General features: G+C 40.0%; 1 protein-coding gene across 1 annotated transcript; it reads right to left on the bottom strand.

Annotated features, from left to right (window-relative positions):
• Positions 1-37,503: 37,503 nt before the first annotated feature.
• htr7c (5-hydroxytryptamine (serotonin) receptor 7c) lies at positions 37,504-71,490 on the bottom strand. The gene is made up of 2 exons (XM_005473025.4): positions 70,668-71,490; positions 37,504-39,495 (listed from the first exon to the last, which is right to left on the bottom strand). The coding sequence occupies exons 1-2, from the start codon at positions 71,123-71,125 to the stop codon at positions 38,757-38,759; spliced, it is 1,197 nt and encodes a 398-aa protein (XP_005473082.1). The 5' UTR covers positions 71,126-71,490; the 3' UTR covers positions 37,504-38,756.
• Positions 71,491-72,089: the final 599 nt, after the last annotated feature.

The raw sequence follows: 72,089 nt of genomic DNA, 5'->3' as shown, positions 1-72,089 counted from the left end.
CTAGAGCCTGTAGCATACCTCTGCAATTTCCAAGGCTGTGGTCAGAAAGCTCACATGCACTCATCATGTGCAGGAATGTTAGTTTTTGATCATGTGTGGATCTGATAAAATTCTATATGAATTCAAACTATTGCATTTTTAAGTCACTAAGGGTGCTGTGCAGTCATTTCCTTCCTGACAAAGGAACATTTCAAAGAAGAAGTCCATAATTACCATGACATTCATGGCCATGGTTGTCTGAGCACAACTATATAGTTCTGCTATCTGCAGAAAGCACAACATGTATAACGTGTAGATATAAACTAAAGTACAGTAGATTTAAGTTCATTATTTCAAGGATTTCAAACTCCTTTAACATCACAACCACCACACTGAGTTTATGTGGGCGGGGTCAGCCCTTTCTGTCTGTGTACAGAGTTTAACCACACTTTTAATCCCTGAGATATCTTAAAGACTGAAGTGCTATTTCAACAGAAAGAAATCCGTCAGCATGACTCTTTGGGATTCAGTGTTAAAACTATAACTTGATTACTTTGGTGTAACATGACTGGCCATAGGGGAGATGTTTATTAGCAGGAAAATCTGTAAAATGTATGACAACACAATTAAAAGTCCATAATTTCTGTTCTCCTACACATTTTCCAAAGACAGGCAGCAGGGCAGATTGCAGTTTTTGCCAGGTCGATTCTGGCCCCTGTATGTTTGACACCCATGTATTACTATATAGAGGATTTGTACTACATGCTATTGCATGCTGCTGTAAACGATTACGCTTTTGATTAATTATTTGTTTTGGTTGTTTTAAATTACTCAACTTTTGTTTCTGATACCTTACCTTATTCTTGGATTTCCCACCTTTTTTGATCTCTGCCTGCTCTAATTAGTTTTTCCTGTGCCAATCATCCTCCTCATTGTGATATTTAGCTTCTTTGTTCCTCTTCCCCTGTGCCAGGTCAACTTATTACTTCTGAGCCTGGTGGTCCAGCCATTACTCCCTGTGTATTCCTTTGGGTACCGAATCCAGCTTTTATGTTTTTGGCTCTTCCTTTGCTTTGCGCTTTCGCTCTGCTTTAGCCTTAGAATACATTTTTGTGTACCAAATCATGGCTCAGTAAAGACTTTTGACATTTATCTGAATGAGGCTCAGGTCATGAAGTGTGTGTTTGTACCACTGTCACAATAAGCAAGTTGGACGTGTGTACACGGTACCAGCAGAAACAGACAGATCTGCAGTGCTTAAATGAGTCTATACCACCTTATTATCCTTTGACTTCACTCTTGGGTCAATAACATGTTTTAAGGGTGTTCTTGTACGGAAGCTAAGAACTTGCAATTATTAAAGGTAGAATTAATGTCAACATTTCATTCATTCATCAAAGAAATGTTATCAGACATTAGGAGTTATATCTCAGAAAGATGAGAACTAAATAGCAGCCAAGGAGAAATCCCCTGAAATATGGACACATGCTTTTTCTGTGCATTTTGTGGATCATGTTTAAAATGTAGCAAGTATTAATATATGATTCATGCATTAGGGTTATCCTTTGCTAATTTACTTTAATAAGGATATGACAATTAGCGTTACGTTTTTCCAAGCTTGGGTAACCATATTATTAACTTTTGATCTCAAGATATCAGCATTAAAAAATTTGACAGTGCCCTTCCTTTTGTTTTGCATGGCAGAACTTTACTGTGGTTTCACTTTTGCAAACCCAATAAAAAATAATGCATTTGAAGAATTTCTTCCTATTTTGCTGCACAAGAAACTGCAAAGCTTAAGAAAAAACAGTTTTGTTCTTGACATAATGCATTAAACTTTTATCTTGCATTGTTCAGCACTGTAATTACCTTTTCTTTTCTTTTTTGTTTTCTGCTCCCTCTATGCTATCCTACTGGTAGCCTGACATTTGATTGCTGTGAGTTGCTTTTATAACTGCTGACAGTTTGACAGGCTCTGTGGTTTGCCAACTGGTCTACACCTTCGCAAGTAAAATAGCAATAATAAAAAAGACAATAGTAAGATATAAATAGACTCGAAGGCCTGGTTGGCTCTGCATATCACAACGTTTTGACTTAATGGCACTGCACTTAGAGATAAATTATAGCAAAAGCTTTGTGTAATGACTCCTCAACAGCTTTTAGCAAACAAGGCTCTGTGTCCAAAGCATAAGAATGGGCTGTCAGGAAAAGCACTGAATCCCAGTTTGCATAAGCTGCTTTGCATGTCTTCTTTAGCAGTAACATTCAAAGGCGCTGTTGATTACGCATGTATGCAGTCATTTAACAAGATGAATACAAGAAGGGGATTTCTCAAACAACTTTAAGTAGTTAGGTTCACTAATCAATATTCAAGTGGGTACTTGAAGGGGATTTTAAAGGATGGGGCTGTAAAAGCAGCTCCAGTTGTTAATGACACTGGTTGCTGAATATGTATTTCCATCATTTGCAAATGTTTGTAATTATACAGCAACATGTATATACTGAAACATTTGTATGCTTTCAAAGAAGGTCTATGGTGCATCACTGAGTGTGTGACCCCAGAGTCAGTCTAGCATTTCATTGTACTTATAGATGATTATTAATAGACATATGCACAATCTAAGGGCTCTTTTCTTTGATGATTGTAAATGGAAGATCTTTTGCTACCTTAAAGGTAATAATAGTGATTTATATAATTTTAAAATGCTCATTTTTTGTTCTCTTTTGTTTCCTACATTGATATCAAATCAAAGATCTGGCTATTAGAATTTTGAATAAACACATCATGTATAACAAAAACAAAAGATCATTGTAATGATCTTTACATCTATTGAAATACATGTGCAAATGACTATGCTACCTCAGAGTCACATGAGCCAGCTCTAACTGCGAGCTTGTTAAAATTGAAAGATTTAGCCCTAGTAAATCCAGTAACACGGGAGAAAAGCCTTCTATTTAAAAATGCTATGTCCCATTCTGAGTTTGAAAAGTCTACGAACAACAAGTAAGCCTGCACTCTGAAAATGAAGTGGTCTATTTGAAACATGGTACCAGGTCTGGTGCACACAAATACATAATGTGTACCTTTATTGCTAAGGAGGCTGCACTGAGCTGTGAGGTTGTTGGTGCATGTTGCATCAGCAAGCAGTGAGCCAGATGGGGAATGATTGAGATGAAGAGTCCTGTCAAGCCTCTGAAGGCAGCTGACAGGTACCGACAGGCAATGCAGAGTGCAGCTTTGGTAGTGCTGCTAACTTGGGACATAGTGGTGGAAAGAATATTTGATGATCTACTAAATCCAGTTGATGGCCTAAAAAGAGAAGACACAACTGAATCTGGAGACAAGGGAAACAACTGGCTCATCATTGGGTTATGATTACAGAGGTATTTAATACAATTCCTTGGTGACAGGAATCCAGGGATGGATGAGATTAACCTTGAATTTGTTAGTTTCCTCATGGAGACATTTTCAATCTGGTTACAGGACACAGGGCCAGTTCCAAAGGATACTTGAGTGGCCATTTGCACTTTGTCTGTGAGGACTTCTTTGGGTTAAATAGACCCATCCGGTGGATTTTCAGACTGTCCATGTCTTACCATTGTTAATATGTTTTTTGTGTAGCCAGAGAATTGAGGCAGTTGAGTGGCGGGAGAAAGAATGGAGTAGGGGAATGATAGATGGATAGGTGTAGTATAAGCAGGGATGCTGAGACTGTGGTGCTCTAGTGTGTAGCAAGAGATGCGTTGCTGATGTAAAGTTATCCATTTACTGGTTGATCCATTTTCCTAACCTCACCTCTGCCCACAAGGTGTGGGTATTGACTGAAAGATTAGGATGACTTATACAAGGAGTGGAGAAAAAAAAGTTTCCTTTTAAGGGTGTCTGAACTCAACATTAGTGTTGGGTGAGGAGTTCAGAGTAGAACTGATGCTCCTCCACATCTAAAGGAAGCGGTTACTAGAATTTGACTAGGATGAGTCCTGGATGTATCCCAGGTGAGGTTTTCTGGACACATCAAGAGATCATGGAAAAGGTTGAGGACACTAAGGAGACATTATGTTGCTCTAAAACTAAGGGTTTTGGAGCGACAAAGAAATGCATGTTATGTTAAGTGTCAGGTAGATAAAATCCTTAAACTGCGTAAAATAAAGCACTGTGTGAATTTATGATTCTGTTGGTTTTCACTCTACGGTGAGTAAGACTAGAAAAGCATTATACAGAAGCCAGTCCATTTCCATAAATGAAGTCCAAACAGACCCTGCTTTGATACCGACCCCCATTATTGTCATTTCTGTAATCAAAATACTCCCGAACATGTAATCCCATAATTCTCCATCGTTTGATAAAATTTAAAAAGGAAACATCATTAGAAAGAACGAACAAGATGTATTGATGTACAGAATTTAAATAGAGGTGTTTGGTGTTTAGATGCCAATGGCCCGTCTCGGTGGAACAGAACCCCGCCTGTGAAAGAGATTAGAGCAGGAGCCCCTGGACTAGAGCAGTGATGTCGCAAACAGCTTGACAAGTGGAAGTGATGTGAAGCTTAGATTTAGCCGGCAACACCTGGGAGCAGACAGATGTGAGACTGTAGATCTTCCTTATTGAACTTACCCATAAGACTATCACAAAACCTGAATGTGAAGCTCTTTAGGTTGCACAGGTGCATGTAAGCCCAAGGGTGGAACCAACACAGAAATTAATGTATTGCTTTATAGCTTCTGCATTTTACCTTACTAATGCAAACCTGTCATTGAGTTAACTTAATGACTTAATGACATTGCAGAGGAAAACATATTAGACTTAACCATGACCTTTGTTGAGGTAGCGTTGTCAAATACTAAGCTTGAGGCTGAAAACAGGAAGCTTTCCTTGAGAAGGTTTGGATAAAGCACTCATGCTTTAAAACACAACATCTGGCACTGGGCACGGAACAATAACACACATCGTTTCAAACTTTGTCTTATTTTTAGCGTGTATTTTAGTAGAAGGTTCAACTGTAATATCGTTAAGGAGTAATTAGCTAATGTTAGCACTGTACTAAACATACATGCTAAATTTATTAAGGCAACATGCTCTTTTTCTTTGGGAATGCGTTAGCATAAGTTGCTAGCGTGCAGATTTATCCTGGATTAAGACATCTATTATGTCTTACATGTTTAAATATACTGTAAGCATGATTGTTAAAATATAAAACATACAAATGCCTGTTATTTCTCATATACCTTGCTTAGCCAGCAGCAGGACCTTCGCCCTGCACTCAGACTGCATCAGTGTTAACAAATGCAGATTCATGCACCCTGCCACCTGATTTTTTCACTTGCTGTTCTTGAGAGCTACAGTACAAATGCAGGCCTCAATATGAGCTGACAATGACTGATTGGATTAGGCACTTTTGCCATGGATTGCTGAGAGACTCGATACTCTCACACAAAAATGATCCAGTCCAGGTTTCTGGACTCCTTGAGGAGTGACAATATTCACACCACCCACAGCAGCAACGTGCGTGCTGTTGGGTGGCTGATCTGAGCCAGCTGTAGGCTAGTGCCAGTGGTGGTGTAGCAATGAGCAGGATTTGCAGTAATAACAGATACATAATTGCTCCTGTTCATTGCTCTGCTCAACTTTAGTTTTACAACTTTCCCACAAGGTGAGTATCACATACCAGTAAATGTGTCTGTGCTCGTTGAAATGACACCTGACAGCTGGTTCCGCCTATGGTTTATGGTGTGAAAACACCAAAGCATTATTGCAGCCTCTCGTCCGTAGCCTACTGGGATACATTCACAGAAAGCAAGAACTGAATGCATCAAGCGCTGTTTACTCAAGGTTTATTTCAACTAAGCACACACGCATCTCCTGGAGGAGGAAATCCTAGCTGTGACGATTCAGTGTGGGCAGTACTCAGCCTTATCTGCACTCCTTTTGAGTTGTGGCTGACTTGTGGGTCCTGGGAGTCTTAAAAGACTCAAACTTCTCCAACGCTCAACATTATTTTCACTTCTGTGACTCAGCTCAGGCTGCTGCTGCCCTGCTTGACATTCTGATGTGGAACAAACAGCCAGCGGCCCACTGGCTCACCCTCATCAGCAAAAGCTGTTTGTATCTATCTCCTTTCTTCCTTCCCTCTTATATCCTCCCTTTCTTTCTTGTTATTACTTTGATTGGTTTAGTGTGCACTGCCCTGCAGCTCTACAAAGCCGTCAAGGGAAGGTTGTTCAGCTTAGAGCAGATATAATTTACTGCACAGCAAATACTCTCATATATTCAGTGCCCCATATGTAAACTGTAACATCATCAATGAATCACTTTTCTGGGCCCTTTCAGCTAAACTCAGAGATAGAGTGAATTCTTTAACCAAAACCAGGAGATTATATGATATTTCAATACAGCATACCCTGTAATTAATAGAGTGGCCATGTTCTGTTTTTCTCATAGTGGCAAAAAGGCCAAAATATAATCAAATGGATAAAATTCACTTTGGGCACATATGAAAACAGGTTCTGCTTTCACCTCAATATTGTTCCTGTATGGACCTTTTTACTAATCTAACTTATTAAACTACTAAAAAGCCTGGTCATTTAAATTCCTCTCCCACTAAAAACTCTGCTGTGTGGTGTATGGGCTCTGGCCTCGACTCATCAAGAACAAAAAAGTGAGGTGAGTTTCACAGAGAAGCTGTTTGCTTTCTGTTTGATGTGCATGGAGTAATCACAGATTTGTACATGTAAGTGGTCAGACAGAGGATTTCCACAGAGTGAACAAAACCTACACTACATGGGGAAAAGTACTGAGCAACGTGCACATTACACCTACAGGAGACACAGAAACTCAATCAGTTTTTGTGCTGATGTTAACTCCAGAGTTATTATCAGCACATCTGCAGTTAGTGGTTATGGATTTATTCATTTAATAAGAAATGTGGACGAGTAGCTGGAGTAAAGGAATGCTGTGTTTCTCCCTGTGGATGAGCTACTCTGGTGTGGGACTGCAAGTTTTCTACTCTTCAGGAAATTCTGTAACCCAGATCTGGTTTGAGTCCTTTTGGCTCGTTGTTACTCAGGTGTGTCAAACTACGATCAGGGCTGATGTGTGTCAGCATTTCATTGAGGTCTGTTTACAGTGACAAATCTTTTCTTCACTTGCTTAGACAGTAACTATTTATATCTGCTGAGGGACTGTTGTGTAACTATGACAACCAGCTGCTGTAAGCTGGCATCCTAGTTTCAGACTGCTTATTTGTGATTTCCTTAACTGTAAAGATGCCAGTATGAAAATTTATAGTTAAAATGTATGCAACTTAGAATGCATACAGCTTATGACTCCATGTACATCATGCAACTTGACTGTCATTTATGCTTTCACACAAAAACAGACAGGCTTTTTTTTTTTTTTTTTTTTTTTGCTAGTAGAAGCAAAGTGACCATCACCTGAAATATGAAGATGAAGAAGTTGTGACAGCCACGTTCTCTGTGTGCTCCAGGTGACAACGCAAATGTGCCACCCAAAGTCGTCTCTCTAAGAAAAGAGTTTTCTGTGCTGGTTTATACTGGGAGTCATTATAAGATGGGAGAACACACCAGGTCATGCAGTGTGTAATAATTAAAATTAATGTGATCAAAGTGACAAAATCGTAATTATTTGCATGGAACCAGTGACAAATGATAATTATTGTTAGTTAATAAGTATCTTCAAATTAAATATTCATGGTTATTTAAAGATAAGTTCATTCAAAATTTGCTTAGGAATTAATCAGAACTCGTAATCAGAACTTGTTAATAAGTACCTTTCCAATGATCAGTTCATCGTTATCTGTGAAGCCTCTATGTCTACTGCTTTTTTCGTGTTAATGTTTTCGAGCATCACATTTAGTGAGATATAAAATGAAGTAGACCTTCGTCACTTCATCATCATCATCATCTCATCATTACTGTGAAGCAGAGTGCTTCATTGTACTCAGTGCTAACTCAGTACTAAAGCATTACTTCATCATCACCTGTCCATTAGGTACCACTGGACATGTGAGCTTGAAAAAGATTAACCAGTATTTTTTTCCTCATTCACTCACCAATCAGAATTCCGTGTTTTGGAACGTTTTTCTTCCGATGTGCTCAGAAAAGAAAGAGACAGCTGATTAATGCAGAAGTTGGAGATGTGACATAATGTGGCTGTTGCAAAACAACTTCCTAATAATGGCAGGAAACATAAATGGGACAAATAAATGAGGATATTAAGTCATAACAGGCTTTTCTGCGACAACAATCCAATCCCTGAACAGATCTCTAATCAGGCGGATTCCTGTTGTTCTTAAAATAGCCGGAATAAAGTGAATCCACATGGACAACGAGCCAGCTGGAAAGACTTTATAGCAAGTTGGCTGCAGCCCGTTTTCTCTGCACTGGCTGCCCTGACAGTAATTACAGCTCTGAGTGAGTGTATGTGTGCCGGTGCTTGTTTGTACAGTAAAGTGTGAAGAGTGGGGCTGGCATCCCAGATAAAACCTGAGGCGAGACCCCTTGGCGAGAGGTGTGGGTGGAGGATCGTGCCACTGCAGAGGCAACCTTTTGGATAAAAGCCACTTCCCTGTGCGAAGTCCAGGTGAGCACACAATTATACTCTGATAGAAAAAGAAACTGAGAATGTAAATACATTTCTCGCATTTCAACTACGGGAAAAACAGAACTTTCCTTTCCTCGCTTTAATGTAGACGCACTGCATGAATATTACTTTTGCATTTTAAGACTTGCTCACAGCCGTTGTGAAAGCGTAATCACAGTCAACACCTAGAACACAACAAATAAAATGTCCTTGATGGAGCCAAAACAAGAGAATATGTCATAATTGACGTCATTGAACTGCATGCGAGTGCTATCAAAATTACACTTGCCTGGTTGCTTTTTGCACAACAGAGTTTAATATAAAGAGTGAATATGTTTAAACATACCTTTTATTTTTATTTGTCACACAGTTCTGAAGACTGACGTTCCAGGTTTAATGCTGGTCCAATCATGTTTTTGTAGGTAAAAACAATAAGTGCTGGTCACACTGGTTTCTTCAGTGGTCTTTTTGCATGAATTTCTGCAAATCAGAACTGACAACTCACTGTATATTCAACTTGTTAACAGTTAAATAGACCTTCGTGTCCACACGAGTGCTATATAGATCATTTTTGCTATGCTTCTTTCTGTGTGATTGGGTCAAATGGAGCTTTGTTTGTGGTTGCTACTTAAACCATTGGTCTAACTAAATCTTGACACTTTATTCTTTATTTATTAAACCCCCCCCCAATTCTGTATTATGACAAAAACATGATGTTCTGCCATTAAAAACTTGTTTTTCTGCTGCTTTGTGATGATGCTGGCAGTCAAAACTGAACTGCCACACCAGCTGAGAAAATCTGCGTGGGGAAAGTCGACTATGACTCTTCCCTCGTTGAGCATAAAGCATAAAGCAGTTTTCTGCTGACCCCTCCACTGCCATTGCTGAGTGCTTAGAAGTAGTACATGATACAACAGATGGGAAACTCTCAGCCTAGACTCAAACAGCAGCTGTCACTGAACACAGTATGATGAAAAGAGTATCAGGAAAAGCAGTTAATCCAATATTTAGGAAACATTCCAGTACCTAAATGTGACCAGCTGTAAGAGCATGGATTTATTCTTCTGCTGCTAGCACTCTTTGTGCACATGACTTGTTTTCATTCATGGTCAGATAGAGCAAATGATGTGCACACAGCTAAAAATCCTTCCCCTTCCCGGGTCTTGGCTCTCTTGTCACTCCAATGCAACACTTGATCTTCCTTAAGGACTAGTAGGACCGTTGTAAATGGAACACTCAAACGCTACAGAGACATTTCTACACTTTTATTACGCTCATTTGACAACCAATGCACTCTGCAGTATGAATGAATGTAGTTGCTCATAGTGCGTTTAAGCTTTCCCTTTGGGGAATACCCATATGTTAATGTTGTATAGATCCTTCTCTTTGAACAAAGCTGAAATGAATTATATTAGTGAATTAGTGAATGAAAAATGAACCTATTTTCTTACAATATCATTATTTAATCTTCTTCTGTACAAATAGGTAAACCCCTGAGTATTAAACACTGGCTCCATGCTTGAAAGATTATTTGTGCATGTGCAAATCTTTCTTTGCATTTTTAAAGCCACTTTTTGTGCTACTGTCTCAACACTTGTTATTCACACCTGCCTATCATTCCGCTTACAGGTTCCACTTGCACTACAATCAGCTGATTTCAGTTCGTATTTTAGAGTAGGAAAATAGTGGCACAGTCTACAGCATTGATATGGACATTACTTTTATTTTTACTGCACAAAAGAACAAAACTGTGATGGTAAAGTGGAAACTGCATCCAGGACAGAGACAACTGCATTATACAACCTAACTCAAAGTTCGCCAAGAACCCACAGTGATGTTAGCTGAGTGAATGCCGACCCAAGCCCAGCCGCCGGACCCTGAACTTCACCAAAAAACAAAAGCAGCAATGAGCAGTCCAGCTGCAGCCTCCCATTCTACCTGTTCATGTTGCCAAAGTAGAATCACTGCGGAGATCGCTTTGAAGTCTCTTTCTGCTGGTTTTCATCTTTGCTTTGTGTTGCTGGCTTTGTGTTCATACTTAAATATTAAGAGAAAGGTCATATGTGTGTCGCCATTAGGATGGGGATTTGTGTTGGTGTGTGTGACTGCAGCCTGTAGGTTTATATTTTTAAATGGTAATTATGTGACAACGTGTTTCAGGTAGTTTTACAAAGAAACACGGGAAGGAAGGAAGCTGCCAGAGAGGATATTTCTTTAGAGCAAGTGAAGAATTTCATGTTTCATGGGTTCTTGGGTACACATTAGGCCAAGATGGACCACAGGATAGACAAGCATGAAGGTGTGTCACTGACAGTATCACACAATTCTGGTTGTATAGAAGTTTATGGGAAAACTGCCCTCGGCTCACTTCTTCTGTGACCTTGGTTGCAACTCTTATCTAATGTGTTTACAGCCTCGGTTTATAGTTTCAGGTTACACTGGATTCAGCATGGAGTTGTATAAACCAGGACTAACCAGGCTATGGTCACTGACTAATAATGTGTGATGTTGCATGTCAAAGGCCCATGAGTGAACTGTGTCGCTCACACCTCAAAACTCAACAACATGGTGTCACTATGAGCGTAAACCTAACTGCATGCAGTTCCAACAACCCACCATCAACCCCTACTACCTCTCTGGTGTCACAGCATAACGTGAAGCGGACATAACCAATCAGCAGCTATACGAGTTTGTTGACTAAATATAAATCCCCTGGTTTTCTAAAACACACAGAGATGCAGTGTACTGATATTTTTGTCTCACAAATCGAGACTTAATCCATGCCTCTATTGGGTGTGCACTGTTTGATATTTTCTGCCTACACAAAATAATACCTGAAGCATTGAAATGCATCATCCAGCAGTGATTACAGAACTGAATTGGTGACAGAGTAGCTGTTCCTCCAGTCACTTGTGCCACCTTGCCTGGCCACCTCAATCATGTTTTCCATTAGGCTTTGGGACTTTAGCGGAATATTCATGTGCAAGTTGAATATAATTGTGCCTGGGAAATGAATAGGACAATTGGGGTAAGGATTTGCATATCTCGCCGCTCAGATGTTAACCCTTATTAAGTCAGGAAATAATGTGAATTTTTGCAACAAAAGCCGCATGGACCCTGAAGGGAATTATCTGTTTAATGCATGATCCTGCTTTGCATTTTTTTTGACACGCACGCTCTATCAGCTGTTACTGCAAATGTAGTATCATAACCACTAACCATACGGTTATTTTATTATTTTCCTGGACCCATCTTTTAATGACTGCTTTCAGTGATTGTGATTACAGCTGCTCTCCTAGTTGAGTAGCACTGATTATAAGTTGCTTTGCATAAGAGCCTTGCGAAATGACTAAGACGTAAGTGTGAATTAGTGTCAATGTTGAGGATGCCGACAAGAGGACTAAAGATACTGAGAAAGCTTCTCTCCTGAAATTGAACAGACATGCTTGTTTCCAATACATTTCACTGTACATCTATTTGGGTGGTGAAGTTCAGTGTTTCTCTACAATGCAGTAAATTGTTGTGATCTGGTACCCTGAATTTTGCAAGAGCAGGTGTCAGGTTTTCATGCAAACTAAAGGATGCCTCATTTTAGACCCAAACTCTTCTGCTGAGGGCTGTGTATACAGAAATAAATTCATCATGATGTGAAGTATATGAAGTGGACCAAGTTGACTGCTCGCTCGCAGCATCAACCCACAACAAGTGTCTGAATCCCACACTTGTTGTCAACTAAGTGTCAACAAAATAAAAATGCTGTTTTTGTACGCTTTACGTGCATGCAGAGCTAACAAACTCTTCCTTCTGAGTAAAGGCTTAAGGATACAAGTGCTGGTTGTTAAATGCAGCGCAGTACTTTTGTCTCCCTTTTTATGAATGAGAAACTTTCAGCGTCTGTTTATCATATTGTTGATTGTAAAATATATTAGGATTTTAATATTTAACTATATATAACTAAAGATAGATTTACCTGACAAGTGCTTGAATGTTGAATTTGGAAAAGGGAAATAGTAAAGCTTAAGCAGAAGTCTTAATAAACGTCCTTCCCTCCAAAGCTGAAACCCACTTACTGTAGATAACATTTCAAGCTCCAGCCAAATCGTGTAAGTATAACTTACTTACAGCTCCCTCAGCTCGTTGTCTAACAATGCAAATTCTCACAAAATTTATTGTAAATGTTAAGTACTCCAAAGGAACACATCACCTATAATCACCTACATATCTTTCTATACCTTTACTGTAATAAATTCACTAATAATATTGCAGTAACTAATCAAACAATTATGTTATTCCTTGCATTACTTAAGTTATTCACTTATTCACTTTTCCTGCAAAGTCGCATTAAAATCAGCTCAATTTAGTTCCTGTGAAGAAAAAAGCGTGTCGAGCGGTCTACAGCTTTTGATGAGTAGAGATGTGGACAAGAATGCAGCTGCAAACATTACCGCTAACACAGCAGCATCTCTTTCAAACCATCTACAAAGAAGATGCTAACACAAAGCTAGCTGCATATAACCTGGGACCCAGAAAGGCACTAAAGCAGAGTGTATTCAGACCAACCAAGTAGCCAAACCTTGATTTTCAACTAGTAACAAAACCAGAGAAGAGCAGTCAGCCTTGTATCATTGTAGCCTCTATTTCTTCATGCGCCTGTTTCTACAGTAGAATCTACAGCAGAATTACTGTTGTCAGAAAAATGTTGAAATAAAGCGTTGTGACCTAGACTTGTCAGCTGCATGTTAAAACATAAATGCTAAAAGAAAGATTTGATGTCCTCATCAGATCAGGGATTTATGCCAGTTTGTGGTCATGTACCGTAAGGTTTACAGTACTGTGCAAAGGTTTTAGGCAGGTGAGAAAAAATGCTGGAAACAAAGAATGTTTTCAAAAATGGAAGTGTTAATCATTTATTTTCATCAATCATCAAAATGCAGTGAATGAACAAAAGAAATCTAAATTTGGTGGGACCAATCTTTGCCTTCAAAACAGCATCAATTCTTCTCGGTACACTTGCACACAGTTTTTTTGGAGATTATGTATCAGAATTTCAGGAGCAGGACCACGCCTCCAAACACGCTCCTTCTGGCTGTCATCTATATAGGTTCCCCTAGTTCTCCAAGCCGATCATTCTCGTTTACGTGCCCCACCCTCCCTCCCTCCTTCTCCATTCTTCAACTTCTTCACTTCCATTTAGTACACGGGGATCTGCCAGGCCTGGGAGCCATCGCCAGTCCCCTTCGAGGCCTTCCCCAAACCGCAGCTCAATTCATGTCAAAGCATTCACTTTTACCTACTAAAACGCTGTCAAACTTAAAATGAGGACATGGGCCCAGCTAGTGAAAAAGGAACTCGGCGGGTGGTTGTTCCAAACATCATGGAGAACTAACCACAGATCTTATGTGGCTTCCTCACATCCTTTGGCCTCTTTATGTAATCCCAGACACACTCAATGTTGTCGAGATCAGGGAGCCATTCCAGTACTGCTTGTTCGTTTTTTATGCTGAAGATGGTTCTTAATGACTGTGGTGTCACGGTCTGCAGGGCAGCCCGGGTGGAGTGAGAGAGGTGGACCCAGGAGCAGACACAGGCAAGGAGATGGAAATGAACTTTAAACAAAAGACAAGCCTTTATTATGGCTGATATACGTGGAACATAAATGAAAGTGAAAAACAAACTAGACTGTGAAACCATGAATCAACTAAGACACGATGACGGCTATGAACTGACGATGATTTCTATGACGAGGGGAAGATACACAGACGACATGACAAAGAACAAAGGGAGACAGAGGACTTAAATACACACAAGGTGATCAGGGGAAGTGGAGGCACCTGGGGAAACAGCTGACACACATGAACGTAATGACGGGACAGGGGAAGTGATGAGCAAAGAACACCAGACTCTTTCAAAATAAAACAGGAAACATGGAGACTTGGACATGACAACACAAGCTTAACAGAGCTAAAACACATGACAGGCTAGACAAGGAACCAAACACAGAAACCGAGGAGACAGATCATAAGTAATTGCTAACCTAAACCTCCACTAAACCCTAAATAAGAATAACATACAAACTTATAATCACCAAACTAACATGAAAACTTCAAAATTACAAAATAAAACTCAAAACGCTGGGTCAGAGACCCAGCCTGTGACATGTGGGGTCATTGTCCTGCAGCAGGAATACATTTGGGGCCAATAAACAATCATTTATGTTTCTGAAAGCATTCTTTGTACTTTTTTGAGGCAAAAAAGTACAAAGCATGAAGAAACAATATGCAGTACTTTTTGCACAGTACTGCATATTGTTAACTGGTAATTCTGTGACACAGTGTCTCCGGCCACGTTGTCTCACAACACAAACTAACATAAAGATCACATGTGAAGAGTCATGCCTCACTTTCTACATGAAGTAATTATGTAAAGCAATGCTTTATTAAGTGTAATACATCATTTGATTGAAATTTTTAATTGTTCACATTTTTATGCTGTGGGATTTGATTTTTAAAAAAAGATCTTTAGCAACAAGAAATTGAAGTAACTATTTTTCCCAATGACATTTTCAGCAAATTTGGTATTGATTTGTTGTTGTGCTTGGGTTCATTATTCTGATGCATGAACCAATTTGGGACAAGCTTCAGCTATAACAGATTCACATCTGATTGCAGGATACTTGATATAGAAAGAAGTTCATCATTGACTCAATGAATGAAACGTTCCCAGATATGCAAAACAAGACCCGTCCACCACCGTGCCAGACATCTGATATGATGTGTTGTGTTTTCTCCAAATCTGGTGCTGTCCATTATGGCCTGAGATCTCTACTTTGGTCTCATCTGTCCAGTGGAGACTGATCCAGAAGTCTTGTGGTTTATTCAGATGCAACTGTGGCCATGTTGTTTTCAGAGAGAAGAGACTTTCTCCTGGCAACCATTCCAAACATGCTGTATTTGTTTTTCTCTTTTTCTAATTCTACTTTTTTTTTTAAATTTGTAATTTTACTAATTGCATTTTTTCTTTATAGAGATGCTCACACATGGATGATAAGTTAATCAAGTGCATCTGATTAGTAGCACCTGGCTGCTGCTTACCCTCTTTATCTAAGCAGTAAAAGTATACGTAGTTTTAAACAGGACTGCATAGAGTCTGATGGATGCAGTCCTTTCTTTTTTGAATGACTGTATATGTGCATTTTTTTCTGGTAATTGTTTTGTTGGGTGTTTCTTCAGAAGACAGGAGCATTCATTATAAAATTTTACACTTTTCAGTGAGCTTAAAGTAAAAATATGGGTTATGGTGAAAAGATCGATGGAAACTATGAGTGTTGTGTTGTCTTTACAAATCGGTGGAATTTCAGATTTTTAATAAGAGCATCTTTTTTTTAGTTTGTTTCCCTTTCAAACGTCTCCTCAAACTGCTTCTTAGACACTGAGTGCAGGAGGAATTTGAGGCGTCACTGCACAGATGGCAGCTTATAGGCTGCAGCAGCCAACTGCAGCTGGAAATGGAAATAATCAAGACTGTTAGGCTTGATTAACTAATGCAGTCACCACTTTTTTTTTTAATCCTTAAAACTTTTTTCTAATAAGGGATGAAGCAGGAAACTATAGCAATTCTTGTTATTGAATTGCTTATTCTAAATCAAATTAACCAAACAAAAGATTGTTTGAAATCAGAAAGTCTTGCAGTTTTGGCAAGCCCAGCAGCTAGACAGGATTGTTTTTCTCTGGCATGTAATTAAGGGCCTTAGTTGTTTGTGTTTCCTAAGCCCCCTGCTATTATAATAGACCCTGCCACCCGGGTTTTAATTAACTGCCTTTTATAATTTATTTGTTTGTTTTGTTTTGTTTGTTTTTTGAGGACAAACAAATCGCTGGACAAATAATGATTAATGATTAGTTTCTCCAAATTAATCCCATTATGAATTATTATGACTTATACCAACAAAATGGTTTAACTGGTAAATGTTAGGAGGCAAGCTGTATGATGGTATGTGCACTATGTTTATATCTTCAAGGCATTCATGTACACAGAGTACTTACAAGTGTTTAGTTGTGCTGACCAATGAAAATATGTTGTAGAACTAAGTGAGGTCATAGTCTAGCTCTATTCATACATTCGAAGAGTCAAACACTGCATTAAATCTGACTGGAGGACATGGAGGAAGAAGAAACATGTTGTGACAGAGCTTTTTTTAACTTCATCTTGAGCTGTTATCTTGGGAAATGTCTGGTGTCCTGGTGGGAAACAACATGATCTTGCTGAGCCCTGGAATTCCATGAACAGATGTGGAAACAGCATGAAGAAACATCTGGCAGGGCAGTGAGGATGTGGTGGCATTTTTCAGCCCTAAATCGTCCCATCTACTATTTCCAGCAACAGTACAGCACATAGAGTGGTTAGAGAGTATCCCTAATGAATGGAATGGTTGACATGATTAACCAGGACTTAAAATTCATTCTCACATATAAATGATAATAATGTAAATAATAAATAACAATTTAAGATTTGTTAAATACAGAAAACCTTATCATACACAATGTTAAATGGTGTCTGATGTCAAAATAACAAAAATTCCATTGTTAATTTTACAATCATAAAAAAGTATGTACGCTCCTGCTGCTGGAAGCTGTCCACAAGAACATATAAGGCATATTACAGAGTAGAAGAGTATGTACACAAGTCTTTTTTAGGTGGTGGGTCATCCGCATTGGTGATTTGGTAAGATTGTAATAACTGGTTTGTTTGGTCAAGCAGTGGTGTGTGTTATATTTCATTTTAATTTTAAGGCCTGAATAAATGTATTAACCAATAGTTAGTTCTTCTAATTGACTATTTTTTTCTTAGAAATGAACAAATTTCAGTTCAATTCATCAGTTTAGCTACATTTAATTCATTTTTTAGGACTAACATGTATTTGTATTGTGATAGTCTGCTGAGCTGAATTGCATTTGTACACAATTTTTTCATTTTCATCAATTATTAGCATATGTGTTTTGAACATAATTAAGTATTTTCCACTACACTCTTCATTGCAATTGGATTTCTTTTCTCCATGACGGCTTCTTCGTGTGTTTTAAGATTTGTACACTTTCAATATCCATATCTGTCGGATGTGAGAGGAAGAAAACATTTTCATGCACAAATGAGAAAACCAACTGTAAGGCTTTTTATGCTGCTTTCAAATCTTACAAACAACAAAGTGTGAAAACTGAGGGTGTCAAACGGAGAGGTGTTGGGTTTTTTGTTGTTGTTTTTTTTCATTAAATTGTGTGATAATTGTGTTTATTGCATTCGCTCCAAATCAGTGGAACCAGGATCAGTCAGTTAGTAGTGAAAGGCCAAGGTTTGTAGCGCCTTCTTTCAAACTGTTAATTGCACATTTTTGCTTATTAATAAATGTTACTTTTGTTACTCTGTTTCACCCACAGACATTAAGTTTTATTCCAAGCTGCATTGCACGAGGAGCCCTAATTATCTTAGGAATAAATGCACAAGAAATGACGTGTTTTACATTCAGAAATTCAGCTGCTAAGGCTCGGACACGGCCTACACTGGGTCTCTTCTAAAAATACAGTCGTGTGAAAAAGTATGGACATCGTTGGCTTTCTCTCATTGTTGTAATTTATTTTTTTAAAAACAAGTAGAAGTCAGAAAGTAAGTACACACCAAAATTTGTCACTGATTAAAATTCACGACACCGATAGAGAGAATGACAGATGGAAGCTGTCTTATTTAAATCTCTAACATTTAAGCCCCTGATTGGTGTGCTGTTATCCTGCCAAGATATTTAAGGTTATTCAGATAATTGGAAATAAATCTTGCCAATGCAGGAAAAAAAATCTGAAAAATTATAAACAATTCCCAATTTGTATAGGACTGTCTGCCCAAAATTCAGAGTCGGTACACATGCAGACAGTCTTCAAACTTCAGTCTTACAACACAGAATCTGCAGATAAATATTGCAGCTGTTTGCATCAAAGTAAGCAATCACAGAAAACCTTAACGCCCACTCACATCCTGGGCCATCTGACCTCAGGAAATCACATGATAGGGTGGGGCAAGGCCCCACAATGGGTTCACCCGAAACCTTGGCTGATTGTGACCTACACCGGTTTTCAAACCTTGGCTCGTGTGATTAGGTAGAGGATCATTAAGGGGTCCATGCCCCTCTTGAGGGGACACTCCCATAGGGCTTAAATCTGGGACTCTCCACAATTTCATCTTAGAACTGAAGAAGCTTCTCGGATGAGAAGTGAAATGTCTTCAAGCAACTTAAAGAAGTCCAGACGCTTTTATTTCCAAGCTCCTTAGACTACAATGACCTGGATGACTGAGAACCTTCACAGACAATCACAGAAAAACTACCCAAATTTGACCCACGGGTGGCATGTCAGGAAAAAAAATCTTTGCTGTTCAAAAACAATAGTAGAAGAAAACTGGGAATGAGAAAAAGTGTGCAAGCAGAACACATACACGTTAGGCATGGAGAATTCGACAGGCAGATAGCCCATTCAGACCAAATGCACACAACTCTTAGACAGCTCCGTGACTGCCTAAATAATGGATGTTTTCTTTTTGTTATTAATAGATCACTTGGTGCATTGGCGCCATCAAAATTCAAATTTAAGTGGCCAATAGTTTCCCAGTTAACAAGAAAACACAGCAGAAAGAGTGAGAAGAGTCACTGTCTTCTCTCTATTGCTCGCTAACCATACTTATAAATTCTACATACTGTATTTCATGTGACTACTTCACAATAAACTACACCTGTGTTTTTCAATTTAATGGCTTTTTGATTTAAAACTACTCTGACAGAGATGGTAAAAACCATAATTACTATCAGGAATGGGAAACTGTCTATCAAAAGAGAATTTGTGCATCTCTTATAAAAACATTGTTGCTATTGTTGTTTTCTTTCTTTTTGTTCACTTTTGTTTGGGGTTTTAAATGCACCTTTATTGCAAAACGCACTTAAACCTGACTCCGAATCTCTTCGTGACGTAACTCCAACATGTTCCACTCAAACATCTGAGCTCGCCTGTTTCATCGAGAGGTAACGACCCCTCGCTCGAAGAGCTTAGTGTTTGTTTCTACTCGGCATTTCAGAAGAGTTGAAGAGTTGAAACTTTATGTGAGTCACACACTGTTTACTATGGGTGTAACTAAATAATCTGAGGCAGCAGTTACAGTAAAAACCATTAAAGAGTCAAAATGGGATTTATATTCTTCTGTTACTGTAATGTGAATCCAGTGAGCGCACGCAGTGTGAGAATTAGAGTAACATGAAGTACCTAAGTGTCTGCTGTGACAGTGAGTGGCCTGACTGACTTCCAAACTCATCAAGAACTCATTGTTTTCCTAATCTTTTGACTTTTTTGACTGTGGAAACCTGAGATATTTTGCATAGAACTATTTTTGTTTGTTCTCTTTCAGCTCAGTGATAATTTAGAATTTGGAAAATGTGCACAGCTGTTGTGTGACACAAAGAACCTCTTACTGTGATGGGTCACTAGAAAGAAAGAAAAAGAAGAAGAAAAAGAAACAGACAGTTCCAGATGTTGTGTAGTCACACAGCTGGATGTCCAGCATCAGCTGCTGTAAATAACTGAATGTAATAAAGTCCCAAAACAATCATAACAAATATCATAAATTTAGGATTTGTTAGTCCAGGGCTGGGAGTAACTTCTTAAATTCTGGGAAGTACACTAAGTTTCCAGAAGCTAGACAGATGTTGCAAAGTCATCTTCATATCCAGCAAAGGCTTTCAGTATCCCTAGTGGTCCGGGACCCTCAGGCATTTCTTGCTCTCTTTCAGCTTAGCTGGTCACTTGGGACAACTTTATATTGATTCAAAGTGACCTGTCCCTCTAAGTGGACAAACAGACAATGCAAGCCAGCCTTGCCATGCCAGCAGAACGCCCCCAAGCGTGGACTGGCATGACATCATTTTGCTGGCATGATATGACGTCGCTTGCTGCTGCTTGGTCCTTGCTGCTGATTAACCTCAGCAGTGTAAAGCAGGAAGCAACAGATATTATCTTTTCTTTACAGTAAACACGCATCAAATATGCTTTAATTTTTTTGTGAATTTAAATGATCTTAACAAATGTTAAGCACTGTGATTAAATTTGTGCATTTGGCTAATTAATCTTAACATTTTCTCGCTGATGGCATTTTCCAAAACTAACCATGAGACTAAAATGTGATTACTTGTCTTTGAAGAACTTTTTCTTTACTTTTTTCAGGAAAGTGAAGTGAAGTGCAAAAATCTGAGCTCTCGTAGTCAAATTGTTCTTCACAGTAAACAGTTAATTAAGTAGAACAAGACCTGAAAGTAGAGCAGTTTGTCAACTAGTCCCGAGGTCAGCAGTTTGATCCCTTGCTGCTTGATCTACATCTTAATATATTAAACCACTGAAAGTGGAGAGATAAAGCACTACATAGTGTAAATGAACTGGTTCTTATAGACACCCAAATACTTTTTGCTACGTACTAGTGCTTTCTATCTAACATTCACACTCCGATGGATGCATCGGAGACCAACTCCGGGTTCAGTATTTTGCTCAAGGATACTTTGGTATGCAGAGTGGAGCATCCAAACCTTCAACCTTCCAATTAGTAGATTACCCACTCAACCACTCGTAACTCGGGTGTATAAGGTTGGTGCAACAGATGCAGATGCTAGGGATAGGGTGAGATGGAGGCCAATGATCCGCTATGGCGACCCCTAAAGGGAGCAGGAAGAAGATGGATATGGCTTCTAAGTTCAGTTACTTTAAGTGGTCTATACATGTATGAATGCCAGTACATTTACAAACGTCTTCTTTAATCTTGGCCGTCTGTCCAGCAGCCACAGGCAGCTACCTAGCATCATGATTATTGTGCCAAAGCAGGAGGAGGATAGTTAGAAAACAGCAATGTGTTTTCACTCATTTTATTAGTTTTTTATGTGAGAAATTACAAGTTAAGGCCTTTAAGACCAAGTAAACTTTTGAATAGGATACGATTACTATAAAGGCTAGTTAAACACTGTAAATAACCTTCAAGAATTTAGCAGGTGGTTCAACCACAGACAAAGTCATCAGAAAAAAAACTTTCTCGCAGATAATCATCCAAACTAACTGAATTCCTTTTGGAAACATGGCCTGGGGAGTTAAACATCCACCTGAGGGATGTACTTTGAGTTCAACACAGCCAGGCTTTCTTCGCATTAGCTGGCTTGACAAAACCTAAAACTCCAGCTGGAAATAACAGGTGTCACAACAGTGGTTATCAACTTCCTCTGTCAGGTTAGCCTTTCTGCTTCGGGTTTGGTGAATACTCACATAAAAAGGGGCATTTTTTTCTGCAGAAAAGATCCATCTTTGCCGCCTACTAAAATCAGAGATGTTATCAGATGATGGTTATAATAATAATGATGAAACTTGATCTCCAAAGCAGCATAAAAAATATAACAGTGAATATAGAACTGTTGATAATAAGACAAGAGATTAATGTTGCAGAAAATCATTAATTTGGTGATTTAGTGCATAAAGGGGTAAAATAAACATTTTAATTAAAGTTAATTAGTTTATGGCCAAGTGCGCTCTCAGTGCTGCTGTTTATTTCTAAGGTGATGGCTGCACATCAGAACTTGCAAACTTTAAACATGATAAAGGAGACGTGGAAAATGACTTAAGGTTCGATGGCTGACCAAAGTAAACTCAGTTTCACTGATTGAAACAAGTATTCTTGGTGTGTGTCTGTGTTCCTGCAATTACAAGAGTGAAAAGAGAATCAGCAGCAGATTAAAATCAAGTATGACAATGTTCCAGTGGTAATCCGGTGCTTCATCCAGTGGTTTTAATAACGTGTGGTTTAATAACGTACACATATTCCCCCAGGCCGCCTGGACTCATTTTGTAATTTTGGCTGTAAGATTACAAAATAATCCTCATTCTTCAGGAACCATTGGAATTTTCTCTCTGTCCCAAAAAGGTTGAGGAGTTACAGCAATGGGAAGCACACATTTTTTTACACCTACAGGCCAGTGGACACTCTTTCAATGATGAGGATGTACACATCCTGGACAGGGAGGGACGCTGGTTTGAGCGCAGAGTCAAGGAGGCCATTTACGTGAAGAGGGAAAGACCATCTCTGAATCGAGGAGGGGGCCTAAGGGTACATCTTTCGCCATCTTACAACGCTGTGATTGCAGCCATTCCCCAAGTCAAAGTGAATGGTACTCATGGCCATTGATCAGTGTTCTTTGATCAGTGGGTTTTGGTCAGCGATTGCTGATCAATGGTCATGGGAATTTGCATAATTATGATTAAGGAACTGACCTCACAGCCCATTGTTCCTTCAGTGGGCTGGTTTCAGTCATTATGCAAATGTACTGTTTATAAGGTTTGGGGAAACCTGCAGTCAGCTGAGACTGAAGAAGTCACTTGGATGAGTGACGAAACGTTTCTCCCACAAAACGCTACGTCCAGATGAACAGATTCAACTTTTGGAGATTTACTTTCCTGGATGATTGAGAATGCATCAAGAAAACTTGTTGAATGTACAAAGGTATTTTGGGGTGGAAAGTTTGTTTGCAATTCTTAAGCATGGAGGTATTTCAACCAGATAATGATACAGGGATAATTCATTAGTTTAGGGAATAATTGAAAATAATCCATCCATCCATTCTCTTTTGCTTATGACCTTCTCAGGGTCACAGGGGAGCTGGAGCCTATCCCAACTGTGTTAGGGAGGCAGGTACACCCTGGGCAGGTCACCAGTCTGTCGCAGGGCTAACACACAGAGACAGAAAGCCATTCACACCTATGGGCAATTTAGAGTTTCCAGTTAACCTATCCCCATTAACTGCAAATAGGATAGTTACTACAACAGGAGGAGGATTAAAAATCAGACTTCAAACTTCAAACAGTGACCCTCACAGTCCCCTGAACTAATTATCATAACAAATATATGGCTGGACTTTAAAAGAGGAATATATGTACAACAGCTTAATTATCTAAAGATCTAAGGGGCCTTTGTAAAGAGAAAAAAAACTTTCATCTCCTACAAGTAGCATTTCCAAACTAATAGTTGCCATGGGGAGAGTCGCCAAGTGTCACCAGGTTTCCTATATTTTTACTTCAGACACCTTTCTTTTTGTTATTTTGAAACAGCAAAATATGAAATTAAGACGTAAGCTTGGAATATAAATGAAACATGGAATGAATTGTCGTTTTGAAGATTTCTTCTCATAGCACAGGGACGACTTGCAGGTAATCATCTAGAACACACAGTGGCAAAATATGTCAACAAAGCTAATGAGTTTACAAGGTTGTAAGATCCAGACTGGAGGTGTGAAGTGGCAATCAGGGTGGAGGTAATGGGCCAAGTGAACGACCTCAATCCGAAGATGCAGGCGAAGAACGTATTTGTGCATGAGCTGATATTCACACATGATATCAAACTAACGCCATGTTGATGTGGCACCCTGTCACATCCACAAATATACTGCTACTCGTCCAGGACTCCACGCTGAGTTCAGCTGGCATTTCACTGGCTTTTCAAAAACTCATGCAGATCTGGAGCTTTGCGCTCAGGGGCCAGAAAGTACCCCCCTCCCAGATGTGTAACTACAACTGACTGAGATCCACTGTGACACTGCTCTCAAACAAATTTTCAGTCCATTAACACTGGACAAACTCCGCAGCTCCCTGAAGAAACACTCTTTCCAAGCCTTCACAGGCAGTAGATGCTCGTGTATACGATTCTATTACATGTGTGAACAAAACCTTTTCTCGGATGAACTACCACAAGTCATACTGACAGCTTACAGATAATGAAATAAGCCCCTTGTATTTCAGCATTGATCAACCTGCAAGGAGGGGTGACTATTTTAACAGCTCCTATTAGGATAAATGACAATTTTATGACACAGTGGCATTACTTCACAGAAGCAAAAGGCAGTCTCACACAGTTAATTGAGTAATAACAGATTAGAAAATAAGTTCCTTTACAGAAAGCCATGTTCATATTTGGTGTCTGTGAATAGACATTTCTTCATGCACTGACTGTAAACATGTGGCTAAAGGCTAAATTACATTTTGATCACTGCAAAACTGTTTTTTCTTTTTGAAATCAAATGATGAGAAATTATCGCTCATAGCTGCTAAACTCAAGCAGTTTAACATATCTCAGCACTGTGTGTGTAATGTCTCAAATTACTTTTCCAGGGGTGTGACCCTTGGATTACTGCATCGAAAGAAAAAAAGCCCACCCCTGATTCCTTTAAAATCTCTCAAGCTGTTGGGTGGACGCCACTGGTCAGGCTTCGAGCAGCTGCAGCTGAGGCGTAGATGATCTGGCCAAACAGGAAGTGAAGACAAGAAGAATAAATCAGATTTCTTAATGGAAAAAAAACAAGGGCTTGCTGATATTAACCTTTATTCAAATACAGGTAAACTTAGATTTTGTATTTATTTTTTTTACACTTCCACACGAATGATAATAAATTGCAGGGGGCGGGGTGTGAACTTTGTTTGACTTCTGAAGTGGGACATGCTTTGTTTAGACATTATACCAAAGCTATGATAATTTATCATTTCTTTTTAATAAATCAACATTAAAGCATGGATGATCATTTATAGGCCATGTATTTTTCATGAATTAATTTTAATACATTTCAGTGTAGATTCACGTAGCCTATGTTGCAGAAAGGGGACTGAAAAAGTAGATTTCAATTTTAAAATTGAAAAAAACGACGTGTTAAGGAGTAGAAACTAATAATAACAAAATGACAGAATTATTCAGAGAATAAATCACAAACGTTCATAGTTTTATCCTGTATATGCGTACTATCACAGATATTTCCCTTTTTGCATTTTATAGCCTGTTTGTGTGAGTACATGACTTTCCCCAGGCAAATCTGTGTTCCCTTGGTGCATATTTAGCATATTTCCTTTGTGCGATATATTTTGGCAAGTATGTTATTTGCATATTAAAAAGGAGCAAAATGAAGGGGAGAAGGCCAGCTTTTCATGCGTGCCCTGTCATATTTTAGAAGCTAATCACAATAATGCTCGTTTTTGTAAGAAGACGAACAAATGATTATGCGATATCAAAAAGTCAAATGATGCATAGTGGTATCCATGGTATCTAGTGTTTAATTCCTCCCACATAACAGGATTCACATTAGTTGATTTTAAAGCACTGATGTCTATCAAATATGCATTATGCACAAGTCGGTTGACCCAGTCAAGCAGTACTGCTGTCCTTTGGAGGATGAGTAATAAAAGCGGAGCTATCAGCAGAGAACTACTAAATCTGCTCTATCTCGCTCGTCGCCTGCATGCAGACAGGGTCGCAAAGGGAAACGACTCCAACCTAAATAAATCCTGATTGCAAAGTGCACAGTGGTGCATGGCTTGGCTGGGCTTTTTGACTTTTTAACCTGGACAAAAATAGAAGTTGCCACCTATGCTGATCGACCCTGCGTAGGCCTCACTTCTGAGAATATTGTGAGTAATGGATGTGAACAATCCTACCCCACACTTGTCAAATTTGGGAAGTGGAACATCTGCAAGTCATCAGCCCAGATGGGGTACATGATTCATTAGTAAAGAGGGGGTTTGTGTATTGCAGTTAATAGAATAGAATAGTGTTTGTTCTCTTGGGTTTTAAGTGGCAGAGTTTGCTCTGTCCTTCAGCGTATATAGTTAGGTCCATCAGTTTTTAAAGAGTAACACTGTACCCCAACACAGTGAATGTGAACTCTTTTCCCCCTATAAAAATGACATTTGATGAACTCTCCTGTAGCATTAACAAAGAAGTTTAACACCCCAGTATACATCAATAAAGATGAGTTTTGACCACAAAAAGAATAGTTTGGGGGTTTGCCAATTGCATAGGCAGAAACCACCGTCACTAAATTCTGATCCACATCCACTCATTTTGTTCTATAAGCAGGCTGGAAATATAACAAAAAGCACTCAGTTCAGATGTGATTGAAGTAAAAACTTTCCAATGTAGTTTAAGGCGTTTAACATATATATATATATATATATATATACATATAAATATTATGTGTGTGTGTGTGTGTGTGTGTGTGTGTGTGTGTGTGTGTGTGTGTGTGTGTGCTTTCATGGCATAATTAAACACATGTCACAAATCATGACATACTTGAGTGAATTTATGTAAGAGGTCCTGATTTTTTTATGAATAGTGATGAAAGTCTAAAGTGAACTCAGAATTTATATATGTCTGCATTACTGTAAAGGATTATACAAAAGTTAAAAATACTTCACAGAAAAAAGAAAACTATACAGCCTGTGTTACAGATAATGGCTTATAACTCTATTGATTTTGAGAAAAAAACACTGTCACCTTGCACCTTGATGCACTTAAACGATTTGTGATTTTCCATCATGACTGTGAATCAATGAGAATCTGTTATTTTACAAAAGAAAAAAAATACCAAACAAAGGACAGTCATGTTCATTATCCTGAGTGGATATTGCTTACAAATCAGTAAGCACAGAAGAAACAGTTGTGGGAGATGCCACTCGATGGCTGAAGTGAGTTAGTGAGCGCTGAAATCTCAAGATGGAAGCAGCAACCAGTGCTGCTGTTTGAAGCTTGTGTCGTGAAGGCCATTTGGGCTGCTTGAGTTGCATTCAGCCTCTGCAAAGCACTGCTGCCCACATAAAGGTCATAAATGCTATACGAATTCACAGAGCCAGTGTGTCATCTGTGATATCTCAGCAAGGAATAGGACCACGCAGAGGGAAAAAAAATCAATAAAGAAAAATGTCTGCATTAAATGACACATTTGAAAGCATTAAGCTTCAAATACCCCGCCTCACCACACTGATCCCCCAGCTCCTCTCCATCTCCTGAAAATAAGTGAATAAGTATAATTATGAGTATTATCTTTTACAAAAGAAAGTAAAATAATATAAATGTCCCTCATCCCTCCAGCTACCGAACTGGTGTTTTAGAGGATATTTACATACATACATAACATCGGCTACTACCTCTGATTCTTAGTTTATGCTTCTGTTTGTTGCACAAAGACGGCTGTACCTTGGTCATGCTCCTCCCAACTTTTGGAGCCTGCCACGCACAGCACGGCTTGTGCATACTGCAAATCAAGACTGGAGCTCTGATTCTGTAACCAGGTCCATCTCTACAATCCATCAATATGAGTACACGCAAATAGGACCTTCTATCTAGAGAACTATAAATGGAGAGCTTCCTATGTACCATCTCTCCCGATGGTATTCCAGTTGTGCATTTTTATTTTATTTTTTATTTTATTTTATGTTACCCAGAGGACAGATATCATTACTTTTCCTGCAAGTCCAAAATAAAGTCAGTGTCAGTATGCTGTACAGACATTCTACTGAGTTGAATTTTGTTCTATCAAAATTCCCTTTACCTCATATGTCTGCTTTATTTTGTACTAAATAGCTAATGTTAGCATGCTACATTGATGAAATAAGATGGCAAAAATTATGGTGAATGTTACTTGCTGAACATTAGCATATAAAGTTCTTAATGTAGGCATTTTAATGTTGAAACACTGCAATGGCTTGTCTACAGGGGGCATCTGAGTGCTGCCAAAGCATGGGGTGACCTGGCCTTAAGACATGAATGGAAGCTGTTGCTGCTGCTGCTAACAAGTTCATTTTGTTACACAAACTATCTCTGTATAGTTATACAGCCTCACAGTGCCAGCAGTGTGATTGTATATACAGTATAACTAACTGCCCTGACTGGAGACTCGTCTCTTGCTTTGCCAGTTCTCTGTGATCCTGAAGTAGATACGCAGTTAAGACTGATGGATGGATGGTCCTATTGCACCACCCAAGACACTCAGACATATGTGTTTCAGCAACAGCATCTTTTTTCCTGGAAAAGATCTGGGCTGGTGGTTGCACAACAGTGCAGTGGTTAGCATCATTACCTCACAGCAAGAAGGGTCTGGATTCAAATCTACCAGCTCACTGGGGCATTTTGGTGTGTATAGTCTGCCTGTGCTTCCACGGCTTCCTCCACAGTCCAAGGACAGTCTTGTTTGTATAACTGATGATTCTAAATAGGTTGTAGCTACGAATGGGAGCATAAATGGTTCTCTGTCTCTGTGTGTTATCCCTGCAATAGGGTGGTGATCGACCCTGAATTGGACAAGCAATGAAAAAAAATGGATGGATGAATCTGGAATAATACCACAAATACACAGTAGCCTTCATAAACAAACACAAAACACTGGAATCATGACTGTGGATCATGGATCTGGATGATTTCAGGAACAAAACAGGCCAAGTTCTCAATCTGGCATATTCCTTCCCAGCAGGACGGAACCGTTTGATAGACTCAATTTAGAAAAATTCCTTTGAGTCCTTCATCTTGTCCTGTTCGTGCTACTCATCACTGACAGCAAATCTGAGTGACTGTGGGGCAGTACACTGTGGGGAGTTGGCAACAGAAAACAGAGCTAAGATTTGAGAGCAGTCAGGTAAGGTGTCAGGATGAGAAATTCTTGCACGGGCTCGACCCCACAGATCAGCAACAATGTGCAGTGACAAGAGGCAGGTGGAGATTGACTGCTGCTCTAACTGGCTTAGACAGCACAGGAACACCTGACTGTGCTTGAGTCTACACTCACAGACCAACTGCTGTCAGTCTTCACTTTGCACCCTGCTGCACTGCCAGAGACTTAACAAACTGACATAGGCAAGCTGTGCAATTTAGTTCCCACCTCACCCACACTTCACGACTTCACTCAAGTCTCAGGCTGTCCTCGCACATAGTCACACAGAGCAACTTTTGTGCACTTAGTGGAAGAATGCAGATTAAACTTGTACTGTCACATTCATCAAGCTACCGTTACATCCCGTGATTTTCAGCGGATGCCTCACATCAGCCACCCGAAGTTGCATTTCACTCAAATTTTTTTTGATACAAATATGCCCGTGATTTAAAAAGGAAACCATATAATATTAAATAATGCTGAATATGCTGAAAGTTAGAAGAATATTCAAGATTTCAGAAAAATGAAAGAAAAACCCATCGACTGTATACTATGCTAACGCGCTACTTCAGGTGGATCACAGGTGCACAGAACTATAATATTCACAGGCAAGAGAATGTCTATACACTGCACACAGAAATCATGTTTAGTTTTTATATATTCCAACTTTGTTTGATCATCTTTCTGTCCTTGCTGTTTAGTAATTAGAAACATTATATTCTATTAGTCTGGTGATTTATATCTATTTTAATATGATTTTAGGGGTGAGGAAACTAACTGGGTAATTACCACAATTTGTGGGCTAGTAATGGCTAGATTAGGTCATTATAAAACTTTAGTGCTAAATACATTTCTGGCAAATGATGAAGATATGCTGAATTATTCAATTTATATGATTAATAGCCCAAGGGTCGTCAGGTCCTGCGCGGACCAACTGTGTGGGGTGATCAAGCACCTCTTCAACCTGAGCCTGAGGCTGGGAAGAGTCCCACAGCTCTGGAAAACCTCCTGTGTTGTTCCAGTGCCAAAGACTTCACGCCCCAAGGACCTCAACAGCTACAGGCCGGTGGCTCTGACATCCCACCTGATGAAGACCCTGGAGCGGCTGGTCCTGGCTCAGCTTCGGCGCCTGGTGAGCTCATCACTGGACCCACTTCAGTTTGCCTACCAGCCTGGCATTGGAGCGGATGATGCCGTCATTCACCTCCTACATTGTTCCCTTGCTCACCTGGAGACCGCTGGGAGCACTGTGAGAATCATGTTCTTTGATTTCTCCAGTGCCTTCAACACCATTCTTCCCTCGGTTCTGAAGGACAAGCTGGAGAACTCTGGAGTGGACCATCACCTCACTACCTGGATTTTGGACTACCTCACCGACCGACCACAGTATGTGAGGACTCAGGGCTGTGTGTCGGACAGGGTCGTCTGCAGTATGGGGGCCCCACAGGGAACGGTTCTGGCTCCGTTCCTCTTCACCATCTACACTGCAGACTTCTCCCACAACTCCACCCAGTGCTTCCTGCAGAAGTTCTCTGATGACTCTGCAATAGTCGGCCTCATCACTGATGGGGACGACAAGGAGTACAGAGGACTGACTCAAGACTTTGTGGACTGGTACCAGCTGAACTACATCCAGATCAATGCCAGTAAAACCAAGGAGCTGGTGGTAGACTTCCGCAGGCACAAGCATCCTCCACTGCAACCACTGAACATCCAAGGTATGGACATCGAGGCTATGGACAGCTACAGGTACCTTGGTGTTCATCTGAACAACAAACTGGACTGGACTCATAACTCAGACGCCCTCTACAGGAAAGGGCAGAGCAGGCTGTACCTGCTGCGGAGACTCAGGTCGTTTGGAGTGGAGGGCCCACTCCTGAAGACCTTCTATCACTCTGTGGTGGCCTCAGCCATCTTCTATGGTGTGGTCTGCTGGGGTGGCAGCATCTCTGCCGGGGACAGGAAGAGACTGAACAGGCTGATCTGAAGGGCCAGCTCTGTTCTGGGATGCCCTCTGGACCCAGTGGAGGTGGTGAGTGACAGGAGAATGGTGGCTAAGCTGTCATCACTGCTGGACAACATCTCCCACCCCATGCAGGAGACTCTGACAGCACTGAGCAGCTCCTTCAGTGGGAGACTGCGGCACCCACGGTGTGGGACAGAGAGATTTCGCAGGTCTTTCCTCCCCACTGCTGTCAGACTCCACAATAAAGACTTTTGCAGCTGATCAAACACACAAACCCACACATGTGCAATAAGACTGCTATATGTGCAATTCTTCTTCTGACGAAGTTGTATTTTTGTATTTTCCTACTCAGTTGTATATAGTATTTGTATTTCCATTTTATTCTATTGTATATATTATTCTATTCTATTTTATTCTACTGTATATGGTATTTTATTTTATTTTATTGTATTGTATTGCTTTCCAGTGTTTTCTAATTTCTGCTACATAACTTTGCACTTTGCTGTAACAAAACAAATTTCCTGTCACGTCCGGTGTGGCAGACGTGTGGAGTAGTAGGGAGGACCCAAGTTGCAGCAGCTCTGGTGCAGGTGAGTTTATTTAACAGAAGAAAATACAAACATCAGTGGCGAGGGTGAACTAGAAACTAAGAAAACCTAAACTGGAAAAACTAACAGAAACTAACCGGAAACAGATATGCAGGGAGGCACAGGGAAATCCATAGGAAGACGGAGAGACGTAGGGAGACCGAGGGAAACAACACAGACGAAGCAGCAACTACAAAGACAGAAGACGCGACTTAAATACACACAGAGAAACACAGGGAGATTACACACAGGTGGTGGACACAGCTGGGAGTAATTAACAAGACGAGACAAGAGGTAAAACCGAACACATACACCTGAGACGCAGACCTTCACAATAAAACGGGAAACAAGAGATCACCACACAAAGACGCAGACCCGACACTGAGAGACACATGGAACTAAACCCACACAAAACATGAGAACATAAAACCTGCGAACAAAACCCCAAAACCAGAATCACAGTAATATAATATATCACAAATAATCAAAACCCGGACAACCCCAACACACTCAAACATGCAAAATAAACCAAAACATAAGGAACTCAAAATACTGGGTCCACCGGACCCAGAACCATGACATTTCCCACCTGTGGGACTAATAAAGGTCATCTTATCTTATCTTATCTTATCTTATCTTATCTTATCTTATCTTATCTTATCTTATCTTAATGATGTACACTGAATTTTCTGACCACTGAAGGAAATGTCCATTATTGACATAGAGGATACAAAACTGAACAGATGAAAGTGCCCGTTAACTACAGAGATGGTAAGTAAAACATTTTACAGTTCTTTAAAATTGTAAAATGTTCTGATTTACAAATGCTGGAATTCCCCATAAGGTTAATAGAAAATTGCACTGGTAATTTTCTGGTCAGACCTCGGTCTATTCTATGATTTTTTTCTTTGTTACAGTGTATAAACTTTCTTTAGTCGCTCCATTGTATAGTGATTAACACTTTCACCTTGCATGTGAAAGATCTCTGGTTTGATTCCAGGAAGAGACACAACCCAGCACTTCTAAAGTCGGTTCCAAGTCTGGATAAATGGAGGAGTTTTATCCAAAATCCTCCTTCCCATAATGACAAAATGAAACTAAATGGCAAAGCGACTGAGTTGATTGAACGCATAATAACCAACTCACAGTGGCTTTAATATAACTGTTTTGTGCTTTGTTAACTTGCATAAAAGCCCGCTACTTAATGTTCCTCAGCCCGACAATGGAACTGCATTTTAAATCTGCGTCTTGCACACAATTACAAAGAATTAATTCACACCAAATGGTGGCCTTTACAGGTTGAGGCATTTACTGTCATTTCATAGGCTGCTGGTTGCAAAAGGCAGCCCATTATCCTCAATCTCACCAAACTGCTGTTTTCTTTCACTGTTCTCAAAAGGCAGCGAGACAGCAATTGAGGTAGTTGAGCAGATGACAAGCAGCTGACCTGCCCTGGTCACTGTGTGAGATGTATACGAACAAAACGACAGACAATTGATGTGTGGCGAATACGTTTAAGTGAGTCTGATAAAAGAACAAACTTATTCTAATCTTACTAATCATTTCAAGTCTGTCCATCCACGAAATAATCGATTGCTGACATTTCTTTGCATCCTAAAATATTTTATTAGATAGGCTATTTCATGAGATTGCAAGCCTAATAATAACTCCATGTGGCAGATTTGGTTTAAAAATAATATTCTGTACTATTCTTTCTTCTTTTTTTAATTATTATTATTTTATGCCACACTGTTCCAAGTGGGAGTTTTAATTCTGGAAAATCAAGTCTGTCTGAAAAATGTAGCTAGCAATATGTTCTTACCACCACGAATACTGTAGCCTATTTATAAAAGAAAATCCACTTAAACGAAACCTGGCACTGAAATGGGAAGATGCAAAAATATCAGACCTCCATGTGAATGGGCTTGTAGGTTAATCACAATGTCTGCAAAGTCTTTAAGATCCCAAAAAACAGCGGATGATTTTAGGAAGTGCTACTATTGTGATATGCTTAACATATTAAGGGAACGTGGAGCATTAGACCATATGGGGGCCTTTCCACACACATTCACACTCTTACTGATTGGCCTCAAAGATGCAGTGCAGAACAATCGACAGGCTTATCCGATACAAGCCGTGTAGGAGGGCTTCTTGGCAGCCAGCATTGTGAACATGTGTGCAAATACAAGGCATCAAGTCCATGCTCTCATACCCGAGTTACAAAAAAATCTGCTATGCAAAAGAAGGGTTATATCTACTTCGTTCACTTTGAAGTGTACAGGAGAGGCTGCCCTCATACGCAGGTCCTTTGATGCTTGCAACCTTAAAAGCAGACATTTACTTTCCAGCTCTATGACAAAACCTAATTACAGGTTGCTGCCTCCACAAAATAAAATGAGGGGAGAAAACTTCTTGGTGACACTTAGATAACTTGTCTGCATTTGCCACGGGCCCATCCCCGTAGGAAGTCCCATAGACAGTGAACAGACTCTCGTGCTGTGATTGGCCATGGGTGGTGGCCGTGGGAGGAAGTTGATATTTCAGGACGCACCACATAAATTGGATTAACACATAATTGACATGTTTACTGGTGTATTTATAGCATCCCTTTTTAATTAGAAGGTGGGAAACGAGGCTACATTTATGGCCCTGATTATATTTGAGGATGTAACATCCGGGTACACGTGTGTCCAAACTATCTTAGAAATCAGATTTACATCGATGTGTGTTTGGAATTATCTGAGAGTAGCTTTGATAAGTTACAGGTAAAAGAAATAACTAGTCTGTTACATTAAAAGTCTGAAATTGTAAATGCAATAGAAATTCAGCAACTACCCATATATCCATCTTATAGTTAGAGAAGGGAAGCATTGGAGAATATTTAATAATATTTAATGTATGATTTTCTTAAATTAATTATTTTGTTCCCACAGTGAATAACTGTAAAAATAAATCTTTTTAATTAAGCTCTCTGCCTGTGCTAATTACCCTGTTTTACTGTTTGTTACATTCACAGTCTTCAGTGCAAATGACAATGATGCTATTAAGCTCACTGTGATGATGCTTAGAGGTAAGCACACACTTAAAAAATGTACAATATGAAAATCCCAACATTCACCTTGCAAAAACAAAAAAATAGTTTAATGCATGCTTTCTTTTATTAAGAAATATTAAATGAAAGCCTAAATGTACATTCAGTGAAAATATCACATGGCTCCTTTAATTTTGTATGAGGTGCAGGTGTTTCCAACCTTAATGGAACCACCTGCACCGTTTTTAGGGGCTTTAAGAAGGAAACTGTGGCAGTTCACAAAATTCAGCAAAATAATAATAATAATAAACTTCATTGCAATTTTTTTATTTCTTATTTCTTACCTGGTTAAAATCGTCTCAGGACATCCAGTCCTTCCGTTGACATGTTGGAAACCACAGCTGTGTACTTTATTCTGTTAACGCAGTGTAAATGTTAATGCACACATTTTTTGTTTTTGGTTGAAAGTCAGACTCATACTTTCCAAAAGTTTTTGCACCAACATGTGACGTGTCATCAGCTACAAAACATATTGTATATAAATGAACTTGACTTTGTCATGTACTGAAAGAAACACAAACAGTATTTTAAACACAATAAATGTGGACTAATCATGTATTAACGGAGTTGAATAGAAATGCAAGCAAATATTACAAGTTCCTGGTCACCATAATTGTCCTATGCAGTATCAAACAAAGACTATCTCCTAATCGATAATTATTATTATTATTTGCATGTGCAGCAGGTACATGGAGGGTAGCAAAATCACAGTACTTTAAATTCCTTTTCCCCCATGCTTAATCAGAGCTTCCTCGCTTAATTGCTGGGACAGATTAAAAATAGCAAAGCGTGAGTGAATCGTCCCCACATCAACCCCCACAGCTTGTCAGAGCTGGCAACTGAGCCTTTGGGCAGCATATGTGAAAGACTCTCTGCTACTATCCTTCTCCCTTAGATGAATGTACTACATCAAATGAAAATAGTTCATCCCGTTCACCGACAGCGATGACACACATCAGGCGCCAGCGCAGGAGGCCAGACACGGTGACCAAGAGGGCAGGCGCTCCTCGCAGGCGCAGTGGTGCTCACTCCCCGAGAGTAACGCCCGTTGACATGGTTGCCGGGAGTCTGAAGGTCTTAGGGGCAGCACACAAGATCCACCAGCGCTGCCTCCTATTTGTGTGCTGAAACAAAATGTCAGCGTGCGGGTTGAGGCTGTGTTGCTGCTCTTTACTCCAGGGAATTTGAAACTCCTTTTTTTGACTCTGAACCCTAAATAGACATTAGTCCACAAAGGGACAGTTAACTAGATTTTTCCCCTGTGATCATCATATGGGGTTTTTTGTTGTCAGCAGGGCTGAATTGCATAACATTGTTCAACTGACTTGGAGAGCCACTCATAGTGCAAATGAAAGAATATAATTAGGAATGTCCTTATGTTAGATTTGGGTACCGTCCCACCAAACCATTCGACAGACGGTGAAATCAAGGAAATGGCCAAATGTCCCGCCAAGGCTTATTTTTGGATTCATGTAATAACAGTAATAATATTAAAAGTGGCACATTTAAAGCGTTTTCCAAGAGATTTTACACAGGAATGAGTTGAAAACATTTCGAAAAATCACATTTGTGTTGAGATTGTATGTCGCTGCAGTTGTGTCATGATGAACAGTAACAGCGTTCTTGTGGATTAAATAAAGCTAGCCTAATTTCTCTTGGCAAAATCAGGAAAACTTGCAATGACTTTTGTTGCATTGGACAATGGACAGGAAGTGTCAAAGTTGCTACAATTCACAGTTTACCACAACAGCTCTTCAACCAACGCAAGTAACTATTTTGAGGAGAAAGCTCTGAAAAGCACCTGTTAGCACCTGTCTGCAAATGAAAAGTATCAGTTTTATGTTCTTTCTCCGACCTTTTTAAGGTGAAGGGTTTGCATGTCTGAGTGATCCCACAAGTATGTTGTCTATGATGCATTTGCCCCTGGTATGGTCTCCTGAGGCAAACTGCTCATGAGGGGCAGCGCTAAGTTTAATTCAAAAGACTCCTATAAAGAGCACCACTATACGCTGGATAGGGGGAGGGGGTCATCGGCAAGTGCTTGGAATATTTTTTTTAAATAAATGAGTTTGGCCGCATCATACCTGTGATGTGCAAAGTAATTTTGATGAAGCAGTTTGTATGTGTATGTGAGTGAAGGAATATGTATATATTAAGTACACGCAAAATAAAAAGGCTTGTTTGGTGTCAGCCTTAATAATATGACTGGAATCCATGTTGTTGGTCTTATAAGTTGGTCTTTATGTGTTAAATATATTTGAAGTGGTGATTTGTCTGCGATACAGTGACACTCCTCTACAAACACAACCCAAATATGTCTGTACTGAGACATACCTTCTGACCACAAGATAAGACACATCCTACTTTACTCTTCTTCGTCACTGTTTTTCCCTTGGAGTAAGCAGACAGCTGTCACCCAGACTCTGAATAAAAGCATTTGCTCAAAGCAGACTTAACACAAAGGCATTTCTGGGGCAGACGGGAGGGGCAACCATCCTTAAGAATCCTAGCTGTAGCCCAACAGTCTTGGCGATACTGCTTTAAGAAAGGTCACAAATGTATCAAAGACTTCTAATGGGCTTAAAGGTTGGTCTTTATTTCTATGCATGACATACTGGGTGCATCAGGCATTTGAGGATGCTCCGTGGGGGCTAGAAAGCAAGAAGACCCATGTTGATTGTCTCCTAAATCACTGCAGTCTCAGTCCAAAGAACGAGAACTTCACTGACTTTGCACGAACGGCTTTCATACTAATCTAGGCCACAGTGACATTTTCGGTGTTTCTTTATTTACAAAGTGATGAAATACTTTTACCACTTTCCCCAACTTCTTTCTCAAGGTAATAACAGAGTGGTCACTCAAAGCGCTCGCACACAGTTGTAGACAGATTGACTTTACACAATAAAAAATAGCATTTCGATACAAAATGATACAGCAGTACAGCTTCTTTTTTGGGGGGGAGGAAATGTAGAGCATTTCAAAAAATCGAGGTAGAAAAAAAGCACACACTGCTCGACTGATGATATCGGACATGGGTTCGTACAAGTCACTGAGGAGTTCAAAAGGAAATGTACTGAATTGGGGGGGGCACACATCCTGATTGAGAAGAGAGATAAAAACACTGTCAACAACCAGTGAGGAAAACGAGCCTTAAGAATGTGGAAACGTTTAGTTTGCTCTATTTACCAAGTATGACTGGATAAAAGTGAAAAGCTCCACAGTATCATGGTTTCTGTGCGATGCAGTGTCTGGGTCACCCATGAAACACCGCTGCCACTACTTCTCTTTTGATTTATGTATACAATGGCATGTAAGAAAAATATGTTTCATGCAGACACAAAACAAACTACCTTCAAACACTGAGACGTTCTCACTATGTTGTGTTAAATCAGCATTTTCCACCCCACTTTGTTCTACTTAGAATCACCAAATTTTAAATAACTGGGCGACATCTAGGGTGCTCAAAATAAATTCAGTCAGAGGACCAGCTTGAAGGCTCTGACTTGTGATGGCGTGATATAAGTTTCAGTCCTGTAATACGCCTTAAAGTGATTGCCTCCCGTTTGAAAAATAATCATCGGGGATTTGCGTGGATACACGGTGAGAGGGAAACGCTCAGAAAGCCACGAAACAAACGTTATTTGTTATCAAACATCAATTTTGTTAATATACAGAAATCTGCTTGCCTTATGGTCTCTTTGAAAGCCCTAGAATGATTTATTGTGTTTATATGTCATTTCCTTTGTTACGGCATTATTCCATCATAAATCTGGAACAGGATGGAAATGTGGCATATGCACAAAAGCAGTGTCGACTTGAATAGTCCATCAAGTACGCTCTGTGATTTTCTTTCCAAAAATAGAATGACTGACTCACACACTGAAGTGATCGTGCTGTCTGCAGCGAGCCACTAACACTGACTTTTATCCCGTTAGGCCATATCTGTCTGCAGGCCGGCTGCTTAAGTGTCGCCCTTTAAACGCCGAGTGTACGAGAGCAGCGGCTTTAACCATTCGGTCTTACACCTTGAGAGCTTCGTGTACACCCACGGCGGAAAGCCGACGGTTGATGTTGCGATAACGACACCGGAGAAGGTCACGATAAGTGGAGCGCAGGTCTCGATTGAAGAAGGCGTAGATGAAGGGATTCATTAGCGAGTTGGCGTAACCTAACCACAGGAGCGTGCGCTCCAGCCAGATGGGCACACAGCTACATTCCACTCCGCAGATAAAGGGCCTGGCAGTGGACAGGATAAAGAAGGGCAGCCAGCACACGGCGAAGACGCCCACAATCACCCCCAGTGTCGTGGCCGCTTTTTGTTCCCGCTTGAAGATGGAGATGTTTCTGCGCTCGCGGGTCAGCAGGCGGGACAATGCGGCACACTCCTCTGCCACGCCGGGCGGCTTCAGGCCCTGCATTCGGAGAGCCTCGTTAGCCACTGTTTCGAGACGCTCGCGTCGTGAAAGGTCGGTGAAGCGGTGCTTGGCGCCGCTCTTGCGAGCTGCCCTGAAGATCTTGTAGTACATGACCAGCATGACCAGCATAGGGATATAAAAGGCCACAGCTGTGGAATAGATGGTGTAGCCAAAGTCTTGGCTAATGAGGCACACACCGGCTGTGTGGACGTTTTTGGCCCAGCCACAGAAAGGCGGCAGTGTGATGGATGCTGACACCAGCCAGACTCCCAGGATCATCTTGGCCATCAGCTGACCGTTCTGCCGGGCTGGGTAGGTGAGAGGCCGTGTGATCCCCAGATACCTGTGAGAAAAGGAGACAAATGAAGCATCACTGCTCAGTTGCAGGGATCTTTTTATAAAGTACTAAAAGCAGTTGATGTCACATTGACATCTTCTTTTAAACTCCTCATCTAATATATTCTCTCTGTCATCTCAAAAACAAAATCTTATTAATCATTTATCATTTACAATCCACACGGACCCTTTTAGGCTTGTAGTGTGGTAGCATCAAAGAAACGTCCACTCATTTCAAAGACAGACATCTGAATGAAAGGACTTAAGCCCTGTCATTGCCCGGAGGGTTATTTGCTGCTTTTTCTTTGGCTCTTTGAGCTTGGTAAGTAGAGAACGAGCTATCAATCAAACAGGCAGCTCAGTGGTTTCAAATAGCAGCTGGAGGTGTCAGGGAAAAAAAAAAAAGACAAAATGAGGTGCGAAAGGCTAGAATTTGTACAAAACTGGGAAAATAGCCACTATTCACACAAAATGATAAATCTGTGTGTACAACACAGCATGTTTTGGCGGTACGCCTGCAGCACTCATCAGCACCAGATGCGTCATTGATGAAAACTCTATATTCCACTCTCCGGGCTATTTTATCTGATTTCTGCTTTGCTGTTAATTCTAACATAAAAAATAATGTTAAGGATCGCTGTGATTCACTGTCAAATTACATTCAATGCTTTTCGACTTGGGTCTTTACTCTATTGGCAGGTTTTTAAAAGTTCAGCTTGTTCAAGTCAGGTGTAGTTTTAAAATATTACTTCATCTATAAACATTTTCTCCAGTGTTTGTACAGCTTAGTATTATGCTAGTCACAAATATTACAGCGCTCGGTGCCATCTGCAGCTCATTTTCTGTTACATTCAGATTAAGTATGGACATTAACAAACTTGGCTGTCAAATAACATTATAACACTCCTCAGAAATCATTTCTAGTGCGTTTTTTAAGAGATGCTGGTTGAAGACACATGTGAGTGAAGGTACACAAAATGTCAAAATGCTCTCTAGTCCAGCACCTCTGATGCACACTGGTGCCTATTAACTACTGCCAACACATAATGCAAGTGGTATTGATCTAAATCAGAATGACTCGGAACGGACACCGGGGCTACAACTAGCGCTTTGCTAGGAGCGCTTTATTATACCCTTTCCTCACCACCAACACACACACACAGACACCTAACCCAGATCAGATTTTTTTTAATCGGCTTTAAAAAGCCTCACACGCCTCGTATCAGAACTGCCACGCCGAATGAAACGTCAGTCGTTTATCTGAGACAGGTGTCATTATGTTGTCGCCCATGGCAGGTCTTGTGGGCTGACGGTGGCAGAAAATACTGCGACACTAAAGAAAGAAAGAAAAAGATACCGCTACAACTCGCGACTGATAGTTGCGTTGGTGTAGGTTACCTTTGTCATTGGTTATACGAGACAGTAACTTTTCAGTTTCCATGTAAACTTATGTGCCACACACCATCACACAGTCAGACTCTAAGATCCTTCAGCTCAGGTTATCCGTCCTCAGTGGACGTTATATAACAACTACTTTGTGTTCATTCTTCTAATCCCTCCACTAATCTGAGTAATTTACACCCCTCACTTAAAATGTACTTAAGTTTCACAGGGGAGACTAAACACACCCAGACAACAATGTCAAATAAATATGAAACAGAGCCAAGATGGGTACATGGCATGCTTCTATGGAATTCATAATAGATACGCAGTAATGCAACACTCCTCTCTGAATCCATTACTCAGTAATGAAGATGGTGTTTGTGGTGCTTATTTGGGGGGATATTTGTTTGTCAGTGGGGGGTGGAGGGCAGTTCTCTGCCACCATGACTCATACTCAGACCTTTAGAAGGCAGAGCTGTTTCCAGGCGCACTCTCATTGGACACACAATCTTCTCATCGTCCTTCTGGAGACAATGACTGCGGTTTGGCTAAGAGAGCACGCATTTTAACACTTCATCACACTGCTTCTTGCATGTCTTGCAGCAGGATGAGCTGATGCAAACATCTGTGGGTTTAATCATTCTTATTTTTGCATTCTAAAAATTGAACGTTACTAACCCTTGAGAGTCAGGGTAACAAGATCAATAACAGCAAAAAAACACGTACATGTAAGTGTATTTCCCTTTGCCGCGTACAACGTAACAGTGATAGCTTAATATGGCAGAAACATGCAGAAATAAAAGTCTACTGTTCTTTCTCCCTCTCTCCACTAACTCCTGTGTTTACCAGGTGAACACAGTTAGTCCCCAGCACTGACCCACTGTCACATTATGAGCACTGAGACAAAAAACATAAGTGCGCCACAGAACTGAGCTGAGAAACCAAGCAGGATCGCTACAAGGGATGTTTCCCACATTACACACAGTCACTTAATCCAATGTTGATATTAAAATACTGATTGCAGAAATTGTATTTTCATACACAGGGATGTGCAAAAGTCTTGAACCACACCTCATTCCTTCACATTTTTCTTCCAAGGACCCAGACTTTATTTTTTATTTTTTCACCAGCTTCCTGGTGTTATTTCAAAGTTTTTCTTTAGACACTGGCTTCATTTTAACAAATTTGCAGTCAAGATATTGGACTTTGTTTTGTTTATTTATTAAGCTACTTAACACTGACCTGTGACTCATTCAAGCATCAAAAAGTTACCTAACTAAAGGGATGAACCTGTGTTGTCTCTAGACAGACAAGAACCAAATAGCATTTTATGCACTTGGTTACTAGCAGTCTGTCTTAAAAATATATCATATGTTCTCGTTTCTTTAGTCGAATCTATAAAAAATGCCAAAGATCACATAGTTTGACAGGCACAAAATTGTCTTCAAGAAATAGGAAAAAACCCAGCAAAGACCTGAGAGATATATGTGGCCCTTCAGTTGATAAGATAAGATGACCTTTATTAGTCCCCCAGGTGGGAAATTTGTTGATTACGAGAAGAAAAAGAAAGAGACTCAGAATGAGCAGAGCTGCTGTGCTGCCGCACACGGGGGGCGCCGGAAGAGAGGCTCCATCTACTGTTCACTCAAGCCTCATCAGAAATGGTCTGAGTGAAAGGATGTCTGTCAAGAAGCCATTCTTAAGGAAGGGAGGCACTGAGAAAGGCTAAGTTATGCTTAATAACACAAGAACAGATCGATTTTTTCAGCATGACAATGACTCCAAACACACTGTGAATGCACTAAAAGAAAAAACACGCACACACACTGTCACTCATGGACTGACCTCCCTAGAAGCCAGAGCCCAACATTATTGAAGCTGTGCCTGATCATCTTCACAGAAAAGGGAACAAAAGGCAGAAACATCCAAAGAGGAGCTTTAAATGTCCTTCAAGAAGCCTGGAGAACTATTCCAGAAGACTCCTTAAAGAAATGACGAGAAAGCTTTCCTCAGAGAGTTCAGACTGTGTTGAAGAATAACGGTGGTCATAACAAATATTGACTATAATGTATTTCCAGGTATTTAAAGGGCCGGTTCTTATATAGTGCTTTTTCTACTCAAGCTTTCAAAGCACTTTATACAACATGTCTCATTCATGCTTTTTACTTCATATAAGTGTTTTCTATAAAACATTCACAGTCCATTGAATGTGGATGATCTTGAACTCCAGGCCCAAAGATAACTGGAGCAGCCAGACTTTGAACCACCAAACTTCTGAATAAACGATGACCTGCTTTACCTCCCAAGCAACAGCCTCTCCATTTGCACGTTATAAGTAAAGTGCTGGATCTATTTCCCATGTTAGGAAAACATAAAAGAGAGGTGGTTCAAGACTTATGCATTACTGGACCATCTGTAAGTCTGAATAGAAATCTAGAGCATTTTTCAAAATGCATACCATATTTGAACTTTGCATTATGATGAAAGTATGACCTGAACACAGTCAGTGATGTTTAAATTTTTTTTTATTCACATCTCTGGTAGATACAGCGGCCCTCAGGAATTACCCATCCATAGGCAACCAGAATGCCCAAGCTAATGGACAATTCCATTACCTCCACTAGGCTACCCCATAGAGCACAGTATAGTGTGCTATTTTCTGCTCTGAAACACTGTAACTGGCCCTCTTGTGCAACAGTCGTCAGTCATCTCCAGGAGAACCTCACGAACCTTTTACTTCTGAGAGGGGAAACATGGTGAAATATTTATCCAAGCCACTGGCTGAGAGACAAGGTGGTAAATTTGGAGCTCTGTGTCTGTCAGAATACCTTTTTTCCCACAGAAACTTTCCACTGAAGTCCCTTCACTAAGCCATTTATAATTCTTATGTCAAAGCACAAATGTGCAGGGGAGGGGTTCAACATGAGTTTAAAAATTTTAAGTGTTGCCCATTTTTGGAAGATCTCTGTATTCATCTGCGTGTGATTTAAGCGAGCGGACAGAGAGGTGCAGACGTCACCTGAAATCAAACCGTTTTTTGAGAAACGCAGCTTCATTGCTTTGTGAGTACTGGCCGCTTTCACGCTTGGTTTGATTTATCTAAAGTGAACGAGAGTGCTGAAAATGGGGAAGATCTCGGAAAACACAGTTCAGTGTTCACTCGAGTGTCAGCTGTGTGCAAGATATATCGTAGAAAAGCTTGTTTGCTTATTGATTTGTTAAATACACCGTGTTGTAATATGGGTATTATGAGCTGGACTAAACAAATGTAAAGTTGGACCTCTGGATAAAAAAATGAATAATTAAAAAATAAAATAAAGAAGAAAATAAGAGTACAGTTGTTCAACACATGCATTTATTTATTCTGAGCTTTCTTCAACTGAAGAACAACGGATGTGTTCAGTGAGAGCTCTGGAACATTTCTCCGACATCTGACAACGAGTCAAGTCCTCAAGGAGCGCTTCAGCTCTATTTGAGGAAGCACCATAAGACAGAAATTGAGCTGCTTTTCATCTGACAGAGCACACATGAATTTTCAACAAGGAAGCAAAGGAGCAGCTTTGTCTTTTTCCGAGTTTTACACACAATTTAACATTTTTGTTCTAACACACTTATTATACCTGTTTAGGTCAGGTTCTGTTCTCTTGTGTGATTTCTGCTCATGGTGAGGTGAGAATGAGTGAGTAAAATAACAATAGAGCTGTTTCTTTAATCACATTTAGACTCTTACATAAGCCAAACTGAGTCATCCCTGGACAGACACACTTCTTCCCTCAGATTTGTGTATTACCTCCAGCCAGTCTGTGAATAACTATTATTTTATTTCAGCCAACGTGTCGAGGGGGGAATTGCTACTTAAGGCAATGATTTATTTTTTTTTACCAGAAAAAAAAAGTTGATAAGCCAAATTTATGCAAACTTTATAGTTACCGACAACAAACGTAACACCTTAATTTCCTTTCTTAATCTAATAAGACAAAAAAGTGTTGAGGGGGTGACTGCAGGTTTGTTTTGTTTTGTTTTTTTGCATTTCACACACACAAGATGGCAATACTGGACCGAAACTTTAGTCCAACCTGAAACATTTAGACAACTTTTACACATTAATACTTTCTTTGCAACCACAACATTTTGACAATAGCCTACATTTTAATCTCATCCCTTAAGTTTCTATTTTACCTGTCAATCTAACACGTTGCAATCTTCAAGGTGCTGGAAACATTAATCAGAGTTCTTTTTCCCATAATAACATGATTGCATCTCATAGTTCATCCACATCCATGATGTGAACCTCTACTGCATGCCAAAGGTGCTCTGCTGGATTGGTGACAGTGGAGGCCATTTGAGTGAACTCACTGCCATGTTCAACAAACTAGTTTAGGATGATCTGACCTTTGTGACATGGTGCGTTATCCTCGTGGAAGCAGTCATCAGGAGATGGGCCCACTGTGGTCTTAAAGAGATAGATGTGGGATTTAAAACATGCTCAGTTGGTTCTAAAGTATGCCAAAAAAACATTCCTCGCACTATTATACCATCACCACCAGCCTGACCAGTTGATATAATTCGGACCCCTATCTCAATGTTGACTCATCAGACCAGGCACTGTTTTACCAGTCTTTTTTTGTCCAGTTTTCGTGAGCCTGTGTTGTAGCCTATTCTTAGCTGACAGGAGCGGCACCCAAAGTGGTCTTCCAGCCCGTTCTCACTCTCGAGTAACATCCCCACAATGTTTCACATCCCGCGGTGTTCCTGAGGAACGTGAAAGGTGACCTTCTGCGTTCTTATGCTACACGCCGGGTTATGGGTGAAATCCAGTAAAGTGACGGTCCCGCGGTAATACACGTTCCAGCCATGTATTCCAGCCCAAACCCTAACCTTATCCCTAACCATAACCTTATCCCTAACCATAACCTTATCCCTAGCCCTAACCAGCTCTTTAATGACGTTAAATAGTGTTTTCCAAAGCGATTTAAGTAAAATGAATGAACATGTGTAGATTGATTCCGAACGGTTCTCATGTTTCCTCATTTTTCCGATCTCGTCATTTAGGGACATGTTGGGTGCCCGGAAGCGTAATGTGTTGACGATTTGTCACCTAGCGTAAAATATTACGCTTTGGGAGTGAGAACGTGTTGGGTCTTCTGTTGCTGTAGCCCATCAACTTCAAGATTCAACATGTTGTGCATTCAGAGATGCCCTTCGGCATTCCTCAGAGATGCTCTTCTGCATTGTAACAAGTGGTTATTTGAGTTGTTGTTGCCTTTCTATCAGCTTGAAGCAGTCTGACCACTCTGGCAACAACAAGGCATTTTGTCCCTGAGGACTTTCTCTTACTGGATAGTTTCTCTTTTGTGGACTGTCACGGTGGGTTGTTAGTGTGTCATTTTGTATTCATTTGTGGTCTAGTTTCAGTCAATTTCTAGGTTGCTGTTAGTCCTTTGTTTCTTAATTTCTTTGTGTCATCTTCCCCTGTGTTAAAGTTCCCCTTGTTGTTTATTGGGTGTTATTGGTCATGCTTCTTGCCTGCCTGGTTAATGTTGTCAAGTTCGTGTCATGCCTGCGTCTTATTATGTTTTCCTGTTTATTTTGAAAGTCCAGTTTTCATGTCTTTGTGTTTTGGTTTACATTTCCTGTGCATCATTATGTTCATCCTAGTCAGCTGTTTCCTCACGTGTCTCCACTCCCCCTCATCACCTTATGTGTATATTTAAGTCCTTTGTCTCTTACTGTTCTTTGTCAGGTCGTCTATTATCCTCGCCACAGATTTAATAGTTTTCCCTCATTGTTTCACTGTTTCATAGCATTCCTAGTTACTCTGTGTTCATAGTTTTTCATAGTTCTTTCACAGTGTCATAGTCTTTTAGTTTACAGTGTTCTTAGTCTCCTTAGTTTTCCCAGTTTCAGTGTGTCTCTAGTGTTGTTCTCATGCCCTCAGCCACTATAAAGGCTCGCTTTATTTTTGGAAACTTAGTTCTATCTCCACTGTCTCTGCTTTTGGGTCTACCTCATCGACACACCGGCGCACCCCGCCGTGACAGTGGACCATTTTCTGTGAACCTTAGAGATGGTTGTGTGGGAAAATCCCACCAGATAAGCAGTTTCTGAAATACTCGGACAAGCCCATCTGGCACCAACAACCGTGCCATGTTCAGAGTCACTTAAATCAACTTTCTTCCCCATTCTAATGCTCAGTTTCAACTCAGCAGGTCTTCTTGATCAAGACTAGATGCCTAAATGCATCAGGTTTCTAGTAGATATTTGTGATATTTGTGATAAGGGGCAATTGAACAGGTGTACCTAATAAAGTGGTCAGTAAGTCTATATAACTTCTTTTAATCTGACTGAATGTTAAACTTATACCCTCTAGCATCCTTTTTTTTTTCTCCAGTTCACCATTGTAGCCACACTGACTCATGTTATAATATTGCAACAGCCGCAATCAAACTGTTACCCACATGTGTATACAGTACAACCCATGTCCAGACTTGTGACTGGTACTCCTATCTATAGCACAAAGTTATGTTATCATTAAAGTGCCAACTTTGAAAAAGCACAGTAAACACAGCATAAAGTGGGAATAAAGTTGAATTATTCTGTGAAGGCAAGTCTGCAAAATATTATTTTGGAAGCACCTTCCACAGAACAAGGGAGATTTTAACAGAGATTGATTACTACTGTATTGTCCTGTAAGCACTTAACTATCCATGTGGAACCACGGGGAAATGTGGGCATGCTGAACACAGCTCAAGGACAGATCTGAGACAAAAGTGATCTATAATCCTTCTCAACATTCAATACTTCAGGCCTGCTTTGGGGTCCCAAAACAATCCTGGTTTTCAGTGCTCACCGATAACATCCCTGACCCTTTAAAATCTGTTGGATTTTTTCTATTTTGTTAATTATGTAGCAATGAAAACCATTTTCTATCGGTGACCTATTTACAGAGTCATCCTGTATACTTACAAGACACACCTAGCTTCACAAAGCACTTCCCCTCATCAGACTTTAAATCCTTTATGTCTGTTTTACTTCCTCCTAATTGTTGTAAACCCTCTGAGTGGATATTTTATGGCCTTTCCTACACAACTCACCACCTGTCACTATTGGAGGTTTAAGGGCTCTCACGGCAATAGGGATGATGGGCAGCTATTAGTGACACAGTGATAAATGAAATCCACTTCCAACAGTCATTGTGTCCATCCCAGTCAGTGCTGGGTGTCCTTGGACAACAAAGGAAAAACAGCAGAGAACAGAAGAGAGCTGAGCGGGGTAGATAATAGGGTACAGGAATAAAGGAGAATTAAAAAGCTCGGGGAAAAAAATCTGCAACACAAAAGCATTGAGTTAAACCAGAACGGTGACAAAACAAAACAGCTGGCATTAAAGTATCTGAGGAAAGTGCACCAAAGACCAAAGGGTGGAATTTATGCATCCCAACTAAAGTTTTCACTGGTGTTCCAGCTAGACTCAGTCAAAGTCAGTTTGATGATCTTCCCTTTATAATGAGAGTCAGTGACCATACAAAAATATGGATAATGTAGGAGGCACTGCATGGCCCCTGAATCCAACATGAGCATGTAGAGCATGTTGCTCTACATGCGTCAACATGTGGCAACAAAACATGCATAAAACTAAAGGACGGAAAAGTGACTCTAAATTTCTTCAAAGGCCTTCAGAGCAAAATGTTGCAAATTTCTAGTCCAACGGACCTACTTGGGTAAAATTTTAAAAATAAATGAATAAAAGTCAGACTGTTTCGACTAATTCACCAACACCTGCCGCTAGTGCTACATAACAAATAACTAACAAGCTCCACTTCCTTTAGTTTTTTTTTCTAAAGCGCCATTTCCAAGGTCAATAATACCATTTATGTTTTTCCTGATGTGTCTCTCACTGCTGCTGCTCCTGTCATGTCACGTTATTTGATTTAAACCACTGCTGCCACCATTTTCTGTTGCCGCTGATGTTGTTGCTGTCTGCTATTTCTGGTCAGCGCTGCATCACAAGCACTAACGCACCACTTACATCTTGCCTTTATCTATACTGTTACATTACTCTACTGCCATAGTGCAGTATTTGCAGTTTATTTGAACCAAGCAATTCCCATCACACACATTATTTAACACTGTTCTGTTTTCGGCATGCTCCTCCGACTCTTTGTCCCATCAGACCCCGACAACACATGACTCCAACCTCCTGCCAGTGTTTCTGATCTCTTCTTCCTGACAATGGAGCCCCAAGAGGACTTTATTCTGCTCTTCTGCTCCTCGGGCTAGTTCCCAAGCACTAAGTCACATCTTTCTGTGCATCATGGCTTGTTGGTCAATCTATCACACACTAGACATTTTATGTATGGCTCAATTATTTCTATTACTGGTTGTTGTGCTGTTGGGTAAAGAAGCTGATTTGAAAAAAAACACAAATAGCTATGTTTTTTTTTTTTTCGAACAACACACACACAGGTTTTTCAGACCTCTTAATACCTCTTAATCTTTGTTATCAGGTGTTTTCAGCTCCATTGCAACAAATGTACAAAATCAAGCAAATAGATAAACCAATTAAATTGTGAGCTGTAATTTCACAAAGTTGAAGAGTTTAGGCGGCAGTGGGAATGAGAATCAGCACCTCCGAAGGGTGGCTGGACTCTCCCCTAGAGATAGGGTGAGAAGTTCAGCCATCTGGAAGGGGCTCAGAGTAGAGCCGCTGCTCCTCCACATCGAAAGGAGCCATTTTAGGTGGTTCAGGCATCTAATAAGGATGCCTCCTGGGAGCCTCCTAGGTGAGAGGTTCCGGGCATGTCCCACTGGGAGGAGGCCCCGGAGCAGGCCCCGGACAGGCTGGAGAGATTATATCTCTCGGCTGGCCTGGAACGCCTGGGTGTTCCCACGGACAAGCTGGAGGCGGCTGGGGAGAGGGAGATCTGGGCTTCTCTGCTTAGGCTGCTGCCCCTGCTTATCTGCCCCAGATGAGCGGAAGAAGATGGATGGATGGATGGAAGAGTTTAGGGACCACAGCAACTCAGCAACAGACCATATACAGTTACAGAACGGGCTTGCCATGTGCTAGTGTGCATAATGTGTAAAAGTGTCCAACTCTCTCGACTCAGTAACTTGTCTCACATTAACATCAGCACAGAAACTGTGTACCAAGAGCTTCATGCTATGAGCTTCCAAGGCTAAACAGCTTCTGTCAGTATAATGTATAAATGGCCCTGTACCTATGTCCATATAATCTATCTGTCGTACTGCATTTACTTAAAATCTATGGTAGAGGTTAGACAAATTACATCTAAGCTTTGGTTTCATCGAGGTTAAATTAGTCTATTAGCTGTTTAATAAGCAGAAAGTCCTCCTTATCTTTCAGTTTTTGGTTCCTTTTGGTATCATTTGTAACATTGTACATGTTTAGCATGTCTGCAATAATTGTGACTTTGATACACATATGAGAAAGTTTGCAGCACGTGTGACCTCTGTTAGCTAATAGATGCTAGCTAACAGAGACCGCTGACATAGCTAACAGCCTATTAGCTGTTTAACAACATTTAGGTGTTAAGCAGCTAAAAGACTAAAAGCAATTTAGTGATTACTTTGTTACCTGGCGTTAGAACAACGCGGTACTTGTTATGACATTACCTTCTGATCCTTGTGTTTGCTCTCCAAGTGATCGCTGTTAAGTGACTTGTTTTGCAGTCTCATGAATTTTTGGTTCAGGTCATATGTCTTTCTTCATTTTTTAATTAATATTCATGTAACAGAGGCAAACTGGTCTCAATTTGTTTCAGCTGCACAGCCTCACCTATAAATAACTATTATGTAAGTAGAAATAATGAGGTTAAGACAGAATTTATGTATGCATGGCGCCTTTTGATTTGGACCAGCACTGTTAGGAAGCTCCTCAGTCCACAAAAACTTTTTCTCAGTTACCTCGATGTTGTGTTTTTTAGTTAGAAATGAGACCGTTCTCTCTTCTCTGTCACATTAGTAAATCGCTCCATCTTGTCACACAATCTACTTTTCCTTCCTGAATGGATTTATGCCTGCTTGTTATGCATTTAGCCATTTTCTGCTCCCTGTCAATTATTTAATGGAGTTCCTTTATGGTGGCAGCCATGGCGACCTGATTTGTAATGCAGCTACAAAGCCTCTAGAGGCTTTTGGCTCTCCAAAGGAAATTACATTTGTACATGTGCATGCTTGTCATTGTGCTGCACTTACTGGCCACCTAAATATACACTTTCAGCTGTGAGTAGCATCTCACTAACAGTCTCAAATGCAAGTTCCCAAAATGTTACGTTAAATATTAAAGAGTGTACTCATTTTCTCTTCATTATTATACAACGAGTAAAGTCTGGTACTGGAAGGTGAATAAGTATGTGCCAGCAAATCTGTCTTCCTTTCCGTTTTTTTCCCTGTCATGATGATGAGAGAGAGCCAGGGTGAAGAGCCCCTCCATCTTTGTCACCTTCCCTTTGGTTCTGTCGCTCTCCCTCTCAAAGGACACCTTGAAAACTAAATAAGCTTAAAGGAAGTCTCAGATGTGGGGGAGGAATCCAAGTCTCCACTTCTTCCCGTTTTTCTTCTGACCTTTGAGAAAAAATGTTGAGCAATTTTAGTTACCAAGGATACCACAGACAGCTCCTCTTTTGAACCGACTCACTTTTTTTCCAATTTGGCATCTAGCCAGCAGTTGGTATAGCTGAAGTAGCTGCGCGCCCCATTATACGCCATCATTTCATGCTTCTGCAAATGGAAAAGGACAGTGAGGAGGAGCTGTAGCCAACTTGTTCCAGAGTCACAACACTACCATGCAACACAAAGGCAACCGTTGAGTGCTGCTCTTTTTTCAACCTCTTATCCTCTTACTGACCTTTTATTTTGGGCAGATGAAAATATCAGAGATATTAAAAAGCTCGGCTAAGAGCAAGAGGATATATTTAAAGGCTATAACCCATGTGAGGGCAAAACAAGACATTGTAAAGTTGTTGTAAAAATAAAGTACACCCTCTTTCAATTATAAGATTTTACATATATTAAAAAATAATCTGGTTCTTAGGTAAATACAATCTCAGATGAGCAACAGAACATGACATATTACACTGTGTCATTTATTTAAAAAAAAAAAAAAAAAAAAGATCAAGTACAGTCTTATCACTTCCATAAGGATTACGAGGGTAAGCAGCAGCCAGGTGCTAATGATCAAATGCATGTGTGAGCACTTTTATAAAAGCACAAGTTCTGGCACTTTTCTGGTCTGGAGCATTCAGGTGTGTGTTAACACAATGGAAAGACAACAGGAATGACCTTAGATTTTTACACGTGGAAACATTCAAGACAGTTGTCTTTTTTCCCAGCAGATTTACCCCAAGGTCAGACTGTGCTATGAATGCTATGCAAAAAGCTCAAGTGCTACATTTCAGCCTCCACAGGCCTGGATTAGTATGTGAAATGTTAATGTTCATCACAGTACAATTATAAGGAGACTGAACACATATGGGTTGTTTGGATGGGTTGCAAGAAGAAAGTCTTGTTTCTCTAAAAAAAAATAAAAATAAAAAAAAAAACATAACAGCATGGCTTAGGTTTACAAAACTGCATCTGAACAAACCAGAAGACATCTGGAAAAATGTCCTCTGGACAGACAAGAGCGAATCCAAATCAGCGTTTGGCCACAATGCAAAGTGCTACATTTGGCGAAGACTAAACACAAGAAACCAGCACAAATACGTCACACCAGCTGTCCGCATGTTGGTGCAGGGGTGATGATTTGAGCTTGTTTTGCAGATATTGGATCTGGGCTCTTCGAGTAATCGAGTCAAACATGAACCCCTCTGTATGTCAGGCCATCTGTCTGACAGCTGAAGATTGGACTAAACTGGGTCATGCAACAAGACAATGATCACAAGCACAGCAGCAAATAAACAGCAGAATGGCTGAAAAAGAAAGAATCACTGTGCTGGCCCAGTCAAAGTCCAGACCTCAACCTGATTGAAATGTTGCGATGGGACCTCAAGAGGTCTGTCCATAAATGAATGTCTGCAAACCTCAATGACCTGAAACAGCATTGTAAAGAAGAGTGGGCCAAAGTCTTCCACAACAATGTGAGACACTGATAAAGTAAAGAAAACAATTACTTCACGTTTTTGCTGCTAAAAGCGTGTACTTTCTCTTTAGCATCACTGTACCAAATCAAATTTTATATTGACAATTAAATATATATATACAGTATTAGGGGTGCAACAATACATGTATCGGTACTGAACCGTTCGATACAGTGCTTTCGGTTCGGTACGCATATGTATCGAACAATACAAAATTTTTAATTTATTTTATCAACTTTTCTTCTGACGATGCTGTCTGTGTTGAGAGCTCAGTGGATCTGCGTTCGACTACTCTGCCTAGGCTGCACTGTCAAGCGCAGATCCACTGAGCGCAGCACAAGCTAGCAAGACAGAAGTTCCCAAAATTGAACCTTCCCCACCCTCATTCAGATCTGGCGTTTGGAACTATGTTGGTTTTCATGTGAAGCATGACCCTGAAGGTAAGCACGTCATGGACAAAAGTAAAACAGTATGTCGGATGTGCCACGCAATGCTCAATTACATTGGTGGGAACTAGTGCGTTAGCACAGTTAGCTCATTAACGTGTTGACGCCGTCCAGCCCCACGCACGGCGCGATCCACGGTAACTCGTTAACGGATATTTGCCGCGTTATAATTTTAACTCGTTAACGGAGATTTGCCGAATTATGGCGTTAACGTCATTTTAACGAGATTAACGCTGACAGCACTAGTGGGAACACAAGTGGACTGCACATTTACACCGACATCATCCTAGTGCAGGGGTCGGCAACCCGCGGCTCCGGAGCCACATGCGGCTCTTTAGTCCTTATAGTGCGGCTCCGTATGGTTTGGGAAAATAAATTAGAAGTATTTCGCTGAAGTGTATTTTATTTATGTTAGTTCTTTTAAACTTGTAGTTCTAAATTGGAAGATTATTGTGATATTGAAATATAAATATAAAATTATATTCTATAATTTTTTCCTCGCTCAATATAAGCATCACACTCGCGGAAGCCGGTATTCCCGCCGAAACGCCGTGCATTTATCGAGACTTTCAACCCCAGGTAGGCCAATTATGGATCTTCGGATCCACATTATGTCAGCAGCTCCACCGTGAACTATGTTAAAGACAAACACTGCTCACGCCTCACAGACGACAGATGACAGCTACAGTCCTGCGTAAACTGACTTCGCACAGCACCGATTAGCAGACTCTGTGCACAGAGGTTCAGGAGCAGAAGTCCCATTGTAAACACATCACGGCAGACCCGACGATGTTTGCATGAACGCGCTTTTCAGCATCTCTTTATTGACCACTTTTCACACACGGTTGCTGTACGCATACAGCCGGCTGTAGCTTCGCAGCTCACAGCCCGACACACACCACCAACAACATCAGCAGAGAGAGCACAGACTTTAAGGCGGCGAGGCGTGATTGCGGGTGTCGCTCAGGTGCGTCCGCCTCCCCTGCAGCGGCACTGCAGACCACGCCCCCGCTGCACGCATTAACCAGGTAAAATACATATTTAGGCAGAATTTTGCAAATATCTATTTTTCATTTTTCAGCAGCATAGAGCTTTTTTTCCAATTATTTTTTAAGAGTCAGGTCAAGGCTCCAACAGCCCAAAGGAGATATAAGGGTGGCGGCTGACAACAGTTTTTGTTTGCTACATGGATCATTTTAGTTCAGCTGGGTGTCTTTGCTTTTGTTATATTTCTTTAAGAGTTCAAAATGTGTTGATTACATAAATATAATTTAATTTTCTCTGTAGCACTTCATGGATTTCATAAGCAGCACACCTTAGTTGTTCACACAAAGCATAAAGATAAAAAACAATATATACAGTGTTATCTTTATTTTAGATGTCAAAAAGTATTTGCGGCTCCCAGTGTTTTCTTTTGCGTGGAAACCGGGTCCAAATGGCTCTTTGGGTGTAAAAGGTTGCAGACCCCTGTCCTAGTGCAAAGACAAGTGGAAGCAGACAAAAACAACAAGCACGCATGCTACAAACTTTACCCAAGTCATTTAGACAGCCGTCAGCACATGATTCTCCTTATTGGGACCTGATATGTTTAATATGCTGCTGAGAATATACCCCAGAAGAAGCGTATAGTATAGCTTTTATTTTGGAAAGAGCCATTTCTCTGTAATAAACTCTCTTTATTTATTTATTTATTTATTTTTATGATTTTGTTGTTTCAGCAACATTAAATTTAATAACTGTACTTTTGAGTTAAAATGTATATTTATAATTTTAATAAATGACAAATTAAAAAGGCATGAACATTTTTTTGTATCGAAAAAATATCAAACTGTGACACCAAAGTATCGAACCGAACCGAACTGTGAATTTTGTGTATCGTTGCACCCCTAATATATATATACATATTGTAAGCTATATAAAGTCTTTTATATGTATTTTCTGCAGTTCTGTGTTGTTATGGTTCCTTTTGATTGTCTCATGTAATAAAATTCAAATGACCTTGCTGTTAAAAGGAGCTATACAAGTACATTCACTAAAGGCTTCTCCCTTTATTTTTATCCATATACAACAATAGCTCATCTGTGTGCATTCAAACACGAAGCATGATTGGTAAAGAAAAAATGCAAGTGTTCTCTTTTTTAGAATCTTATATGCAAACGTTACTGATTTATTCATGTGATCATTTTCTCATCCCAATCAGGAGCACAGGAGATCTGAGGGGGGATTGTAATCTTTTAAACGATTCAGTGGATCTACTGCATGTCTTCTATCTCGTTGGATTTGTCACTTTAATTGGAAAATCTATTGAAGTATAAATCAATTAAGCTGTATTCTATACAGAAAGATTTTGATCAAATAAATGACAAAAGTATGTTCAGCCAGAGGTAATGACATAAGCAAAGATAGGATATGACTTCAGCAAGATTGATATTAATAATTTCCAGGAGAAGAAAGCAATGAATTAAATTTGATTTTGTACTGGATGACACACATCAGAACATCAAACGTGGAGGTCAAATTCAGTGCACTACCCAGAGATGAAGAAATGACTAATGACAAGAATATTCATTATAGCAAGAATTTTGCTAATCTCATCTAAGGCAAGCGAGGGGGAAAAAATATCAATTATTCACCTGCGTCTGATGGCACTTTTTGGGGAAATTTAGGTTAAAACAAAAATAAAAATGTAATAAAATTAATTAATTAATTACACGTACTCCAAGGAAAAACTCATAATTTCACATATTTACATTTATATTAAAGAACTAGATACTTTCTGGGAACAAAGTGGTACATTATGACAAAATGTTGAATAGTATTTGATGTTATAAAAGCACAAATTAACTCCCAAAAATGTGGAGTTTTTTGCCACCAATTCACTTTGCAAGACTGGATCAAATTTTTGTGACAGCCGAGTACGGAGCCATATTGATGATTTAACCAGTAACGTACTTGCATGGGTCCATTGTGTTGAATGCACAAAAGCTGTCACCTCATCCTCGTTTCTTTTTGTCTAAATACACTGCACTATTTTTTAATGCAAAAAAAAGAAGTGCAAAGTAAGCTGTACTCTGATTAAGAGCTTCACAATCAACCTCACAGCTTTGTTTTCCTCATAAATTTACATTAGTTTTTGAAAAATGACCCTCTTTTCAAGGTCTCACTTCTTCATGTTTTTGTTTTTCTTCTTTTACCTGCAATTATGGAACCAGTAGCTGTCTTAACTTTTTGCTGAAAACCCATATTTAATCACAGTTGTACATGTCCGTGTACATCCCCAGTCTCAGTGTGGCCTAATTTCAAAGACAGACAGACAAAATGCCATTGCAGGTGAGCAAACACAGCTGTGACAACAAGGTAATAACAGTGATAATAGTGATCTGGCAAAATAGAGGTTAGCATTGTGTTGCAGAAGCAGTGCACATAATTATAGGCGAAAAACTGTCACTCTAAGAAAAAATGCAGTGCAGCGAGGAATGTGTGCGAACAACGAAGCTGGCTTATTCAGCTACGGTGTGTTTTTTAATGTAGACTGACTGCATATGCACCAGCGTCCTGTTCATTTACATCATGAAATTATTCATGTTAGAGTTTATTCAATCAGATTTGGGAAACTGAGTGGCAGTAAAATCCTTCCTGTGTTATGCCGAGCAGTAAGCTCCATCATTTGAGCTAAAGGAGGAAAACTGTGGTTCTTTCTAAGAGGTGTCTCCACCTTCCACAAAGCATATGCAGTTTTGAACTTAAGTGTAGAGCAGCAATAAATATAGCACACAATCTGTTTTCTTACAGGTGATGTATATTTTTTGTGCTCTCACAGACACACCCACTCAATCCATGAACACTGGAACTGCTGATCTGAGCACCTACAAACTCGTGAGTCATTACAATCAGGGGCACATTTCTTACTCACTGATGATTATGATATAATTTTTTAAAAAAGTTTTCCTCACAAATGTGAGATAAATATCGTATTTTACCTCTTTGAAGCAAACCGTGTTAAAAGACACAATCAAATGTTTCAAATGTTTCATTGTAAACAGCTTCTGGCTACTACGAATACCATTACTATCAGCATCAACAAGGAAAAGCAGTGTGGGCCTTTATCTGCTTTATCACCTGCCTGATCCTCTTATTGTTATATCACCGCTCGTTGCTTTGGCACAATCTTGACAACACTTTTTTTTTTTTTTTGGTTTCCAATTTTTCAGTTGTTTAGTTTTAATTAAAGCAGAAAATCGCTGATATAAAAAAAACACCCATGTATGTGTGTACATATCTTAAATGAATAAGATAAAGTTTTAAAAAAACTATCCATGGTGCGTCGAACTTGATTTATAGTACCAGACCATAACCAGCTAATAACACCTGACCCAAATAACAAGGAAAACAAATCTGCTATAAAGTCACAGCCATTGAGGACATCCATCATACAACATTCTCTGATAATTACCTGACAGCTATATTATTCTGACACCGCTGCTACTGTTTGGGAACAAGGCAGAGTGAGAAGGAGTGACCCTATATATACAGTCCCGAACAAGACTTTAAGACCACTTGAAAAATGACCCAAAAAAAATCATATTTTGCATGGTTGGATCTTAGCAAGGTTCCAAGTAGAGCTTCAACATGCAACAAAAAGAAATGGGACTGAGACAAAACATTTTTTGAGCATGCAATTTATTGAAAACAACGCTTAAACTGAAACAGGCTGTTTTACAGCTGATCAAAAGTTTAGGACCACATGCCTTTAAAAGGCCAAATCTGTGTAAAAATGTGGATTCATTGACATTTTCTGTCAGGTAGTCACACTGTCATGATGTTCTGATGGCAAAGGAAAAAAAACATTCCCTTTTTGAATGTGGTTGGGTTGTTGAACTGCATAAGCATAATTTAGAATTTTTTTAAATGATCCTGAGGGTTATGGAACAAAAAAGTCAAGTGGAGGACCCAAAAAAATTTCGCCAGCACTGAGCCAGAGGATCCAATTGGCTGTCCATCAAGTCACTGGATGATGATCCACCCAAATTAAGGCCGTTACTGGTGCCAACTGCAGCCCCATAACCATCAGACTGCATCTGACACTGAAGGGCTTCAAAAACATAAAGCGTCTTCAAAGGGCTCGTCTCCTTGAACGCCACAGAACTGCCCGTTTGGACTTTGCAAGTGAGCACAAAACATGGGACATTGAAAGGTGGAAGAAAGTTTTATTCTCTCATGAGAAAAAATGCAACCTTGATGGTCCTGATGGTTTTCAGCGTTACTGGCATGACAAGCAGATCCCACCTGAGATGTTTTCTATGTGCCACAGTGGAGGGGGCGCCATAATGGTCTGGGGTGCTTTTTCCTTCAGTGGAACAAAGGAGCTTTAGGAGGTGCAGGGGCGTCAAACGGCCAATGGCTATGTCCAGATGTTGCAGAGAGTGTCCCTCATGACTGAGGGCTGTTATCTGTGTGGTAACGACTGGGTTTATCAACAGGACAACGCTACAGTACACAATGCCCGCAGGACGAGGGACTTCTTCCAGGAGAATAACATCATTCTAATTGGACCATCCTGCATGTTCCCCTGATCCAAATCCAAATGGGAACCTTTGGGGATGGATGGCAAGGGAAGTTTTCAAAAATGGACAACAGTGGAGCTGCTCATTGCTGAGTTCATGTTTGAAATTTTGATTTCTGGTTTGGGGGTGGTTTACAGGTTTTTTTGGAGGTGTGATCTTAAACTTTTGATCAGCTGTAAAACAGCCTGTTTCAGTTTAAGTGTTGTTTTCAATAAACTGCATGCTCAAAAGTAATGTTTTGTCACACTCCCATTTCTTTTTGTTGCATGGTGAAGCTCTACTTGAAACCTTGTTAAGATCCAACCATGCAAAATATGATTTTCTTGCCATTTTTGAAGTGGTCTTAAAATTTTGTTTGGGACTGTATAATTACATTTTAGTTTTTTGTTGTTGTTGTGTGTTATTTTGAATAATGTCACTAACCTGCAGACTAAACTGTCAGTACTCAGGATCAGTGTGTTTTTCTGCAAGATTTGAAGCTACAGATCTAGAGAGCGTTGAATCAAGAATTTATGTGGTCAGCACATCTCTCTCGCTGTATGTTGAAATGCCTTCTGATTGTCAGCTTACAGGAGCTTTCTATTCTGTATGCCAGGCTAATCTGTCAGTGTTAAGATTCTCCTTTTTCTGAGCAATCCTGAATACTCAAAATCAGCTAAGAGCGCAACATTGTATTGGTAATGTTTCTGTTTACTGCTGTTTTTAAACTTTTGTAGTTGCTTCTTGCTAGAATTTTCCCTTTTCCACACCAGACATTTCAAAGAGTGAAGTTCAGCACACAGTGCACTGACCCAGTTAGTTGTCAGTTCTAAAGTTCGGTGTCTTGCTGAAGGGCAGTTTGGCAGTGATGGGTGTGCCATAACTCAGTTTGCTATTTCACAGCTGGAATACAAACTCTGTCTAGTGCCGGGAGTTAAATCACTAACTTCCCAGCATTTACCTGACCTAAATAACAGGGAAAACAAATCTGCTGTAAAGTCACATTGAACTATAGCCAATGAGCACATCCATCATAAAACATTCTTGGATTGTTAACTGATAAGTATATTTTAATGATGCACAGCAGTGAGCATATATGAAGAGCGATGTATCAGTTAGAGTAACATGCACAAGTTAATTAAAGTCTGCATGTCTGAAGACATTGCCGCTAAAAGCTGTCACCCGTGGCAGCGTTACAGTATGTGTTCCAATGCAGACAGTACGTTTAGACATGCAACACACTATACACAGAGTAATGCACACGATTGCTCACTGAATTATCAGAGATGACTTCTCAATAACTGTTTGTAGGATCTTTAATACCGTTGCATTTAGTGGACCGTATAAATATTCAGTCCATGTGCACAAATGAACTGAATGTCAGCTTGAGTTGCAGAGTTATTCTGCAAGAGCAACAATATGCTAAATGTCCTGAATATATTATCTGCAATCCACAGTGTGTGCGCGTGCGTGTGTGTGTGTGTGTGTGTATGCATATGTGCGTGTATGTTTGCAGTCTCTCAGCTCCATCAACAGGAAACCCATTATCTCACTGCTTAGTAAATTCTTGTTGGTGCTTTGTTCAGCCTTGATGAGTAATGGACCCCACCTTTGTTATACCACATAACACAAAGCATGATTTATACCACACTAAATTCACTCAGCACTTTGCCCTTTTCTGCATCCTGTCCCCAGAGTTTGCTGGGTAAATAAGGTGACAGACCAAGAATAGCAAAATAAACTCAGATCTCTATCCGTGGTCTGGTTAGTGATCTATCATCCTCTGTGTCACTGCAGATGAAAGTGAAACATACCCATACTGCTGCTTCTGTATTAACGCCGGTGGTTGAGATCGAATGTTGATCTGAATCTGGTTTTAAAGCTCACTGATTAGGAGGCTCCAACAAAGAAAACCTCCAAATAGACACAATAAATCAAACAGACACATCATGCGATCATGTTCGTGAAGCATGAATCTTTGTGCTTTTCAAACTCGTGCAGCATTTTCATGAAAGACAGGATGCATTGAATTTTTTTTTCAATGTAGGTGTTAAAGTGAATAAAGAACTGAAGAAATGAAGCTTTGGACAAGCTATGAGCTTTTCAAAAGGCACCCATAATTCAGAGATCCAGAGCATGTATTTAGGTTGATTCAAAACTTTTATTAAGTGGTTTGTTCCAGTTTCTCCCTGATTTGAAGTGTTTCTTTAGTCTCCAGATTGACTTCAGACAAGCTATTTAGGGCAGTTTGAAAATTTTTTTTCGGAACATGTCATTCATTTTTAAATGTGGCAAAGTCTGATTCGTGTTTCTGGGACTATTCTAACCAAAGCTACCTAAAAGTTAATCACAAAGCTTCCACATGTGCTTTTTCAGGCATTTAAGAAGCACCTGCCCAAAGACCCACACACACACACTTTCAGATGAATCATAGTTTGCAATGGGAATAATTTAGCTCCTTTTGTTTAGCGAGTATGCCACAATATCTGTTAATTTAATCAGTTTAGCAATAAAATCGTTTTATGTAAAATTCTGTTTTCCATATGGTTGACCTTAGAGGACATGAAAAACATTTCTGTGCTTTGCTTTACCTCTGGTATCGGTATCTTAAAGACTCCAGCACTTTCCTGTGTCTTAGCTATAACCTAGTAGTTTCACTCCAATAAAAACATAGTCATGTCTCCAACAGAACATACATCAAAATCTGAAAATTATTGTCCTCAATTGATGTTTTTAAATTTCTATTTAAGCATACATTTAGTTAATTCTTACATAGATCCCCTTTGCTTATTGCTCTTGAGTTATTTGTGAACTGGGAAGATTTTTCACATTTCCAAGTTCCTCTTAACTTTCATGTTAACAACTTCAGAGTATCAGTTATTTGACAGAGTTGTAACTACACTCAGCCCACACATTTTGTTCACACCAGAGAGAAGAGTCTGTGTGCAGACTGCAGGACAGGGGTAAGAAGATTCTGCACCATGTGTGTCTCTGTGGTCATTCCTCAGTCAAAGTGTATGTGATTTTTTTTTCTGGAACCACTTTTACTGGCCCTAACCAAGTCAATCTTACATTTCAGTAATATCCACTGGCTGTGGAACATGTCTGTCTTTTATTCTTCCCGTTTTATTTGTGTAATCTAAACTGTGACACATACCACAGCCTTTATAGCCTGAGCTAAACTCCAGTACCGATCTCTTTGAAATACATAAAAATTACATAAAGATTTGATTAAAAATAAGCTCAAATTATGCAATAAATACATACTTTGAAATGCAGAACTAAAATAATAAATAAGCTATGCAGATCATTCAGAAGCTTTCTGTGATCCCTTTTGCATGCTAAGTTATTTTTAAGGGGATTTAAAAAAAAAAAAAAACTTGCTGTATCAACTAAATCTGCATGATGTGTTCAAACCATTATGTAGGTCACAACTATATTGTGACCTTTATAATGGTATATAGGTCTCCTTCACTCATTTACCAGCTAGACTATATTAGAAAAGTATTTTGATACACAATGCCTCGTGGACTGATATCCAATTTTTGGTAAATACAAGATAAGCTACTGCTCTCAGACGCTACATATGTTATTGTTTTGACCCGACACCTTTCACACAAAGGTTTACCCAAAATACACATTTTAAAGTTTCCTCGAGTGAGTTATCAAAAAACAGATAAAACATTCAGGGTGCTAATGCTTGTTTCTGTTACTCTGCATCATGAACATGGAGTTCAAAATGATATTGATAACCAGATTTGGTTGTCCAAAAAGCTTAAACAAGAGTTTGGCTTTAGATTGTGACACATGGAGTTGACATAAAAGTGGTTTGACTTGGACTTTTTAACAAAGCTTAAATGTTCTGAGGCTATTTGCTGTAATTATGATGTTATGAGGGCTGAAAAATGCTGGGAAAATTAACACAAACTGAGAATTTAAAACTTCTATGTGTGTCAAGGCCCATGACCAGAAAAATATTTTTGATTGAATTTATTTTCTATACTTAACTAATTAATATAGTATTAAATGTGCTAAATGTATTATGCAAAAATCAAAGAATATACAAAAACTGTAAATTGTCAGATGACAGTGACGGGGTCAGGTTGGTATAATCTGTGTCACTTTCTTTTAGTTGCATTCTCTGTTAATAAGCTTGTTTGCTTGCAGGTTGATCTGATTGATCAGTGTAAAGCACAGAGTGCACGCTACTGTGCAGATTGTAAAGACCCAGATTTGGAGGTTAGGTTTGCCTCAACCGCCACTCATGTTTCACATTTTTTCATATGTGTGGCTTGTGCAGTTTTCCACAGTATATACAGTAAAATTAGACACTGTCACTGCAATAGTCTCCCTTATATTCTCGTATTGGACCACAGTTTTGAGTTTTAATTTCTTCATTTATGAATTCATATCAATCCTGAAACAATGCTGAAATCAGTCCTGTTTAATTTTAAGTGCATTTAATGATAAATCTCAATCAACAAACTGAAATCTCTTCATTAATGTAACTTCCAAATGTAGTGAATACACATGACACACTGTGACTGACACTGGATCTGACTTCGCTATAATTCAATTCAATTCAGTTTTATTTATGCAGCTCCAAATCACAACAACAGTCACCACAGGGGCTTTATATTGTTAGGTAGACCCTACAATAATACATACAGAGAAAACTCAACAATCATTTGACCCCCTATGAGCAAGCAGTTTGGTGACAGTGGGGAGGAAAAACTCTCTTTTAACAGGAAGAAATCTATGGAAGGTTCAGGAAGGGGCGGCCATGAGAGAAGGAAGACAGGCTAAAAGACATGCTGTGGAAAGCATATAACTAACAAGAAGGATAATGATAATGTTTGCCTGCATCATGTGCTGAAAACTAAAGCCTTCAAACAGCAATACAACATTGCGATCATTTTTATAATTTCACTCTCTTCTCTTTGATTTTTTTTTTTTGTTCTCAGTTATTTCAAACCCCTACAGGTCCATTCCCACACACACCTCACCCTGTCACATGATCAATGTGCAATTTGTCTTTCGCTTTGCATGCTCCTCTAATAAAACTCAAACAGACCGTTAAACAGGATGGTTATGGTGCGTTGTGTAAGCAGGATTTATCAATGATTAACTTGATCTAAAAAAGAAAAAATCCTGCTCCCAGCATTTTTATTTAATGCTGCTCTGAAATGTTTTTCACTGACAGCAGTTTGCTTTAGAAGAAGAAGTGTTTGTCTACATTGCAGGAACAGTGATGCATTTTAAAAGTAAATACTGTTTCCTCTTAAATACAAGAGTGGTTTATCTGCTCGGAGTAAAAGAAAAGCTGTAGAGGTTTGCAACAGGAAGTGGGTCTCGTGTGGTCTCTAAAACCTCTCAAGTTTAGCACTTTCTCTAACCTGGTTGGGTCCACAGGAATTAAAAATTCACTGTGACATCCTGTTTAATCCCAAAACACACTTTCTTTACTGATTAAGCACATCTTTATGAGCATGACCTGATTGCACAGGCCTCGTCTGAGATGTCTGTTCCTTCAGATTTTGGAGAGGTGGCCGACAAGCGGGGAGCGGATAGTGCCCAGGAAAGTGGCGCTTTAGTGTCACATCTTATTACCACAGGAAACATCACAGAGGTCAAGTCATCTATGTGTGGTGCTGCAGGTGGACATTTCCCAGCTGCTCTAAGCAAAGGAAGTCTCTCCTGGGACAAAAGTGCACGCCTCCTTCACAAAAAATATTATCAGTTGCGGAGAACCGGTTGACATACTTCCCCCCATCCATCGCACTCCCTGCAGGAGCTTACAGGTGTGATCACACCTATGTTGCACTAAGTCTGAACCTTGATGGAAAAGTTTACTTCGCTCCATTCCTGTGATATTTTTTTTTCTTGACCTACATCCCTCTCCGTCTTAGACAAGTTCACTGACAGTTAAGCCATTTGATTTGCAAATTTAACAAGCCCCACTCCTCCGTTCCTTCAGAGTCGTCTTTTCTTAGACTTCTGGGGAACTACAGAAAAAAGGACTTTCCTCGCTTCCCACTGTTGTGAATAAATCATTCATCTTTGACTTCTGAATTATTGAGCGTACAACATATTACTCTCAGTCAAGGTAAAAACTGAATGTAGCCTAAAGTGATACTAACTTTTTAGGGAAGTGGGCATGAAGGCTGCTACTGAAAGTGCATGCTGGAACGCTGTATGAAGGAGCAGGCCTACGTTAGTTCGGGCAGGAGGCCTTGGGTATGTAACTTCACTTTTCTTCACTTCACAGCACATCAAGAGACTGACTCTTCTGCTGTGACTGGGTCATGCTTTGGTGTGTTAGCTTCGATTTGCACTATTGAATCTCCATTTAAAGAGGCTGGAGGTGATGAACGCGCTTTTACAGTCAAACTCTAAGTCTCCATTTGCACAAACAGTACAAACTAACTGAAGCTTTTTATATTACTGGGTATTTTGGGAGTAGAGCAGCAGGTTGTTTGTTTAGAATATATATATTTAGAACAGAAAACATAGGACGGTGCTTTTTTAAATGAAAGTCAAATCTTTCTAGAAAGTTTAATAATAATTTCTTAATGGGTTTTTATATATTTCCATATATCGATAGAGCAATATACACACAATTATTGTTACTTTAGCACCAAATATCAATATGTTTTATTACACTGTTGTATATAGGTGCTCCTAAAGAATTGTACCACATATCTGACTCACCACAGTCTCTAAAACATGACTCCTCGTGGTGGCACTAATCAAATACACTCGCCAGTTCATGTATTAGTTACACCTTGCTAGCACTGGGTTGGACAGCTTTCGGTTTCACAACTGCCTTTATTCTTCGTGGCAGAGCTTCAACAAGACCCAGGAAACATTCCTTTGAGATTTTGGTCCATAGTGACATGGCGTCGTCACACAGTTGCTGCAGATTTGTCAGATTCACATACATGATGTGAATCTCCTGTTCCACCACATCCCAAAGGTGCTCTGTTGGATTGATATCTGGTGACTGTTGAGGACATTTGAGTACAGCGAACTCACTGCTGTGTTCAGGAAACTGCTCTGAAATGATTTGAGCTTTGTGACATGGTGTTATCCTGCTGGGCGTGTGTTAACCAGCATGTGCCCATCAGAAGATGAGTACACTGTGGTCATGAAAGGATGAGGGGGGGGGAAGGGAACTCAAAGTGTGCCAAGAAAATATCCCCACACTGTTGCACCACCACCAGCCTGAACTGTTGATACAAAGCAGGATGGATCCATGCTTTCATGATGTTTATGACGACATTTTTCCAATCTTCTGTTGTTGTAGTTTGCTGAGTCTGTGTGAATTATAGCCTCAGTTTCCTGTTCTTAACTCAGAGGAGTGGCACCTGGTGTGGTCTTCTGCTGCTGTAGCCCATCAGCTGCACAGTTTGACGTGCTGTGCATTCAGAGATGCTCTTCTGCATATCTTAGTTGTAACGATTAGATATTTGGGTTACTATTACTTTCCTATCAGCTCAAAGCAGTCTGGCCTCTCCTCTGATATCTGGCATCAAAGAAGGTGTTTTTGCCTTCAGAACTGATGCTCACTGGATTTTTGATTTTCTTTCTCAGATCATTCTCTGTAAGATGTGAAAAATCCAAACAGATCAGCAGTTTCTGGCCGTGTGGCCTCAACAGCCATGCCACATTTAAAGTGACTTAAACCATCAATTTTCCCCATTCTGATGCTCAATTTGATCGTCAAATTGGTATGTAGCTAACTTGCCCACATCTACATGCCTAAATGAACTGAGTTGCTGCCATGTGATTGGCTGATTAAATATTTGTACTAGTGAGCAGTTGAACTGATGTACGTAATGAAATGTAAATGAGTTTTATCTAAACATAAGTCACTTGTGGTGAAGCAGAGACTCAAAGGAGAATAATGGCAAAGAAAAAACAAAGAAGATCAGAGCTAATTACTTGACGTGACACATCATGGATGTAGTTTTATTGTGCTCGTTTCCAGCTCTCTATTTTTGTTCTTGGACTCTGTTAATGTAGCTTTGCATGAGCCACAACTCAAAATAACCCTTATTTGCCTCTTGCTGGCCCTCTGCCTTAAAACTGCAATTCTGATTGCCAGATTGTCTGCTGCTAAAACTTTTCTAGTAGTTTGATTTTTTTTTTTTTTATTTAACTTGCTGGATTAGATGAGAAGACACACACACACAAAGTTCCTATCTGGTCATTTTATTAACACCATGGTGTTGTTGGGCTAATGTGAGAAGACTGAAACCCTTTGGAGTCACAGTAAGAATGTTTTCTCTCACATTGTTCGCTGAAACAGGAAATGCTTCCCCTGCGCAGGCAAACTGCTCAAGTCTCACGCTTGTCAAGTCATTTTTATAAGGCACAGTTTGCAGTGGTAAGAGACTGAGAGCTTAGAGTTAGACCAAGGCTTAATTTGCTGGCTGGTAATTTAGTTAATTACATATTTCTTTATGAATGCGCACCAGTAAATTGCCTTACTGACAAAAAATACAATAGCATGGGTCTTTGATCAGGCTAAGAATTATTAAAGGGACACACTTTTGTTTTTATATGTGACATTAAGTTTGCTTCAAGGACTGTCTGATTCTTCTTTCAGCACAGCTACAAACTCATTCCTGTGCCACAGTTCTAACAGGATGAATGATATGACCTTACGGAGATACTGTATTCCACCAGGATGACAGCGATCACGCTGAAACACCGCCACTGAACTCTGTCAAATCCAGGATCATAAATGAATCAACCACTTACACTAGAGACCGTCCTTCTATGTTGGCATATACATCGCACGCTCTCCCCTTTAAATCTAAATGGGCTCTGAGAGAAAATCAATAGTCCTCTCTGTTGTGGAACACCTAGGCTTCAGGGAGCATATAATCGCTGCAAACACATCTGGTCAATTTGCAGCACTGCTCTTGAGCTTCTCTTTTTTTTAGAACGCATGTCCTTGGGACTCTGAGACGACTGCGAGAGGCCCTTAATTACAGCTAATCATGCGTCTAATTGGTAATTCTCATCCTAATGAGTGATCTCTACACTTCCTGTTGTGAATCATATGCCCAACACACACTGCATTGTTTAATTAAACTGACTCTGTTTTCATGGAGATCGACACAAACACTTCGGGGGGACTGCCTGTAGAGCTGGTGTTAGGGATGAAAACAAACCTAAACTGATACAACATTAGCTGAAATTCTCTTTCAGTCGTTTGCTAGGGGAAGGTCAGACAGATGCAGAAAGCAACCTTGGTGGCTCGGTGACTTGGTTTTGATTTCACGGCTACAGATTCAATTAGACGCTGTGTTTTTACAGACACACTCGCTCAAAGGTGGCTCCATCTGTCCTTTTTGAGTGTATAGTATGAGCATGCCACATTTATAATCACAGCAAGTGGGTAAGATCAGCAAAGGCTTTTTGCCACAGTCTCTCTGATCCTTTTCAGATTGGCTCCGATGAGTTCAGCTTGCGTGATGTACAAGTTTGGGTTCACGCAGAAAATTTCTTAATCATACTTTTAGTCATTAAATGATTTGTAAAAGGCAGTTATGATTTCTAATACTATTCTTTTTTGTCCTTCAAATTTTGCTTTTTTCAAAGGATTTCCATTCCATTTGCAGAAACCAGAGTCCAGCAGACCTTTGGCATTCTGTCTTCATTGAGGTAATCTAGAGACATTAACCCCATGCTTCCTGATGTACCTCCTACTTGCTAAATTGGTTTCCTGAGCAATTCATATGCACCAAACAGTCAAGCTGTTCACAGGACAGCTCAATAGGGTTAAGCTAACTGCTTCTACTCTAAAGAGTTCTTCATATTTAGAGCTGTGCTTTGCATGAGCATACTGTTGTACTGTTGGGAGAGATCAGCTCTTATCGGGCCATGTTTGTAGAGTATGGCAAAGTAACGGAGAAAACATGTGCCACCAAGGCATCCCATTTTTTCCAGCAGACTTGACAAATGACATCAAGCACCTACAACAAACCTTTCATTGGTTCTGCATCTCACAGATGTTCTTCTTCCTGGTCTAAAAACTGAAACCTCCATTCACCACCTGTCCCACATCCGTGTTCTTTGACATGTTTGAAATATTTCCTCCTCGTGGCACTTTTTTTTTTTTGTTCTCCTGTTTTCACTGCTCTGCAGTCAAACTTAGCATCCAAGAGTGCCCTCTTCACTGTTGTTCATGCCCTGAGACTGGTATTGCAGAGATACCACTTAATGAAGCTCCCAGCTGAGAATCTATGAGGCATCTGTTTCTTAAACCAGAGATATGCTTTACTTGTCTTGTAGCTCAGCTGTGCAGGTTGGCAGTTCTGTGAGGGGAGTACTGTACACCATTGGATGCAATCTTGTGTCAAATTTTTAGGTTTTTGGCAAAGGCCTACATTTTTTAGAACTTCCGTTTCAAAAAGAAACTGGAATGCCTTGATCCATTCAATAGTTCTTTTTTTTTTTTTCAAAAATAAGAACTATTTAAAGTGGCTTCAAACTTTTAAGCAATATTACAGGTTATTGGTTCCACATGGTTCCATAGGGGACCTAACCCTCAGCCTCTATCCAAACTCATCAACCAACCCAAAACACATCCATACTTCTGTCAGCTTTACTACAGCTGACTGGTGCAATCACAGTATCACAGTGTGATATCTGTGAGCCAGTTCCTCCCATAATATCATTAGCTTATCAAGCGTACTTAAGCCCCACGTGCTTCACTCATTCACACACAGGAAACATGCATAATTCTGAGCATAATACCCTGAGGTAATAACATCTGATTGGAAAGTCAAGGGAAATAATCAGTTAATCAATACAACCATGAGCCTCTTCCTTCATTATGGTTACAGGGGCAGATTGGTTACACCAATCACCTGATGTTTATCACAGTGTGGATTGTATTGAGAGCAGTGGAAAATTCTCATTTCTCTTTACGAGCAGAGTTAGCTCAGGTTTTGTGAGCAGTCACTCCAATACCTGAGATGCGCAGTGGGATTTTGGTGTGTGGGGATGAGAGCTCAGGTCTTACATTCCCCATTTTGAAAGTGGAATGTAAAGCAATTAACTGGGAATTCAGTTTCATGAATAGGGACAAATAGAAAATGGGCAAAAAAATAAATATGAAAGATCATATTTGAGTTTTTTCTGTGACAAAAAAAAAAACAGTTCAGATTTCTAATATGAAATTTACACTGTGTACTGCTGCATGCACTTAAAGGGAATTTTCCCCGCTGCTTTGTTCTTGTTGTTAAGACTAACAGTGAGAAGGGGCAACCTACATCAACTGGAGCAGATATGCAGGACATTGGTAAGTCATCTATAAAGGAAATAGCTGCTGTAAGGTCAATGGGCGCTGATCCTCAAAGCATACAGGAAATGCTGCTGCCGTGGTCCGGTCAAGCAAATGAATAAGACCTGCTGTAGATCATTCACAGTCTATGAACTCATCTTCTGCTCCAGTGGCTTCAACCGCACAAATAACTACGCAAATGCGTGTGAATGTCTCACAGAACAACATCGTTATTTCATTCGCTCCGCTTGCGGATCATTACTTCATTTGCAGCTTGGTCTGTTCTTGGCTTCGGTTAACGCGCTGCGCGCTGCGTGCGTAATTTTGGTACCTGTGCATAACGAAAGTCATCAAAGCAGTAACGAAAGCAGCTCTGATACAGTGCTTTGAAAACTTTTGGAAACTTACCTATCCACGCTGATCACACACAGGGTCATGATGGAGGCAGTGCAGCACATTACATCCATGCCGATGAAGATGTTGCAGAACACCTCCCCAAAAAGCCACTTGCCCCCGGTGAGATCTGTCACGATCACGAACGGCATGACTACTATTGCCACTGACAGGTCAGCCACCGCCAAAGACACCAGCAGATAGTTTGAAGGCTGTCTCAGTTTCTTCACCACGCACACCGCGATCACCACCAGCGTGTTTCCCATCACTGTGACCGCCGTGATGATCGCCAGCATCACCCCGATAACGATCTTCTCCGGGCGAGTGAAATCCTGCAGCTGCTCCCCGCACGACTCGTTCCACATGGCTGTGGGGCTGATGGTGACGAGGAGAAGCTGCAGAGAGCCATTGATAACTTCGGAATTGTCCTCCTTCTTGTTAAAAGTGGGCTCAATCCCCGAAATATTGAACATCACGACAATGTTATCCGGATAGGGGTGCAAGGGTGGCCTCGCCAGAGCACTCCAGTTACGCGCATATTTGGATGTGTGTGACCTGCTGTCGGTTCCTGTCCAGCGGTTTTACATCGAGTGTGTTGCAGCTGCACCACATCGGAGCTGCCAGCAACTCAACAGGGTTCTTAACTGTCTTCTGTTTATCAATGATTCGTCTCAAGAAGTGCTATCCGGACACGTGGTACATCCCTATAGGGAAATATAACTTCTCCAAAATGATCAATCAGGAAGGGAGCAGAAAAAAGTTGCAGAATTTAAATATAGCTACTCCAGAAATGCCTGCTGCTCAGTGCATCACCTCGACAAATATGGACTTGCCTCTTTGGGGAGTTGCGATGCGCAAACCGCACCTATCAATGTGACGCATGTGCTAGGACGCAGAGACAGCCTAAGAACTTGACGCATATGGACATAAGCCTACAGAAGTGGTTTCGCGGTGGGTTGGGAGAGGTTAGAACGTGAAAAGCCTTTATTAGTGATGTGCATGTTGGTGCATCTAGCCACAGGGCTCCCCCTCAAAAAGACATGATGTACAAATGTTATGAACAGAATATGTTCGAGTTCGTATTTGGAAAACAATGCAACCTTACTTTCTTCTAAACAATATTGCTTTCAGAAAGAACTGACTTGAAACTCAGCTGCTTATTTTAAAGCTCTTTACGGTCCAGTCTTTCATGGAGGGAGGAAAAAAACCTGCAGTAAATTTTGCATGACAGATATCTCCACATGTCTGTTAAATCTGAAAAAGAAACAGGAAATGAACTTAAGGGCATTCTTCCAGTGCCTCCGACATGCAAAAAAAAAACAAAAAAACACATGTTTTCTAATAGTAGGACGCATTAGACACTCAAAATGCAAAACCACTTAACAAAAGGTACATTTTCTCCCAGTGTGCTTTTGTGCTGATGCTTTTCTTGGTTGC

The sequence above is a fragment of the Oreochromis niloticus genome, linkage group LG12 (assembly GCF_001858045.2).
Source record: "Oreochromis niloticus isolate F11D_XX linkage group LG12, O_niloticus_UMD_NMBU, whole genome shotgun sequence".
Classification (NCBI taxonomy): domain Eukaryota; kingdom Metazoa; phylum Chordata; class Actinopteri; order Cichliformes; family Cichlidae; genus Oreochromis; species Oreochromis niloticus.
Note: the sequence above shows the minus strand (reverse complement) of the source record. Positions and strands in the feature narration are given on the sequence as shown.

What these genes read in the sequence shown, in the direction of transcription:
- htr7c (XM_005473025.4), bottom strand. Translation starts at nt 71,125, where the DNA reads ATGTTCAATATTTCGGGGATTGAGCCCACTTTTAACAAGAAGGAGGAC. An exon ending in TGTGTGATCAGCGTGGATAG is followed by an intron (nt 39,496 to 70,667) that starts GTAAGTTTCCAA and finishes CTTTTCTCACAG; the next exon opens with GTATCTGGGGATCACACGGC.